The following is a 72,089-nucleotide window of genomic DNA, read 5'->3' as shown; positions in this document are numbered from 1 at the left end:
TCAAGTATGCAACCTATTCTGACGGAGATCAGTCTGTACCCAAGTTACAGACTGATCCAAATTGAGGTTATATTCAATAACTGGAACTCAGGAATGTGCCTCAAAAATTCAGGGACAAATGAAGCATCAGCCTCAATTTTGTAAGTATTTTTACTAGTCCCTCTCAGGTTTTATTTATATTCCCTTGATATTTTAATGTAACGAATGATTACCCTTGCCAAATCACTTATCTTCTCTAAGCCCTGATTTCATCATTGGTAAAAGAGGGATAATAATTGTATTGTAGTATCTCCTAAGTTTATCATCATAATTAAATTAGTCCATTTACTTAAAAATGCATTGCTCAGTGCCTGGAACAATGTAAGCAGCAGAGAAATGTCAGCTCCTGTCTTCTTTCATACTGATGGTCATACTAATTTTTTTAAGATTTTGTTTATTTATTTATCTTTAGAGGGGAAGGAGAGAGGGAGAGAAGCATCAATGTATGGTTGCCGCTCGTGCGTCCCCTGCAGGGAACCGGCCTGCAACTCAGGCATGTGCCCTGTCTGGGAATCGAACCAAGATCCTCTGGTTCCCAGGCCTGTGTTTAATCCACTGAGCTACACCAGCCAGAGTGATGGTCATACTAATTTGAAAAAATAACTTTTTTGTTATTATTGCTCTATTTCAGTGAGGTTAACATTTTTAGCTTGTCCCCAGGACTGTGATTCAGTTCATGTATGAGGCTCAGTGTCAGAGTAACCCAGAGTGCTCTTCAGAATACACATCCCTGCCTTAACCTTTTTGACTCAGTCCTTCAGAAGTTCTGCATTAGGGCCTGAGAATCTTGGTTTTATGGTGCCTCATATATTCTATTGATTATCAGTGGAGAGAACAACTCTTCCACAAGGTAGAAAGAGCTCACAAATCACTGTTCTCTTAGTGCATCTAAAAACTAAGGTGGGAACAAGGGCATGCAAGTTTAAGCATTATCTTTACCTCCCTCCATTTAAAATTGCTGAATTTTTTACCTAAAAGTTCTCAAGTGGGCGTCACCTCTCACAGGCAGCAGCCATGCTATAAGTGGCCCATGAGTTGCAACACCTGAAGGTGGACTGAGTCTGTCTGCCTTACATAGATTTCTGGGGCTTTGAATGAGTGTTCAGTTACCTGCAAATGGTCTTCTCTGGCAAGAACAAAATGTACTTCACATCTAAAGAATGGGGTCAAATAAGATCCCTTGCTCATGGACCTCATTCAAGGATTAGATGAGGCAAGTCCTTAGTGCTCAGGCTTTGTGACCTGTTAAAGGCTGTAAGTATGTTTATAACAAGTGTTCCCTGGACTGGTTGTGGCATACATTTTTGTTAATCGGTTGATATAAACATGGCACTGTTTTTAATGTAAGTACTTATTTACTTATTTTGCTTTATTTAATATTATGCATTCCTGGGAAGCCCCACAAGCAAAGTGCTCCATTTTTCTGGATTTATCCTGTTTTTCCCAATCCCCCTTTCTACCGTCCCTCAGGCTTGTCTTTCCAATCTTTCTTAATGTCTGGGTCACTCCCACTGCATGACTGCACCCTTTCCTCCCTTGTTACCTCTTGCTGTGGTCAAATGACAGTTTGGTTGGTCTCCAAATACTGAAAGAATTGCCTCTGTTCTCCTGACTTGAGAAAATAGAGGATAGGGTACAAGACTCTGCACCCGAAAGGGCCTCTTATACAAAGTCAGCTAGCCTTAAGGGTTAAGGGAATGATGCTTATTTTCAGGTGTTAAACTTTGACTTTTTCTCATAAGCATTGATATTCTTTTTCTTTCTTTTACCATGGCCTTCAAAATACTGTGACTGCTTTCTTCCTGGCATTGGAGTTGTCTTAGTTATTAACTCAAAAATTATACATTTTGTGGTCACCTGTTGTGGCAAGAAGATAACTTATTTTGTATCTGTCTTCTTTCCTCCTTGGGGACACCATATGTTCTCTCTTCCTAACTCATATATCTTCCACACTTAAAATGTCTCATTTATTCTATTTATGTAATAGTGCTTTTAAATAATACCTTGTACTCTTAAAATTATATGTATAGTTTACAATCTATCTTGGTATCTTTAATTTGTTGAATGGACAGACATAAAATACTATTTCTCTTTTATTTGCTATCAACAGGTTATTTGAAGATTGTTGTAGCAAACTGTATTGCATCATATTCACTCTCTATGCAAATAAAGCTCTGACATTGCATATGTTTAAAATTAAGCAAAGAAAATGACACAGGTAGCCATATGGTGATTACAAAAGGGAAATGGGGGTCAGGCAGGTAGGAGAAAATAAAGGAAGGATTAATGGTGATGGAAAGAGACTTGAATTGAAGTCATATACACACAATACAATACACAGATGATGTACTATAGAATTGTATGCCTGAAACCTATATAATCTTATTAACCAGTGTCACCCTGATACATTTGATAAAATAGAAAATAAAATAAAATCACATATATTTTCAAACAGAGAAAGACAAAGACTGCATGCAACCGCTTGCATATGCGATCTAAAAAAAGTCAAACTCACAGAAACAGTAACGGAAAAGTGGTTGCTAGGGGCTGAGGAAGGAATGAGTAGAGGCTGGAAAAGGCTACAGACTTTCAATCATGGGATAAATAAGGTCTCGGGACCTAAGGGGAGAAAGGATAACTATAATTAATAACAACGTGATATAATTTAATTTTGCTAAGAGAGTAGAACTTACATATTCTTACAAAAATGAAAGCTAAATATATGAGCCCTGGTTGGTGTGACTCAGTGGATTGAACTCAGGCCTGAGAACCGAAGGGTCACCAGTTCAATTTCCAGTCAGGGCACGAGCTTGGGCTGCAGGCCAGGTCCCTAGTAGGGGGTGTGAGAGAGGCAACCAAACACTGATGTTTCTCTCCCTCTCTTTCTTCTGCCCTTCCCTTCTCTCTAAAATAAAATAAAATAAAATACTTTTTAAGAAGAAAGCTAAATATATGAGATGATAGATGTAAGAATCCTTCTATAAAGTATACATATAGCAAATCACCACAATATATACTTTAAATATCTTACAATTTTGGTTTTCAATTACACCTTAGTATAACAAAAAAATAATAAGACATGCAGTTATCATTGTGACTCATACACTATTTCTCTGGAGACACCTAACACTTGAAGAAGAGAATGTGGTTGGGAGCAGTGTGTGCTGTAGAAGAGAAGCAAGGATTCAGTATCAGATAAATCAAGGTGCATCCCAGTCCCTTCTCCAAGGTACTTATCCACACCAATATGAGTACACATGGGATACACTTCTGATTAGGTGACCACAAAGGCAGAAAGAAACTCTTGGGGTAGAAACCTTGAGTACTGACCAAAATTTTTCTCAGTAAGGTCAGGTAGGAGGAGGACTTGAGGAGAATATGTTTCTGATGAGAGTGGCCTTTAAGGATGCCCCTTTATTAGAAAGTCACTTCTACGTTTTTGTAATGAGTCTGGTTATAATTTCATAGTTTAAGATCTTCTTTGGAAGTTCCTTGCCTTTGGGCAACAATAGATAACATCTGTAACACAGATTTTAAAAAATCATTGCAATCAATATAGTAACTGGATTTCTTTTTGGAATTCCTAGTATTCATTAAAATAGATTAAATTTATTTTCAGGTTTAAGAAAAGAATGTTAAAGTTTGAAAAGACTTCATTTTATAGAAAAAAAAAACAGCAACTAAGTTCCAGGAATAGGAAAAGGGAAGAAAATTAAAACACCTGTGTGCCAAGCCCTGTGCAAGGAAATTCACACAATTAATTTAATCTTTCCCTGTGGTGTGCTTGTAATATCATTTTATATATGATGCCATCTTAGACAAACTCCTGGATTGTTGGCAAAGCCAAAGTAGTAACAGATGTGTCTCGTTTCATTTTCTATAATCTTCCTATCATACCATACAGGGTTAGAGGTTCAGCTTTATACTAAATTGACCTAAAGTTAATATTTACAGGTTCTACAATTAATGCATTAGTTGGTCAGTTTTAAATATAGGTAAGTATTGTATTAATTTTGAGTCCAGTGAGAAATATCTAATTTATTACAGAGGGAATGGCATGGAAGAATCACCAGGATATGTCAGTGTTCAAGAAAGACATCAGTAATTTCTACTTTGTGGAAACCACAGGTATATTAATTTCAGGGGAAATAGGGGAGGGATTTAGAGGAACAAATATAAAGGATACATGGATAACAGCTAAGAAGGGTGAAAATGGGAGGGAGGGGGCATGAGGGGGTGGGATGTGATGGGAGTAATAGAAAACTGTACTTGAAAAATAACTAAATAAATTTAAAAAAAGAAATTTAAAATAAAATAAAAATAAAAATAAAATAAATAAATAAAACTTAAAATGCATAAGAATGAACATGAACTAAGGCACGGGATTGCCGGAGGGAAAGGGCAGATGGGGGCAAAGAGGGAAATTGGGACAACTATAATGGCCTAATCAATAAAATATTAAAAAACAAAACAAAACATAAAGATACACCAAAAGAGTGTTGTAAATACTGTGATACATTGTACTTGCTTATAGTTAGCAAATTATCATTTTCAAAAAAGGAGTATATTATGCTATTCATAAGTTAACCTCAGGCTTAAGAAAATATTGACTTTTTATGTACCGAAGAAGGTATAAGTAATCTGTTAGTCCAATAAGTTTTTAAAAACCATCTTTCAATTTGGTCACTGTATCTCAGTGCCTAAATAAATAAGTTCACTTGGAGATAAAATCAAAGTCTAAATTGAGGCTTAGACTGAGTGATCCTCCCTGCCATTCAGCAATAGACCCCTTATAGGCATTTTTCAAGGCCCGGCTCTACCCTGCTGAGGAACCCCCAAACCCAACTGGTTGCTTTATGTTAAAAGGTATGTCCTCTAGGGCAATGTGTTTTGACATTCACTCTAGCTGCTGCCATTGTGCTGCGTTCAGTCCAGCTGTTATCTGTTCTGCTTTCAGCCTCTTTCCCAGATCAGGCTATCACACCTCCATATGATTTCCAGTGACCCAAATGTCCTTGCTTTGCTATCATGGGATTTATTGTACTCTCTCTGATACTTGTTACTGTGAAGCAGTGCTGAAAGAAAAAAAAAGAACTTAGAAGAGCTGAGGGATATCTTCAGAGTTGGCAGTGTGCCCAGCAATGGGAACCCTCTGGTTCACAGGTTCTTGCAGAAGACCCAGCCAGCTCTAGTCTGCAGGAATCCCTGACCTCCATCCCACGGCTGCACACAGGTGTCCATGGCTGTACACAGGCGTCCATGCCCATGGTTCCTAACAACAAAGCCAGCTTTAGGGAGGCAGGTGCTTCTGGTGACCTGTGGTGACAGTAGACCTGGAATATCAGTTCCATCCAGGAAGGGTCCCTACCCCTCAACAGGTTGCCCTGTAGGATTTCCAGAATTACTTCCCTCCATATCCCTGGAGAATGCCATAACACCCAACACACTCCTCTTACCTCTGGACCTGAGCTCAGTGGAGTGAAGCCAAGGGAGGTGAACCCTGGAGTACCTTTCAAGCAGTGGCACACCATCTGCCCTTTATTTGTGACCAGAAAGCCCAGGAAAGTGGACTACAGAGGGCTAATCATGTGCTAATAAACAGCTTTGAAGATGAAAGTATGCCACTCTGCCTCCAACAGCTCCCATCCGAGGTTTTTGAGGAATAAGCCTCATGGGAAAGCCACCCCCACTAGTCACCAGCACGTGAGCCTCAGTGATATTGTGTGAAATTTCCAAGTGATCAAACATAAAGTTTCTTGTAATACCCATTTTTATGAAAACCTGATGCACTCAGTATCTTTATTTAAATATTTGCAGATTTATGTGGACTGGCCTTTTCCAGGCTCACATAAATATCTGCAACAGTTCTGTTTTCCTCCTTCCCAGGGTATGCTTGTTTGAAGAGCCTCTGTTTCTAAAGCCAAGTCCCTCAGCTTCCTCACACCCTTCCAACAGAAGCAGGCTGGCTGTGGGTTGCCTATTATTGCATACCTCAGTGCAGAAGGACAGAAAGCATGTGAGACCAGGCCAGACCAGACTGCCCAGCCCACGATGGGCAGCCTTGGGCAACCCTTCAGACTGCTTTTGTTTTCAGCAAGATTTTTGTATGCTTATTTTTACATGATGCACTAATGAGGTTGGAATGGATGTTTGGCAGAAAGTAATGGCATCTGTCATCTCTGCTTCACCAAGATTCCAGCTCAGAACTAGGCCTCTGGTCATACATTTCTTCCCATTAGCTGGTCTGGTTCCTGACGGCTCTGTTCTGCAACGCTGGGTGGGTTAAGCTTCCTCAGGCTCTGCTTTTGAGTCAGTCTACACAAGCCAAACTAAGTTACTCAGTGTTATAAAACAGATTTTAACATTTGTTGGAGAAAAAGAAAACCACACTAACGGTCAACCACCCAAACCTCACAATGCAAAAGGCAAAAATAGATATCATAGCAGCAAGTCATTTAAAGATCTTGGGATTATGAACTCCCCTTCCCACATTGTCCACAGACCAGTTAAGACCCTAGGAGAAGAGTGACACACCTAGAAAACTTCACCTGTGTGGTGTTGAGACCTACACAACTAAAGTAGGCAAAACTTGTTCTGAATATGTCATATCACAATCCTACATCACCCTACCTCACTAATGTCATCACCCTTGGGTTGGACTCCTTAATTCTAATTTGTACTAAATGCTGTGGGTAGATAATTTTCTTTTTAAAATATATTTTATTGATTACATTATTACAGTTGTCCCATTTCTCCCCTTTCATTCCCCACCACCCTGCACACCCCCTCCCATCCACATTCTCCCCCCTTAAGTTCATGTCCATGTGCCATGAGTTCTTTAGCTTCTACATTTCCCAAACTATTCTTGCCCTCCATCCTGTCTATTTTCTACCTACCATCTATGCTAGTTATTCTCTGTACCTTTTCCCCCTCTCTCCTCCTCCCACTCCCCTGTTGATAACCCTCCATGTGATCTCCATTTCTGTTGTCTGTTCCTGTTCTAGTTGTTCACTTAGCTTGCTTTTGTTTTAGGTGTGATTGTTAATAACTGTGACTTTTCTGTCTTTTTATTGTTCATATTTTTATCTTCTTTTTCTTAGATAAGTCTCTTTAACATTTCATATAATTTCAATTTCAACATTTCAATTATGATATGCCTTGATGTGTTCCTACTTGGGTTCACCTTCTTTGGGACTCTCTGAGCTTCCTGGACTTCCTGAGAGTCTATTTCCTTTGCCAACTTGGGGAAATTCTCTTTTATTATTCATTTAAATAAGTTTTCCACTTGTTGCTTTTCCTCTCCCCTTACTGGTACCCTTATAATTCGGATGTTGGAATGTTTAAAGATGTCCTAGAGGTTCCTAAGCCTTTTTCTCCTCATTGTATTGAATTTTTGTTTCTTAATTATTTTTTGTTTGGTTGTTTCTTTCTTCCTTCTGGTCCACTCCATTTATTTGAGTCCCAGTTTCCTTCCCATCACTATTGGTTCCCTGTGCATTTTCCTTCATTTCACTTAGTGTAGCCTTCATTTCTTCATCTAATTTGGAACCAACGTCAACCAATTCTGTGAACATCCTGATCACCGGTACTTTGAACTGTGCATCTGATTGGTTGGCTATCTCTTGGTCACTTAGAAGTATTGGCTCTGATCTGGGGCTTTGATCTGCTTTTCCGTTTGAGCCATTTATTTATATTTTTGGTCTGGTTGCACCTGTTACCGATGAGGGGCGGAGCCTTAGGTGTTCAACAGGGCAGATCAACCCAGTCACTGGGATGTGACAATGTATGTGGGGGTGAGGTCAGTGTGAAAACAATGGCACTTGCTCCACTCTCTCTTGAATTTCAGTCCCTCTGCCACTTCCCATAAGCAAATAAGGCCCTTCTGGTGCTGGTCCAGGGTGAGTGGGCTTGTGTACATTCTAGAACCCTATGGGTCTCTCCAACAAACTCTCCTGTGAGTCTGAGAGTCTCTCCTGGCATCTCAACCCCCAAAGGTGTTTTCAATCAGTGCTTTTAGGCTTCATCTCACAGTGCTGGGGCTCTGGGTAGTGCAGTTTGTCTCACTGCTAGTTTTCACCTGGTTTATCTAGACATGAAGGTGTGGCCACGATCAGCCAGCAGCCTTGCATGCCTCACTGGGTCTTCCCAATGCCACCCTATGCCCAGGGTCTGATATCTGCCACCTGTGTGCCCAGGACCACCAACCACTGCTTTTTTTTTTTTTTTTTTTTTTTTGCCATGACCGCTCTCCACCAGCTGTGGAATCTGCCCCTTTTACTGGTCTGTATGAATGGTTGCCAGAGTTCCATAGAGCTCAGTTCTCTGCCAGATCTGGTTGTTTTTTGGTTTTTAAATTTTTGTTGTCTTTAATTTTGGTTGTGCGAGGAGGCAGAATGTGTCTACCTATGCCCACATCCTGGCCAGAAGTCCTAATTTTCTTTTTTCTTTCTTTATTTATTTTCATTGTTCTTCAAGTACAGTTTTCTGTCTTTTACTCCCATCCCATTCCACTGTCCCCAGTGCTTTCTACCTCCCTCCAATTTCCACCCCCCTTAGTTTTTGTCCATGGGTCCTTTATACTAGTTCCTGTAAATCCCTCTCCCTTTCCCCTGAAATTTCCTCCCCTCCCCTCTGGACACTGTCCCCCTGTTCTCTATTTCAGTGTCTTTGGTTATATTTTGCTTGTTTGTTTGTTTTTGTTGTTTAGCTTCCTGTTTAAGGTGAGATCATATGGTACTTGTCTTTCACCACCTGCCTTATTTCACTCACATAATGCTTTCCAGTTCCATCCATGCTGTTGAAAAGGGTAGGAGATCCTTCTTTCTTTCTGCTGCATAGAATTCCATTGTGTAAATGTACCATAGATTTTGGATCCATTCATTTACTAATGGGTGCCTAGGTTGCTTTCAACTCTTGGCTATTGTAAATTGTGCTGCTATGAACATTGGGGTGCATAGGTTCTTTTGGATTGGTGTTTCAGAGTTCTTAGGATATAATCATAGCAATGGAATTGCTGGGTTAAAAGGCATGTTCATTTTTAGTTTTCTTAGAAAATTCCATACTGTTTTCCATAGTGGTTGTACCAGTCTGCAATCCCAACAACAGTGAACTATGGTCTCTTTTTCCCCACAACCTCACCAACACTTGTTGTTTGTTTCTTTGTTTATGATGGCCATTCTGACTGGTGTAAACTGGTATCTAGTCATGGTTTTAATTAGCATATCCCTGATAGCTAGTAATATTGAGAATCGTTTCATGTGTCTCTAGATGCTCTGTATGTCCTCCTTGGAAAAATGTCTGTTCAATTTCTTTGCCCACTTTTAAATTGGTTTGGTTGTGTTCTTAGAGTGGAGTCATATAAGTTATTTGTATATTTTGGAGATTAAACCCCTACCTGAGTTATCATTGGTAAATATGTTTTTCCATATAGTTGGCTCTCTTCTCATTTTAATACTGTTTTCTTAGTCATGCAGAAACTTTTAATTTGGATGAGATCCCATTTGTTTGTTCTTTCCTTTATGTCTCTTGATCTAGGTGACATATCAGTGAAAAGGTTGCTGTGTGAAATATCTGACAGTTTCCTGCCTATGTTCTCCTTTAGGACTTTAATGGACTCACAACTTATATTTAAGTCTTTTACCCACTTTGAATTTATTTTGGTGTATGGTGTAAGTCCGTGCTCAAATTTTATTTTTTTGCATGTAGCTGTCCATTTCTCCCAGCACCATTTGTTGAAGAGGCTATTTTTACTCCATTTTATGTTGCTGTCCTCTTTGTCGAATATTAATTTCCTGTAAAGATTTAGGTTTATTTCTGGGATCTCTGTTCCATTCCATTGGATGATGTGCCTATTTTTATGCCAATACCAGGCTGTTTTGATTACAGTGGCCTTGTAACACAGTTTGATATCAGTTACTGTGATCCCTCCTACTTTAATCTTCTTTCTCAAAGTTGCGGCAGCTACTCAAGGTCATTTATGGTTCCATATAAGTTTTTGAAGTGTTTGTTCTATGTCTGTAAAATATGTAGTTGGTACTTTAATAGATATTGCATTGAATCTGTAAATAGTTTTAGGTCATATAGACATTTTGATGATAATTCTTCCAATCCATGAACATGGTATATGTTTCCAATTGTTTCTGTCTTCCTTGATTTCTTTCTTCAGTGTTGTGTAGCTTTCTGCATACAGGTCTTTTACGTCCTTGGTTAGGTTTATTCCTAGGTATTTTATTTTTGTCTCTGCTATATCAAATGGGATTTTTTTCTTGATTTTTGCTCTGCTGTTTCATTGTTGATATACAAAAATGTCTTTGATTTCTGGATATTGACTTCGTAACCTGCTGTTTTGCCAAATTCACTTATTAGGTTGAGCAGTTTTGGGGTGGAATTTATAGAATTTTCCATGTATTAACAGTTTTGTTTCCTCCTATTCAGTTCGGATGCCTTTTATTTCCTTTTCTTGTCTGATTGTTTTGGCTAGGACTTCCAAAACTGTATTCAATACAAGTCGTGAAAATGGACTACCTTGTCTTGTTCCTCATCTTAGTGGAAAATATTTTAGTTTTTGCCCATTTAGTATGATGTTGGCTGTAAGTCTCTCTTATATGGCCTTTATTATATTGAGGAATGCTCTCTCTATTCCCACTTTCCTGAGTGTTTTTATCATAAATGGGTGTTGTACCTTATCAAAAGCTCTTTCTGCATCTATTGATATGATCATGTGACTTTTGCCTTTGCTTTTGTTTATGTGGTGTATTACATTTACTGATTTGGGAATATTGAAACATCCTTGCATCCCTGGGATGAATCCCACCTGGTCATGGTGTATGATCTTTTTATTGTATTGTTGGATGGAGTTTGCCAATATTTTGTTGAGGATTTTAGCATCTAAGTTCTTCAGTGATATTGGTCTGAAGTTTTCTTTTTTTTGTTCTGTCTTTATCTGGTTTGGGGATTAGGATGATGCTGGCATCATAAAAAGAGTTTGGGAGTCTTCCATCATTTTTGGATTATTTGGAATAGTCTGTGGCAGATAGGGGTTAGCGCTTCCTTAATAGGTTTGTAGAATTCTCCCGTCAAACCATGTGGTCCAGGGCTTTTGTTTGTTGTGAGTTTTTTATTACTTCCTCAATTTCATGCTGTTATTGCTATGTTCAGGCTTTTTGCTTCTTCTTCATTAAAATTTGGAAGATTATATTTTCTAGAAATTTGTCCATTTCACCTAGGTTTTCTGATTTTTTGGCATACTGTTCTTCATAGTAATTTCTTACACTCCTTTGTATTTCTGTGGTGTCAGTTGTAATCTCTCCTCTTTCATTTCTGATACGTGTATTTGGGTCCGCTCTCTTTTTTTACTGATGAACCTGCTTAAAGGTTTGTATATTTTGTTTATCTTTTCAGATAACCAGCTCCTAGATTCATTGATCCTTAGAATTGTGCTATTAGTCTCAATGTCATTGAGTTCTGCTCTGATCTTGGTTATTTTCTTTCTTCTACTCGATCTAGATTGTCTTTGTCGTTGTTCCTTGAATTTTTCTAGGCATAGGGTTAGGTTGTTTGTGTGAAATGTTTCTATCTTCTTTATTTAGGCCTGTATTGCTATGAACTTCCCTCTCAGCACTGTGTCAAACTTATCTGTGTTCCATAAGTTTTGGGTTGTTGTGAGTTCATTTTCATTTGTTTCCAGAAAGTTTTTTATTTCTTCCCTAATTTCATTCTTGAGTCATTCATTGTTTAAAAGCATGCTTTTAAATATCTATTAGTTTAAGTGTTTTGGGTTTTTTCCCTTGTGGTTGGTTTTGTAGTTTCAGTCTCTTGTGTGTAAAAATAATGCTTGGTATGATTTCAATTTTCTTAAATTTGTTGAGCCTTGTTTTGTGTCCCATCAGTTGGTCTCTTTGAAAATGTTCCATATGCATTTGAAAAGAATGTGTATTTAGCTTCTTTGGAATAAAGGGTTGTGTATATGTGTCAGTAAGTCCATTTCATCTAGGTGGTTGTTCAATGCCACAATATCTTTGTTGATACTTTGTTCGGAAGATCTGTCTGTTTTTGACAGTGGGGTGTTAAAATCCCCTACTCTAATTGTGTTGCTATCAATATCTTTTCTGAATCCTCTAAGATTTTATTTATGTATTTGAGTGCTCTTGTGTTGGGTCATATATATTTACGATGTTAATGTCTTCTTGGTGGATTCTTCCCCTGAGTGTTATGAAGTGACCTTCTGGATCTCTCTTAAGGCCCCTTTTTATGAAGTTTGTTTTGTCTAATATGAGTATTCCTACCCCAGCTTTTTTTCCCTGTCCATTTGCTTGGAAAATCTGTTTTCAGCCCTTCACTTTCAGTCTGTGTAGGTCTTTTGTTCTGAGTGGTCTCCTGTAGACAGCATTATGTGTGGGTCATGCTTTCTTATCCATTCAGCTATTCTATGTGTTTTGATTAGAGTATTTAATCCATTTACATTTAAGGTTATTATTGGCAGGTACTTATTCATTGCCACTTTTGTACCTGTGTTCTTCTGTCTCTCTGTTTTTCTTCCTTTCCTTAGAGCAGTACCTTTAGCATGTCTTACAGAGCTGGTTCGGTGGAGGCATATTCTTTTAGACCACTTTCATCTTGAAAGTTCTTTATTTGGCCTTCTATCTTGATTGAGAGCCTTCCTGTGTAAAGTAGCCTTGGTTGCAGGCCTCTGATTCTCATTACTTGGAATGTTTCTTGCCATTCTCTTCTTGCTTGGAGTGTTTCCATTGAGAATTCAGTTGCTAGCTTTATCAGTGGTCCCTTTTATGTTACTTCCTACTTCTCCCTTGCTGCCTTTAAGATTCTCTCTTTGTCTTGGAATTTTGCCATTTTTATAATGATGTTTATTGAAGTTGGACTCTTTGGGTTCTTCTTGATTGGGACTCTCTGTGTTTGGGTTTGTGTGACTTTTTCTGTCATCCAATTAAGGAAGTTTTCCATCATAATTTTTTCCAATAGGTTTCCTATCCTTTGTTCTTCTTCTCCTCCTTCTGATATCTCTATTACATGGATATTATTATGTTTCTTGTTGCCTTTCATTTCTCTTATTCTTTCTTCATTCTTTCTGAGCCTCTTTTTCTTTTCTTGCTCTTTCTACGTGTTTTTTCTCCTTTGTCCTTCAACTCACTGATCAGACTTCTGGTTCATCAATTCTGGTTTTGATTCCTTCCACTGTGTTCTTCAGTTCAGAAATTGTATTCTTTTTCTCCTCTCAGCCCTTGTTGATAATTTCTATTTTCTTTTTTTTGTTGATATAGTTTTCAGTGAGTTAATTGTAGTTCTCCTATAGTTTCTGGTAGCTAATTGTGAGCTCCTTGAACTTCCTGATAATCAGTGCTTTGAATTCTATATCTGATAGCTGACTTGCCTCTTTTTCCTCTAGCATTTTTTCTGCAGCTTTCTCCTTTCCTTTCAACTGGGGATTTGTTGTTTGTCTTTCCTTTGTTTGTGAGACTCTTCTTGTTAGGTTCAGCTTCTTAAATTGATCTGTTCTGGCTTCCTGTCTTTATGGTGTAAACTTCTGTGCTATAATACCTGTAAGATTTAGTGGTGTGGTCTCCTTGATCTCCCAAGGTCACTGGTCTTAGACTGTCACTTAAGTTGGCTCTGTGTTTGTCTTTGGGTTTTCATTGTTTTGGGGTCTTTCTTTTGTGGGTTCTTCCCACCAGCTGGTTAACTGAGGGTTGCTCTGTCCATGACCTGTTGTAATTTGTTGTGGTGGTGAGGGCAGGTTGTGTTGAATCTAGTTCCTCTGTGTGTACAAGGTTTTGAGGATTCTCTCTTGCTCTTGTTCACTTGTTTTTACTGGGTGATTTCTTCACTATTTAGTTGTAGATCCAGATAGGTCCTGGATTGAGGTTTGTGTAGTTTCCACTCCCTCCTTCACCTTCTTCTGTTGTTATCTGTTGGTGGTTCCTTTGTTGTTGGGTTTCCTCTTCCAGTGTGTATGCTGGTGTTCATCACTTCCACCTACTCTTTTTTTGCGTGTGTGATCAGTTGGAGGGGAAGGCAAAATGGTTTATGACAGCAGGAGAGTATTCTATGATATTTACAGTAGCAGCCAGTAAAGAAGAGATAGGAGGTCTTTAGGCTTTGTATAGTGTTAACCGCAATCTTCAACCCAACTAGCCACTTTTAAGAAAGGATGAAAATAAGATAAGACTCTTCTTGGGGAGGGAAGGATTGTGAGTTGAATCTAGAAAGTAGTGAGGTTGTGGGGTTCAGATTATGGGGTAAGGTGAAAGTACAGGATAGTAATTATGTGCAGTTTGTGAGAGAATAGAGTTAATCACTACAGTAATAGAGTTCAGGAAGCTCTGGAGTGGTCTAAGATTCAGGAGGGGTGTTGTGAAGTATTTACAATTGTACAGAACAGGTATTATTAACAATAATATTAGAGAAATAATCATATGAAAGAATTTATGTGATCTGGATAACATGAATTGGGTGTATAGAACTTTGAATAGTGTGCTAAAGGAACACAAGTGATGTGAAAGATAGTAAATGAGCAATACACTGTGGAAGAAAGAATAGGGGAAATCTGTCAAATGATGCAATGTGATCAGCCATGCAAAGGAGACTATATAGAAAGAAGAGGAATACAAGAATACTATGAAAATAAAAGATGTAAGAATAATAAAAAATGATAATACAGATATGCAGTGGCTTGTAGTTTCTCTGCAATAGCCAAGTGAAATTTTTCTCACTGTCTGAACTGTTGGGATGCCCCCTCTTTGGGTCCAACTCTGGTCCTTTCACAGTTCCAAGTTTTCTGTCTCATTTGTGGGGGGAAAAGGCAGGAGAAAGAAGAGATAAATTTGGAAAGAAAGGAAGAAAGAATAATACAAGAAAGAAGGAAAGAGAGGCAAAAGGTATTGAAAGATAAAACAACAATAATTTAAAAAAAAACAAAAGATTACTTTAGAAAAAAAACAACACATTTTGTTGGTTTCAAACTGGCCAAATCATTTTTTTTTCTGGTCTAGCTGGCTACAGCAGGCTTAGGGGCAGTTGGTGTGGCCTTTCTCCCTTCCCAGTGTGTGCTCAGCCAGTCTTGCAAGCACTCTCTCAGAGCTAGTCTGGCGCCTCTCCTGGGCACCTTAGGTGGGGTATTCAGGTCTTCTTCAGAGTGCTGTTTCCCAGGGGGGTTATGCTGTGGGTTGGAATGCAGGGCTTCCTGGCTCCTGTGGGTTTGGGAACAAACCCTTCCCAGTGCTATGGGGGAATGCAGGGCCTTTAGTGCAACCTCAGGATTGATGCCCTACTGGGTGGGGAGTTAGCCGAGTGGCTGTCCCCAGAGAATCCCCCAAACAGTTTTACTTTTTGAGAAATTCCTCCTACTCAAGCCTTTTGCTCAGTACAGCCCAATTCTCCAGCCAGACCAGTAACTATCAGAGTCAGTGTGCGTCACTGTGGGGCTCTCAACTCTCCCAAGTCGGGGACCACAGACTCCAAGGGTGATCACGGCCCTTGTGTGTTTGCAGCTTTGTCCTTATTCCCCTCTATACAACTTCAAGCAACCAGGTCTCTTCCAGTGCTGCTCAAACCCTTCTTGACCAGGGAGGGAGGGAGCAGTTGACCCATCTATCTCCCAAGGACTCTGTGGCAGGCTTGAGGCTCCCAAGGAGTTTGTGGTAGACCCAGCAACATCGCCAGGCACTGGGTGCCCGGTGCCGGGCCTGGAGCCACAGTAGCAGGGCCGTGCTGGTCCCTGGGACCTTATTGTCCTGCAGCAGTCTCTTTACCTTCTGGTTTTTCAGTGTCCGCTACAGTTTTTGGTCTCTTATTTTCATATATGCTGGGGTACTTTTGGCTGTTTGCTCTGTTCCTCAGTAGATCGGCCAGGTTTTTCTCCCATGTGTAGGGGGAAATGGAATCTGCACCCTCTTGCTCTGTCCTTCTCCGGCGCCATCTTCCAAGTCCTGATTTTCTTAAAATAGATTTTTAGTCATGTTACACAAATGTGATTTTATCACCTCCCCTACTGCAACTACCACACACACATACATACACACGTAAATACATACCCCATGCACACTCTTCCATAACACCTCACCATCTGTAGGATGTGGTTCAAATAATTTAGCTTGAGTTACAGAATCATCCCTGACCTGGCCATTGCCAACATTTTCCGCCTACGCTTTGCTCACTTTCTTTCAATTGGTCACAGCTGTTTTTTGTTTTTTGTTTTTGTTTTCAGATGTGTTGAACTCTGTTGCTGCTCACACTTCTAGGTTTCTATTTGCTCTTCTGTATTTCCAGAGTGCTTACTTCTCATCATCTAATTAACTGCTGTTTATTCTCTCAATTCTAAATGCCACATCCTATTTAAGTCACTCTACTCTATGCTTTCATGATACCCAGGTGTCCTTAACATAGAATTGCACTCTGATGTGATTATTTATTCAACAGCATCTTTTCTGCTCCAAGAGCTGTGAGGCCAGGGTCAGTATCCACCTTGTTGCCATGTAATGCCCAGTACCTAGTACCATGCCTAGCAAATAGTGAGTATGCAATGGATGTTGGTTGGATGGTTGGCTGAAAGAGAGAATAACAAATTGATGCATCTATGTTTCTCAGTTATAGGAAGCCATTTGGTGGAAAGTGTTATTCCATAATATTCTTTAAATGCTTTCACTTCAATTCCTTTCTGCTTAAGGTTCCCATCCATACTGCTGACATCACAAACAGCTGCTCAGGTGGTTATCCATCCATGTAGCAGAATTATGCTCATACTTGTTCTTGCTGATGGACTGGCTATCTGCCAACCTTGTATTTATCTGGGTTGAGGACTGGAGCAGATGGTGTACTGTCCATTCAGATGTGACTGGCTGCAGAGATATGAAATACGTTTGACATAATTGTAGGATTTGAGCCCATGAATTTTGTTTTATATTCTCTCACAGAAAAAAAGTGGTAGCAATGGAGGTATTTTTTTTAATTTTACATAATTCTGTATTTACTTCTTAGGCTGATGAGAAGTATCTTTTAATGTTTTAGTGATAATATATCACCTGTAGGTTCATAGTCCAATTAAACTACTACCACATACTGGAAATATAGATCATTATTTTTAGAAGCAGTGGCAGCCGCTATAAAATATAGAGGGGAAATATAATTGTCATCTGTTTATTTGTTCAGTTTAGTTCTATTACAACATCAATTCTAAGGAAACTGATGGTGTTTGAGATAAATTAACTGAATTTCTATCTACTTCTCTTCTAGACAAACCACAACAGGACCCACACTGACCCTCTTCCTTTCTCTCACAGAAAGTTTCCACTCCTCCTTCACCAGGCTAATCCTTCCTTTCATATGCAAGACCACACCTCACCACTGCATCCCATTCCTCACCTCACTTTTTCTGCAGGGCTTTTCAACCTCACCCTCCTCATTCTATTTTCCTGAGCCTACAAGACTTATAAAACTTCCATTATCTAAAAAATAATTTTAAAGTGCACACTACATAACTTTTTCTTATTTTCTCATCTTTGTTACCTTTATTAGCAGAGTCAGGATTTGTTACTTCAACTCCATCATTCCTCATAAGGAACTGAATTGTGTGTCCCTCAGACTTATGTTTGGAGATAGGGCTTTTTGGAGGTAATTAAGGTTATATGAAGTTATAAGGATAAGATGCAAATCTAGTAAGTTGGTGGCCTTATAAAACAGAAAAAAGAGTTCTCTCTCTCTCTGTGCACACACACACATGCACACCAAGCAGAGGTCACACGAGCATGAGGGCACAGCAAGAAAGGTGGCCACCTGCCAGCCAGGAGCAAGCCCCCAGAAGAAGCCAAAGCCTGCTGGACTTTGATCTTGGACTTACCAGCCTCTAGAACTCCGAGAAAATAAGTGTCTGTTGTTTAAGCACTTGGCATTTGTTATGCAACCCAAGCTGACTAGTACACTCATCAACCTGTTTAGGTCTAGTTTCTTTTTCTGTTAGTCTACCACCACAGAGGCAGCTCCTGATATTTGTCCAATATGAGAATCTGGTTTAAAGCTTCTCCCTCCCTGACCCCATGCAATGGGAAATGCCATGACCAAACCTCTGAAATTCTTTTCTACATTTTCTGAGTGTTTTTCTTTGTCCTTCAATAACTCTCCTTCCTATTTCTCCCTTCTCATAAAAGCTGACATTTTACCAGGGGTAAAATGTTGATATTATTCTGCATGTCTCCTCAATGTTATGTTTTAGCCTCTTGTACTCTCTTATCCATTTTTAGATAAATCTCAGCTCCATATTTCTGAACCAAGTATATCTCTGAGAAGCACAGACTGATTTTCCTTAGCTTTATAGCTATCTATGTTTCAGCACCTAAACTTTTCTGGACACTGGCATTTTATGCCTCGTTAATCATTTTTCTCTATGGACTGAAGGATTTTCTCATATCTTTAGTCCAATTGACAACATTGCCATTCACCCATTTTGTCAGTTTAGAAACTTAGAATTGCAATCACCTCTTTCTTCTCATCCTTTCTACAGATTATCAAATCCCAAAGGCTATCAAATAAAATCTTGAAATGATCATCAAATTTATATGTGTCCACTTTTAATATATGCTATTTGAAATACCTTACTTCAGGTTTATATCATTTTTTGCTTGCCCTACAGGAAAAGTCTCCTAACTTGTGGTATAAATCAGTTTATTATCCTCAGTGAAGACAGACTCATCCAAGAAAATAAAATAATTATTTTCTTCTTACTCAGACCTAGTTGAATACTAACTAGTATTTCCCGAAGGCATTGCTTGTAATATTAATTATATTTTTCTCTTTGGTAGGGATGTTAGTAGGTATTTTTTAAGCAAAAGGAGGGGCTAAGTGTTGAAAACTCAAATCTATGTGTGAAATACATAGATTGAAATACTAGGTGAAAGAAATTTAATTTTTTTACTAAAAACTTCTTAGAAACTAGTAACATAATTATGACCCTCTAAAAGGTGATCATGCAAGCCCACAGTCCTTGATCTAAAAATCCTTCGAGCTGGATGTGTTTGAAGTTCAGAATTTTTCTACCTGCTTGAAAAAGTGATAAGTACATATACCAAATATTAATTAACATGTCCTAGTACTGACATCATGATTTCCATAGCAAAATAGTTAGACATCCACATTAAATATGATAAGTCAAGATGATAAATAGCTTCACATCTGTATGGGTAAAATTTTGTAGACTGATGTATCACCAAAGCATATTTGGTTTTCTGAGCTGCTCAGTTTTTGAAATTATGTATAAGGGATTGAACCAATAATATGCTTAATTTTCTGAACATATTTGTCTATGGAAACTTCTTTCCCAAGAAAATTTATGTTTTTTTAACCATGATACACATTTTTAGAAATGTGGACCTATAGGCAACTTCTGCCCCATCCTACTAAAATGTAATTCCTCTCCATAGGATTTTAATATTTACCACTTGGTGTTTCTTGCTGTTCTACATGGATTTTCCTTCCCTACCTGGAATATGTGTTTTCATTAATCAAAGTAAAGTTCAAATGCCAGTTCACACTTGCATTATCACCATTATCACATGCATATTTAGTATTTATTTACTTCTGTATCAACTGTTTGTCAACAGCCTATTTTAGTCATTAATTAGTGTGTACTCCTTAAAATACTCTCTAGTCAATAGTGGCTATTCAAGAAATAATGAATAAATAGAAAGTAGTTCAAAAGCTGGTCCAAGATGATGGAGCAGGGGGAAGCTGCTCTCATATCCTCTTATGATCACAACAAAATCACAACTAAATTATAGAACATTTAACCTGGATAACTAACTGAAGACTAGTTGAACAGAAGTCATATAACTAAGGATATACAGAGGAAGCCACATTGAGACTGTAGGAAGGGCATAGACATGAAACAGGCTGGTCCTTCAACCACACATGGTGGTTGAGAATCCAGTAGGATATCTCAGTTGCAATGGTCCCCCTGAGGAGTAAGGGGGTCTCAACCTCATGCCAGTCTCCCCATCCCAAAGTACCACAGCTGGGAGGAGGAGTGCACATAACATCTGGCTGTGAAAATGAGTGGAGATTACCTTCTGGGTTAGATAGATGGCTATTGGAAACTCAGGCATCCTCTTAAAGGGACAACAAATAAACTCTTACTCCCAGCTACTCACCATGGACTCTGGAAGAGGAACAGCAGCTCTAGGGCTGCCAAAATTATACAGGGAAAGACTGACTTGTGACACTTCAGGGAGGGGGCTTGTAGGGATAATCGACCATGTCCCTGTGTTGTCCCTCTCTTGCAGAGACCACAGATGCCATATTCCCTGTATTAAGAACTCCCCTCATATGGCTTTAGCCTGAAGACCTACAGTATTTCCACCTTGGGAATCCATGAGGCCCTTCCCTAACCAGCATGTTCAAGACTGTGGGCTGTGCCAGCAGTAACTAGCCTGGGACCATGTTTCAGTCTTTCTTGAAAAACTCTCAAGGAATTCCAGACAAGTTCAGGGAGAGCTAGAGACACACAGGCAGAAACTGAGCTATGTGGCTTTATGGCAAGGGCCATTTTCCCCATTTACCCAACCAATGTCTCTGTTCCTGTGTTGGGCCCTTCCCTCACATGCCATTAGCCTGGGGAGCTTTGGTATCTCCAACCTGGTGACCCCCTAAAGCCCATTCTACTTAGCTTGTGCTCTACTTGTGCTCACCATGTCTGTATTGAGCCCTACCTGCACACAGCCAAATTTAAATCTGTTGTAGTCCAATGAACTCTACTGGCTTTCCCTGATGACTCCTTGAGAGTCTGCCCTACCCCAAAGTTCCACAGACCTCAGGCAAGTTGTATGTAACCTTGGTGTACCCTAAGATTTTTGCTGAGTGGTCTCAAATCCAGCACTCATGCCAAATTTAAATCTTTATTAACTTGGTGGACACCACTTGCCCTTATGTGGTGACTCCCTGAAACCGCCTCATGCAACTTGGATACAGAAAGATACCCTATAATTTCACTTATATGTGAAAATAGATACAGAAAACAATCTAATAATTGCCAGAAGGTAGAGGGATTTGGGGTGGTGATGAAGGGATTAAGAAGTATGAAATGGTAATTACAAAATAGTAACAGTGTTGTAAAATACAGTCTGGGGATATAGGCAATAATATTGTAATAATATATATGGTGCCAAGTAGGTACTTAAAATATTGAGAGGGTCACTTTGTAAATTATATAATTACCTGCCACTATACTGGACACCCGAAACTAATATGAAATAATATACAAAGTCAACTGTAATTTAAAAATAGAAAATAGGTTAATTTATTCTTGAAGTGTCACCGCAAAGACTGGTACAACTGTTTATTTATGCTAAGACACTATAAAATATTAATACTCAAAAGCACATGTTCCCATTTCCCAGTTGCTACAGGTGTTGTTACTTTTACGCTATTTACGTACTATCCTATCAGAAACACTTTCAATCAACGTGGCCATTTTAGGGTTTTGTTCCCCACCAGGTAGAATATATGGTTCAGGAACCAATGGGTGGAAGTTGAAGTGGCCCCTCTCACTATCATTCCTCAATAATACTATTTTTTTGTTTTTTTTAATCCCTGTACCTTCACACTGTATGAGTCTAGAAGTTTTATACTTTGTGTTGGTTGTTTCCACCAAAGGATAGGTTTGGCATTAAGTTGATCCATTGAAGAATTTCTTGGTACTTCTATGCTATACTTTGGATTTTGTATTGTCTTACTAAGGGCATGGTAACCTAGGGCTGAGGAAATGAGTCCCCTATCACCAGATAAGCCACTTCTTCAGTAAAAGTGATAATGAGCTACAGGTTCATTTAGAATGAGTGATGATAGAAAGCATGAATATAGTATTGATGAATATAGGCCATGACCTCATGACTAACTGCAGCAATATTTGTCTAATTTATGTTTTTTAAAGAGTGTACCCAGAACTTATAACTAATCAGACTTCTGGAGAGGCTGTGCACAAATAAAATTAATGTAATGGGAAAAGAAAGTAAGGGATCTGAGCAATGTAAGAGGGGGGCTATAAGTAATAGCTCTGGCATCTCACCCTGGTCCTGGTTCTTCATTTAGTGCACCTCTCCCCCTGATGCCATGAGTGTTGCCTGCCTACAATTCACAACAGCCCCTTTCTCTATAGAATATCCTTTTGTCCACATGAATACATACTCCATAAATGTCCAGGTTGGTATACCCACTCATATGGTGTAATTATCAGTCGATGAATGACTTAAAATGGGATACGAAAGCTCATCCTCCTTACCCCTAGGTAGAACATATTTATGAAACTACTCAAGCTTTGACCCACTAATTGGATCAAGCTAATGTTAGTCTTCCACTAAAACCATAGATTTGCTTGGCTTCTTCTCCTCTCCTATTCTGCTTTCTTCATTTTCTCCCAACTTTCTTCTGAATAAATTACTTGATTAAGAATCATCATTTTAGCTTATGTATCTTAGTCTATTCAAGTGTCTCTAATAGAAATTTATTTCTCACAGTTCTGAAGGCTGGAAAATCCAACATCAAGGCACTAGCAGACTTTCCCTCTGATAAGGGTTTGCCTCCAGGTTTATAGATGGTTACTTTCTTGCTGTCACATCACATGAAAGCAGTAGTGATGGAGCTCTCTGGGATTTCTTTTATTATAAGGACACTAATCCCATTCATGAGGACTCCACCCATTCATGAGGACCTAATCACCTTCAAAAGTCCCCACCAACAAATACCATCATATTGGGGATCTGCTTCAATATATAAATTTGGGGGAAATATATTCAGTCTATAATATTCTGCTTTTAGGAGACCTTACCTGAGACAGATATTTGTTTGAGTGATTATCCACATCTTCTCCAATCTAGCCTAACAAATTTACTTAGTATTGGATAACAGATGTCTTAGTTTGAGCTACCAAGCCTATCAAGGTTATCTTTAGTAATTGTACTCTTTTCCTCTATTCTGAAGCCTCATGGTCTGCAAAATATAATTTGCCTTACTCTGAGTATCGTTTTAGAGTCAGTGTCATTTTCATTAAACAACTCCAGGAAGTGTTACTTGTCAATGTCTATGGAATTGATGGTGGGCTGTCATGCAATATCAAGATTTTTTGTTAAGTATTTACACCTTTATAACTACATGTGCACATTTAATGTATATATTGATATCTATACCTAAGTATAAAGATAGATACATACACACATACTTATCTATAGAGTGGAAGTCTTTACTTCAGCAAGGCCACTGAGGTTTTTGTCCTGTCTTTCAGTATCCTCAACACTTAGTCTTTGAATGGAGTGGGTACTGATATATGAATATTGGAGTACATCATTTGGAGCATGCCATATGATGACATATCCCAAGTATGCTATTTACATGTTCATTAGTTTTTATTCTTTAACATAACTGTAAACAGAAGCTAATACATTATTTGAATCAAAACAAATGATAGTATTAGAAACTACTACTTGGAATAAACTGGTCATTTATCCTGTATTGCTGCCTCATTGCCAATGTGTAAATTCAGATCCCCCATGGCGATTCCTCTTCTGTATGTCTCCATAACTGTGGTGTTATTTCAGATTACACTGCCTTCTACATCCATGAATGTCACACTGGGTTCAAATTTTTTTTATTCTGGCCATGTAATGCTTTCTGCTTTAGGAGAGGACAGACAGCAATCATAAGTTGGTAAAATTTGGGGGGGTGGAAATCTGGTGATATCCAAATGCATGTGTTGCCCTTTGATTTAGCAGTCCCATTTCAAGAAATCTTCCCAAATGAGGTAGTCAGACAAATATTTAAACATGTACATACGAGAAGATGTCATCACAGTAGTATTTATAATATTGAGAGGTAGATGAAATCGAGTCGCTTATCAATAGGAAACTAGTTAAATATAATGTGAAAAACCTCACACAATAGATTACTACATGGCTTTTAAACAAGAGAGAGTATATGTGTATCTGTCTGTACACTATCTTTAAAAATTTCTTTGGCATATTGTTGGGAAAAAACAGCTTGTAAAACAGCATGTATATTTTGATCCCATTTATGTGCAAATTATATACATATATGGTTGGTCATATCCATATATTATCAAACAAGATTTGGAAGGGTGTCCATCAAATCTTTGACAGTAGCTGACTCTTAGTGGCTAGAGTCTTGTTTTTTTTTCCTTTTATGTATTTTTAAATTTTCTAAAAACTGCCATATTTTATCTTTGTAAGTAGTAAAACTGTTTTAAAAATTGTTTTAAAGTCAACATATAGTAACTAAGTCAGTTCAAGTACTTAAAAGCAAGTGATTTGTTCATAGTTTATATATATATATATATATTTCACTATTAAGGGAGGATTTTTTAAACTGCTTTAATGAATCCTCACAAAAATTTCTGTGAGGTCAATCTTATTATCTCAAAAGACAATGTGATTGTGATGTTGGTCTGGAGGACTCCAAAATTTATATTTCCCCTTTCTACGTGCAAAGCAGTTCTGCCCTGGAAAAAATGTTCCCAAGACCATGCTTCTATGGCTGAGTTGCTGATTTCTGACCCACATTTTGACAGTCCTTTGCAAGTGGTAATTTTTCCTGGATTCTATCTAAAGACCCTTCCGTACGTTCTAGTGATGCTTTTAGAGATATTATTCATTGTTTTGATTTAAGATTGGCCACTTTTAGGAAAAAAATGGCTTTTGGGTTTGGCCTATTGACAGATGTGGATATTCTGTCATGAGTGAACTGTCCACACAGATTGTCTAACTTATATGTTTCGTACCCTTACTATACTCATAACACGTGAACACACACACACATATCAAGGCCTGAAATTTTCCACATCACCAACCACCCAACTTCACGCTCTGATTTCTCTCTGCCATTCTTATTTCTGCCTCTTCTTCCTTCTGTCCTGTGTAGGATCAGGAAGGCAGAGGAGCCTATTTTCTGTGCACAACCCCTGCATATTTGTCACATACACCAAAAGCCCAACCAAGAGTTTACTGGCTTGCAATTTTGCTTATACACAATTTACCTAATTTCTGAATGACTCAAGTGTCTCAGAGAATGGACAGATCGAATCAATTCTGCATCAGTGCATAGGGGCTCTGGTGGTATCTGGAGAACCATCCCCATTCAGGGTAAAATCTCAAGCATTCAGAGAATTTCCATCACCTATATGGGGAAAATAGAATTCATGTTCCTTACGGATGCTAGGGGTTACTCTAACATTTCTAGAAGTCTTCCTAACATTCTTGTAAAAGTGAAACAAGGGATCCACTTAGAACTATTTTAAGAATGGATGAAAAATCACTCCAAGATATTTCAATGTATTATGTGTTCTGTTTTACCTGTTTTAGGACCAGAGTCTGGCTTATCTGACCACATGTAGCAGTAAGCACTCATAAATGATGAATAAATGGCCAGAATGTCAGTGTCACTCTGAGCAGTGTGTCAGACTTCTGGTTCCATTGGACAGGATACAAAGTTTTATTCTCAAAATCTCTTCTTGTTTACATTCTATAAATTTTAAAATTTTGAAGTAATATACTAATTAATTGCTTAAGAACTTGTGGAAAACCCTCATGTTTATTGCCTCATGTTTACTGTAAAAGTATTTTTCAGGTAACACTTTCTGATCATCTATCACCCTTTAAATTGCAACTAAAATAATTTCAAAGGCATGAGAAATTTCATTATCAAAATATAACCAGTACATATTACATTTATTTATGTGTATTTATTAACAAACTAAAATATCACTAAGTGAAATAAACTGAAATATCACTAAAAACTAAGTTACATTTCACTCTGGTGAAATATCACCAGACTGAAAACTAAAAGCGTCCAATCACTTAATGTCAGAATCAGGGCATAATTCCCCATGAAAAAGGTAAAAAAAAACTGAGTTGAGAAAAAAATTAGTTAGTTGCCTATGTGTTTGCATAATGAAACAGAACAGTTTTACCTTCCAGAATGATGTAAGCAGAAAGTTTTACTCTTTACCATGAACTCAAAAACACAGACAAAAGCCAAAATCAAGACAATTGTTTTGACTCAGAGGTAGTGTGCTATTTCAAGTTATAATCTTTCATCTATCTACTATTATCCATTCATATGTAAATATAATTTGTTGGTAATGAATTGCTCAAAAATAGAAACAAAATATGTGAAAATATTAACTTTAAGAAATATTATTTTAGCCAAAAAGGTGGAATGAAAATTATTATTATATTTTGTCGAATGTAATTTTAAAAAATATTGTATTTATTTATTTATAGAGAGAGGGAAGGCGAGGAGAAAGAGAGATAGAGAAACATCAACGTGCAGTTGCCTCTCCTGTGCCCTTCACTGGGGACCTGGCTTGCAACCCAGGTACGTGCTCTGACTGGGAATCAAACCAGTGACTCTGCTTTACAGGCCTGTGCTCAATCCTCTGAGCTACACCAGCAGGGCTTATTTTGCTGAATACAATTTAAATTACTATGTAATATTTATAAACATGTGTATATATAATTACATTCTAAAGACATATTTTTTCAGCCTTTGAGAAATCAACTAAGAAAATACGACTATTTATTATAGCTAATACATTTGAATGAACATATCAGAACTTCCTCTTGTTTTCAGTCCCCTGTGAAATACTTCTAAAGGTTCATCATATATTAAAGCCACAAAGGAAAAACTAAGTTTTCAACACTAGAATATTTGCTATTTGCATACAGGTCTCTCTGAGTATAATGTGATAAAACTCACACTTAACAACATAAGTTTAAATAGTTATCACACACAAAAATCTAGCCAGTCTAAGAGGAGGAAAAACAATTAAATGCATTGTTCTAAGAAAAAAATTGAGTGTTAATTCTAGTTGGTTTTTTTAAGACTAGAATGCTTGGCATATATAATAGGTGCTAAATGAATAATCATTCAATAAATGAATCATGATTATTTAGATTTTAGAAAGATAATACAAATGATAAAACCTTGTTTAGGTTCATAATGGCCTTGTTATGCTTACTTAAACATGAAAGAATGAAAATATTGAGCATCTTTTCATGTGTCTCTGGATCCTCTGTATGTCCTCCTTGCAGAAGTGTCTGTTCAAGTCCTTTCCCCATTTTTTAATTGGGTTAGTTGTCTTNATTTAAGTCTTTTATCTGCCTTGGATTTATTTTTGTGTATGGTGTAAGTTGGTAACAAGTTTTATTTATTTATTTATTTATTGCATACAGCTGTCCAGATTTCCCAACACCATTTGTTGAAGAGGCCATTATTGCTCCATTATATGCTGCTGCTCCCTTTGTCAAATTCTAATTGACCACAGAAACTTAGGTTTACTTCTGGGCTCTCTGTTCTGTTCAATTGGTCTGTGTGTCTGTTTTTATGCCGGTACCAGGCTGTTTTGATTACAGTGGCCTTGGAATACAGTTTGGTATCAGGTATTGTGGTCCCTCCTACTTTGTTCTTCTTTCTTAACATTGCAGCTGCTATTTGGGGTCTTTTATGGTTCCAGATAAAATACAACCAAAGACACTGAAATGGAGAACAGGCTAGCAGTGACCAGAGGGGAGAGGGGAGGGAATTTCAGGGGAAATAAGGGAGGGATTTAGAGGAACCTATATAAAGGATACATGGACAACAACTGAGAAGGGTGGAAATGGGAGGGAGGGGGGAGGATGGGGGGTGGGACGGGATGGGAGTAATAGACAGAAAACTGTACTTGAAAAATAATTAAATAAAAAAATTGAAAAAAAAAGAATGAAAATAAATAAACTAAGCAGTCAACGCTGGAAGTCAGAGAAATGACAAGAAATTAAACAAATTTGGAAGAAATAATAATAAAAGCAAAAATTAATACATTTGTGGGACAAAGTGTTAAAAAGAACAATCTTTCAATAAGTCTGTTTTTAAAAATAGAGTTAAAATATGAAAAAATAGAATTGATATAAATCAATAAGCAAAAGACACAATCATTTTTAAAACGAGATTATCTTGTTATATAAGTATGCTTACAAATTTGAAAATTTTAGAAGAAATGATGATTTCTTAACAGAAAGCATAAGGGGGAATTGTCTTGTGAATAATTAGAAAACCGTAAAATATGGAATACATAGTGAAAAATGAAAAAAATAAGTTATCAAATAATTATTTATACAAAAGACTCTAGGACTTATTTATCAAGCTTTCAAGGCTTAATAAATTGTTCAATACCATAGAAAATGTTGGAAAGCTTTCCTGATCATTTTGTAAACTGAAATGAAAGCAAATCCTGACAGAAATAGCACATGAATGTCATATACAATCAAATATTAGTAAATGGAAATCAACTTTACCTAGTATAAGAAAAAAATCTACCTCTACCAACATTTAGTGGAAGCTTCCACAATTTTTACTGGAAGCTAAATATTAGAACATCTCTTCATTAATGCAGCTCAGCAAAGTCCAATTAGGAGAGCCACATTTATAATCTTAGCATACACTTAAATGACATTTAATAAAACTCAATTATCACAAAAAATGGAAAAAAATAACTTCAGCAGATAGAATTGGAAAGATATTTGCCTAATGTGGTAGAGAACATTTATGTTAAACAGTCAGTATATTTTAATTGAAATACTAGAAACATTTCTTTTAAAATAAGAAAGACTGAAATAAGGATTCTGCTATACCCATTATTATTTAACATATTTCCTAATTCTTGCTCCAGAAGCATGTAAGAAAATAGGAGAGGAGGATAAGACAATATTTTTAATAATATACTTGAATATCCAGGATGGTTTACTGCAAAATCTTTAATTATTATGAATGTAGCTTGGTTTAAAAAAATATCAGAGACCATTTCTTTCTTACACATCTATTAACTAAGTGGAAAATGCATTGGTTGGGTGGAAGTAAGAATTCATCCTCGTTACTAAAAGTGTAATAATGCAACTGAAGTAATAATTTCAACAGGAAATGTGAAGTGCCTAGATACATGAAATTATAAAAATCTCTTTGGGAGTGGTATATAGTACTCACATACAAAATTTAAATATTATGAAAATATTGTTTCAAAATTAATGTATGGGTTTAACTCAAACCTAGTCACAGTTCCATATTTTCCATTGACACAGTGATTCTCAAATTCCTCTAGAAGGATAAATAAATGACAACAATGTCTATGAAAATATTAAAATAGAGAAATGGAAATTGTGCTTGTAGACTTTAAAATGTATTGCACAGGCCTAATCACCAAAATGTTTAAAGGAAAGAGGTAAGTAATAAATAAATGAAACAAAAATTTGAACTCACTAACAGCATAAAAGTTCAATATGTAATAAAGGACACAACAAAATTTAATGAGAATGTATTATGTAACAAATATTGTTAGAAAAAGTAAAATGGAAATACTAAGTTAGATACCACTTAACGTTGTATTCCAAAGTAAATTCCTAAAGAATTAGTGGTTAAAAGTTAAGCATTAAAATATAAATGTTGAAGATCACATGAGAATGCTTGAATAATTGCAGAATGAGCAAGAGAGTTTTAAAGTGAAGAGTGGTAGGAGAAAAATTATTATGAGAAAAGCATTTATAACCCAGGCAGAAAATATGTCAGAGGCCTAAACAAGTGTCAGAATGTCTTACTAGATTTTGTTAAAAGTCTTGTAAACAGAATAATATACCAAGCAAATAAAAATAATAAAAAGACAATATTTAGATTACCAATTATTATTGATTTAAAATATTTATAGTCAATATTTATCAGAGTGTTATTAAATTTAACCATTATTATAAACTGGTACCAATCTTTTCTTTTGTTTTGATATTGTATTTATTTATCTTTAGAGGGGGAGGGAAGGAGAGAAGAAGAGAAACATTAATGTATGGTTGCTTCTCATGCATCCCCTGCTGGGAACTGGCCCCTGCCGAGAACTGGCCTGCAACCCAGGCATGTGCCCTAACTGGGAATCGAACCCCCATCATGTGGTTCGCAGGCCCACGCTCAATTTACTGAGCTACACCAGCCAGGGCCCAATCTTTTCATTATATTTGTTTCTATACATAAAGTATTACTAGTACTTTACTAGTATTAGTTTTCTCTGTGTACTGAAATTATTTTAATTTTATGTTAATACTTCTTTGTATCTGCATATATATACACATATAAAGAGAGGAAGATCTCTATATCAAAAAGGATATAAATGATAGGTGATTGATAGGTGATTGATAGATGCATGCATACATTAATAAAACGGCATAACAGATTGTGCAAATTTATCTTAGTCTCCATTTATACCTGGGGCCCAATTTTGTTACCTATAAAATAAGGACATTTGACAAGATTCTGAGTATTTTGTTTAGTTAAATAAGATATTAAATCAGCACTATTTTCTGCATATGTGTATATATATATATTTCTTTTTAAAATTTTTTAATTAATTTATCTTTAGAGGGGAAGGGAAGGAGAAATGGAGGGAAATATCAGTGTATGGTTGCCTCTCATGCATCCCTTGCTGGGAACTGGCCTGCAACCCAGGCATGCGCCCTGACTAGGAATCGAACCACAATCCTTTGGTTTAAGGCCCATGCTCAATCCACTGAGCTACACCAGCCAGGGCTATATTTCTTTATATATACACTCATGCATACAAGTCAAATATATCCAAGTAAGTATGTGAAAGTCAAAATAGAACTAAATAGCATCAATGCTGACATGCTAATAAAATGCAATCCAACTTCTATGAGCTTGCGCATAGGAGTGTCCAAGACAGAAAATTGATTCTGGCTGAGCGGAATGACAATGGTGTTCAGGCAAATTCTAGAATACAATGCCCATACAATGAATTAAGGACAACCGGTTAATTAAAATTTAGAAATATTGGACAAACTGCAAAACATCTATTTTGGTTACTAAATAAAATAGTTTAAACGTTTTTTTTTTTTTAATTTTCCTAGGCTGATCCTTTTTGTGCTTACAATTGACGTCTGTGAAGTCTCAAAATTCCAGAAACACAAGAATAGAATAATCTGAGTTTACATTGTAGTTGAGTAAATTATCTCTAAAAAAACTAGTGAGAAAATGTTTTCATGTGTTTTGCTCATATAGGAAACTATATGAGTATTACAGTTTCCTGATTAACAGGAACCTGAGACTAAGGTGAAAAGAAAGAGAAAAGATGGCAGAAGATAAAATGATTGTGTTTCTTTATTAAATTAACTTATTCTTTATAGATCTAAAGATAAATTCTCAGTTAAGCCTTGTTTCCAGCAAGAAATGTCAATAAATACACACACAAACATAGGTCTGTCTTGAAGAACTGAGTATATGTGTCTCTGTGCGAATACTTTTATACAAATCTGAATCCAAATCATAGTATCTTGCCTTTCCTGGCCATGCTAGGTGTGTCTGCATATTGCTCAGGAAAATCTGTCCCCAGCCGGTGTTAATTCAGTACACATTCAGCACCTGGCCAGTTGTCAATGGCAGCAGTTGTATATCATGAACAAAAATATTCCATATTGAGTCACACACATTAAAAAACACTATATTTCTGTTGCAATGTTGCACCACTTGTAATTCTAAAGCACCAACTGTACTTGCTTTCTGTTCATTTTTGCGGCTGGGTTTCATGCTTCACATTTTATATTTTGTGTTCCAAATTACTTGTTCTGATTTGGAATTCCAAGTCATGAATCCTGGATGTGCAGGATAAATGTTGAACAGTTTATTTGCTTGCTTTTTTTTTAAAGTGAACTTAAGCTAAAAGAGCAAGCTACTTTGTATGAAAACAGATCACTTAGCAAAGTAAAATTTAGTAATGCTATTACATTAAAGAAAACAGTTTTCCCCCTCTTTTTTGTTTTTATTCATGATCCATAAGATACATTTTTTGTTGGAGCTCAATTAAATTTCTTTTTTTAATGCCCATGTTGGGACTCTAAAGTAGTGCCAAAGTTTGAAAATGATTTTACCTTATTTCTTCTTGGTTGAGGAGAAAAATAAAGAATAGTCTCTAAAGTTCACTTTGTGCTATAATCAGATTATATCTTACCTATTGAGGTCACCTATGCACAGAATTTACAGGGCTCTGCTAAGGCCTGTTCCTCCCCGTCCCTTATACCTTACCCTTAAAGCAATGCAATAATGCTTATAAGTAAGTTACTTGTTGGTAGTGCCAGTAATTGTCCATAAAAGTGTAGTTAAGGCTTAGGGACTCAGGCCAGGTCTTATAAATTGAAGAAAACCCTCTTGTTGGAGCTGGTTCCTCTGTTGTTAGGATAAGTGTGAGTTAGATGCCAGGCACATGAAAAAGTCTAACATACTTTTCCTTTTTTCCTTATCCCTTCCTTCCTTTCTCCCTATCCCCTTTTTCCTCTTTGTCAATTTTCCTCCTTTATTGTTTCCCCTTTGGGAAAGGATATTTTCTTTCTACTAGGGTTCTTGATTACCCAAATGGAAACCTACCCATAGAATTAAGGACATTAAAAAAATTAAAGAATCTAAGTCACTGCTCTCTTCTCTCATGCCATGAAGAAATGCAATCAACACCAATGAAGCATCATCTAAACTGCTGCTACTAAAAACTAGTTTCAATTCCATGTCACCTGAAGCTTATTAAAAACTGCCTTGGTCCTTATAAGGCCTGAATCTATGTTTACCCCCCACATGGCAGAGTATCTCCTGGATTTATCCTTTTTTGCCTGATACAGCTTTCATAATTTAAAATAGTATACTCTAGACTGGAGTGCATGCTCACAGGTAATTGGAGTCCTCTAGAGGTCATACCTATGGGCAAGAAATAGGTGAGGATGCTACAGTGAGAGAAATACTGCATCATTCCAGGCCTTGAGAGACCATTCACTGAACAATAGCATGCAGATATACCATTTCCCTTTTGTATAGACTTGGCTTATTATCTTTAGGGACATATAAATGATGAGACCTTTCTCATAAACTTCTTTGAGAGCTAATTGAATTTTGTCATAATGACATAATCCTTGAATCAATGCTTAAAAAGGAAATCCACTATCTTCCAAATACAGTGTAAAGCACAGTGAGCTTTGCAGGCAGGCCAGGCAAAACTGTTTTATTTAGCACCAACTAAATTAAAGTGAAAATATAATTATTGTGACTTCCAAATCTTTGCATTCCTACTGCAATCTGCTTTTCTTACTGCCTTCCTTTTTTGTTTTTTTTTTTATACTACTGGTATTTTTGTTGACTCTTCTTGGCTATATAAGGTCTTTGTAGAAGATGGAGACTTAGTCAATTAAAGATTAGGTGATTGGGAATCAGAGGAACATAATAACTTAAATTTAATAGTTCTCATTTATGCTATCACTAGACCATGTGACATCTGAGGTAAGTACTTGGAAAAATTATATTTATGCTTCATTTTAAAAAATAATATAAATAAAAATAAAATATTTCGTGATATTTGAGGAACATTGTTTTATAATAAACTGATATTAATACTAAAAGTATAGTGATACAGGAGTAAGTACAACTTTACTCCTACAAGAATAAGTGAATAAGATTATAGTTACTCAACATCCAAGAATGATATGTTTATTTGTTACCTGATGGGAATATTTGGTTATCAATTCCAAGACTGGAGTAGGTCAATCAAAAAGTTAAAATTATGTTTACACAAAGTACTTGACCTTCATTAAATTATTGAAGTTCAAACATTTTATTCCCTGCTCCAAAATGCTGTCCTCACTTATTGGCAGAAAAGTGTCAACACTAGATTTTTCTAAAAAAAATATAGATGCGCTTTGAAGTGACTTGTGCACTATTAGCAAAGGTCAGGAGAGGATAAGCATAATACCAGGATAAGTCTTGGTGAACTGATGCTCCTGCATAGATAGTATATGGAACCTCTGTCTATAATACCAGTGTTCTAGTCAGTTATGTGGAGGTTTAAGTGTATAACAACCTGCTCTCAGTGTAGGGTGGGAGCATGAGGGTGAGCATCCCTGATTTGTAGTATTTGTTTGCCCATTTTCCTAAGTAAATATCCCCATAGAGGCCACGAATGTGACATGGCTGAATGTAGAGATGGGGAAAGATGCATACAATTGACCCTCATAAGCTTGCTCCTGCACAACACTTACTAATTAGCTCGCTGCTTACTAGTTGGCTGAGAGAGCTTGAGTAATACCTTATTTCATATTAAGATGAAGTTAAGTATATGTATATCTATTTTATGTGGATAAGATGTAGGAATAGCTATAAAATTACTTTATAGGTTCTCAGGAAAGAGTTGTAGTATTAATCATGCCACAGAACTGTAAAGGCCCTCTTTGGTTAATGGCAGGAATTAAGTCCCAAAAGTTGTGTATATAATTGCCCATTTATTCAGAAATCTAGCTGGACCTTATGACCCTTCTCTCCTCACAAAGGAATGCTTGTTTGAAAATAATACTTCTAAGAAATGTTTTGTAAGTGTTTATGTGTTATTAATCACATCTATATACCCTTAGAACGGCCACAGTTGTTTCACCCTAAAAAACATTTTCACTTGTGTCATTGTGTTCTGAAAAGGTTTATTTACATTTCATTTATCTCATAGCTTCTATATTTTATTGTCAATTCCCACATGATTTTCGGTCTCCCCCTAGATACATCCCATTTCCAATTATTAGGATTTCTTTGTCATTAGGTATTTACCAATAAACGAGATTTCATGTTCATACTTTTCTCCATGATGTTAAACAAATTTTCTTATCAGTTCATGTTTAACCCACCTGCCAGGTTAAAATGGTCCATTTCCTGTAAAATAACCTTCCCCTGATTCCTCAAGATATCATAATAATCAATTTTCTAAATTTGTTTGTCCCTTATCAACTACACAATTTTGTGAAAATTATATTAAAGAATCATAAAATTTCAAAATTAGAATAAATTTAAATAGAAATTTCTTCTTACTACTTGTAATAGCATTTTAAATGGAAGAGGGCCCTACTGATAAAGCCAGATTAGATTGTTGATTATAATAGATACTCAGGAGATTTTTTTTTGCCTTAATCTGTTCACTAATTTTCTGTCTCTGAATCTTGACTTTTCCAGCATATAGAAAAGTAGATGTGTTTTTCAAAGTCAGACTCACACTAATCTAATTTACTGACTGCCTTATACCCCCAAAAGCCAATGTATAAATATATACTGACAACAGAACTATCCCTTGAGCCTGAGTACTCAAATTGATATAACTAGTTTATTTTCTCCCTGTTGACTGATGCTCGGGGGAAGCCACATCATCACAACCAAGATGATAATAGATGCTTGGCAAACCCTGAATTGGACAAGGACTGTTAATATTATATTTCTATTGTCAAATAATTCTAAACTGTGATGTATTTTCTCATTCATCCCAACAGAGATTTAGTTCCTATGGAATCTGTGTGTTGGATCTCTTTCCCCTTGACTATGCTGGGGTGAATTCTGCCAACTCATACTCCCCTGAATATTTTCTTATGGCTTTCATGCTTAACCTATCCCCTTCTAATTTCCTTAGAGAATCACTTTTTTGTCAAGTACTCATCTGATCTGAAAGTCATTCTTTCTAGAAGGGTACCTTTGAAAATTTCTGCTCTAATTCAACCTGTATTGATTTTATAATTGGAACAGAGAACAACTCTATTCCCCATTATTTCAAAGTTTCCCCTCAGGCTGACTGTAAAGGCTATCACTGTAAAACAAGCCCTCCCCCGTAAATTTAAGGCTTTATTTAGCAATCATTTATTCTCACTCAAGCGAGGCTGGACATCTCTGTTTTGAGCTATAGGTCCAGCTGGGCTTGTCTCCTCGCTATGGCCTAGGCTCAGGTCTGTTTAATATGTATTCATTCTGGGGCTTAGGCTTAAAAGACACAAAAAGCAGGGGAAGCTCTTCTGGTGGCAACAGAAGAGGCAAAAGAGGAGAAACCCAACTGGACAAGCACATGAAATGCGCTGGTTCTCTGCTGGTAACATGTCTGCTAAACTTTAATTAGCCAAGCAAAGTCACATGGCTAGACCCAAAGTCAAGATTCAGCACAGTGCACTGTACCCACAGGGAAGCAAAAACATGTCAGAGAAGAAAGTATATTCCTGTTGCGGAGGGAGGGTCACTGTTCAAAACTGAGAATTTAATCTAGCCCTGACTGGTGTAGCTCAGTGGGTTGAGCTTGGGCTTGCGAACCAAAGGATTGCGGTTCAATTCCCAGCCAGGGCACATGCCTGGGTTGCAGGCCAGTTCCCAGCAGGGGATGCATGAGAGGCAACCATATACTCATATTTCTTTCCCTCTGCCCTTCCCTTCCCCTCTAAAGATAAATAAATAAAATCTTTAAAAAAAGAATTTAATCCACCTCAGTGGCTTCCACAGACAACATCTGATTGGGTCAGTTGTAGATGCAATTGTAAATTTTCACCTCAATTCATTTGTCTAACTAGAGACAACATCACAAGTTAAGTTTTTATAGAAAAAAGCAAAACCAACAAGACAAAATGAAAATACACACACATACACAAAAAGGCTATTGATATTGAACTGTTAGAATTCAAACACCAGAATCATCCTGAACTAGGTATGTGGTACTTGGCAAATTATTTAATATGAGTAAAGATTTATAGGTTTATTGTTTAAAGTATGTGCATGATATAGTATTGTTGCTTAATAAATATTATTCTTTTCACCTTGGACAGTCTACAATCCTAAGATAAGGTCTTGTTCATAGCAGCTTTTTATTAACTGTTAACTAACTCATTAGCTACATTATCTCTGTTATGGGAAGTCACTTCCTAGCATCTGGAACAGGTTCAGGGCCATAGGACTTATTAGCTTTTAACTATATAAACCAAATTCTTCTTCTAATTTTAAACATCATATCATTGTTCCATCCATTTCAAATTATACAGAACAATTGTTCTCAACTCTACTGTCTGCAGACAACTTTGGTCTTACAAAATATTGTATGGATCACTTACTCTGTCTGCTTCAATTCAGTATGGCAAGAAAAATCCATCCAGAATTAATGGGAAGTCAGGCCCCTTTCTCATTGGGAACATCTGCTTCTTATTAAATATCATAAGTAATTTATTAATTCTTGCCAGGAATGAAAGTAAAGACATTGTCATACTAAAAGCATTACCAGCACAAAAGACCAGCCAGCAGAGCACCTGGATGACTCTTGCCAGCAGCCCCCAGGGGTGTCATTAATCTAGGGACACAAATTGTCAGGTTTCCCATGTTTTTTACTAAGGACAAAGCCAGAATGTGCCTGAACTGCAAAGTCCACTTTTTTGCGGTGATGTGTGTGGTTGGACTATAATGATGACAGATGCGTTAGTAGGTGGTAGCATGGCTACACAAATCTCATAGCACATCAAAGCACATCTCGTAAAATGTGAGTGCTGGAACAGACATGAGAGAGGACTGGTGTCAACTGAACCATTCACAGGCATGGACTGAAATACAGAAAGAGGACATGACTACTTCAAGGTCATCTGGTGATAAAATCAGGCCAAGAATCCCAATTCCCTAATAACCTTGGCAGAATTTTATGGACAATGTCAGAAAAGTGGATCCTTCCCTTTGAGAGCCAGCCTGAATAATTGAACAATTGGTGATTTTTATGTGCTCTTTTTAGAGATTTGAGATTGGTCAAAGTGTGTACCTTTCTTAATGCTTGGATATTGGAAGGTTACCAATATGTCTTTTCTATAAGGATGATATTAAAATAATATAATGGCTATTTTTTTTACTTATTGTCTTGTTCTAGGAACTATTTTAAGTTAAATGTTTTGTGTACATTTTTTCACTTAATGCCAAATGACCAAATTAAGTAAGTGCTTTTAATGCCATTTCACAGATGACAAAACTGATCCTTAGTAATTAATTTTCCCAGGTTGCACAGCACATAAGTGTGGCAGCTAGGACAAAAGTCAGGCACAATGAACTTTGTGTCTATGATCTTTTCTCTATATTGCATTGTCTTTAGCCACATTGTACTTGAATGTTTGCAGCTTTAGTGTTAGCTAATTCGTGTCAGCTGCTGCTAGGATATTTTGCTTTATTAGAGTAGATTAAATATTTTCATGACATAAGTCTATTTTATATTTTTATTTCATTTTTTCCTAAGTCATACCCCAAGCTATTGTATTTGCTTCTTTTGTTTTACATTCCTTTGTTTATCTTCAAACTTGGGCATGGGTAAAATCTAAAATCTGGAAAGGCTGAGACAATTTTTCTGTAATGGTTTGGTGCCTTGATGATGACTCCTGGCACATTTTCTCTGAGGGCCATCCATTCTCTACTACCTCTCTCCAAGCACATTGTTTTGAAATTAGATCATTATATTTATACCCATAAAAATAATTTATATACATCATCTTTATACATGAAGGTGACAACTACAATCTAATTCTAATATACCAGCCTGAATTCAGGTACTCATGCTTTTATTGAAATACAAAATGTGGTAAATTTTTACACTTTAAGTATTTTGGTAGATTTTTCTTTTTTTAAAATGAGTAGTTCCTAAATTCCTACTCATCTTTCACAAGCATCAGTTCTGAATCAGCTGGGTCCAAAGAGGGAAGACACAATGACCCATTTAATTTCTCTGCTGAGTGTCTGTAGAGATCAAAGTAAAACCATATTTCCTTTAGACACTTTAGTTGTCATATGATCCTATTCACTTTTGTCTGCCAACCATCCAATACTTGGTCTTTTAAATTTTATACCTTTGGAGGTATATAGTGACATCCCATTTAGTTCTAATTTGAATTTTCCTAATTGCTAATGATGTTCAACTTCTTTTCATGGACATTATTGCCATCCTTGGTGAAATGTCACTTGAAGGTTTTTTGCCCATTTTAATTGTTTTTTTCTTACTGTTAAGTTTTGAATTTTTAATCATATATTCAATACAAGGTTTATTTTCCAAATATTTCATTTGCAGATGTTTTCTCCCATCATATAACTTGTTTTTCCTTCTCTTAGCAGTGTCTTTCAAAGAGCCAAAAATTCTGATTTTAATAAAGTTCAACTTACCATTTTTATTTTCTTATATGGAACATGCTTTTGATGTCATGTCTAAGAACTCCAGGTCCCCCAAATTTTTCTGTCTGTTTTATTCTAAAAGCTCGATAGCTTTATGTTTTACATTTAGACCTATAATCCATTTTTGATTTAGTTTTTATATAGGGTATAAGTTATGTATCTAAGATTATTTGCATATGAATAAAAATATAACATATAGATCTATCCATGTTATCTACTTGATCTTGGGCTACCTTTGGTAGTTTTTGGTTTTGCAAGGAATTGATCCATTTGGTCTAAGATAAGATTTATGTACATAGAGTTGTTTGAAGCATTCTTTTATGAAACTTGTAATGTGGGGTCTATATTGATATATTTTTCATTTCTGATGCTGGTAATTTGTGTTTCTCACTTTTTCATTTCTTATTTTTGTTAATGGTCTGTTAATTCTTCAGATCTTTTCAAAGAACCAACTTTTGCTTTAATGATTTTTACTTATTTTCTATTTGTTTTCTATTTCATTGTTTTCTGTTTATACAGTTTCTATGTTCTTCATTTTGCTTGTTTTAGGTATCTTTGCTCCCTTTTTTCTACTCTCCAAATGTGTTAGCTTAAATAATTGGTTTAAGATTTTTTCAAAATATCAAAATTTGCTGTAGATTTTCTCTAGGCACTGTTTTAACTATATCGCATAAATATTGGCATCTTGTATTTTGATATTCGTTCACTTCAAAATATTTTCTAATTTCTCTTTAAACTTCTATTATCAAGAGTAGTAAAGTCTCACCCTGGCTGGTGTAGCTCAGTGGATTGAGTGCCAGCCTGTGAACCAAAGGGTCACTGGTTCAATTCCTAGTCAGGGCACATGCCAAGGTTGCAGGCCAGGTCTCCGCAGTAAGGGACACATGAGAAGCAACCTCACATTGATGTTTCTCTACTTATCTGTTTTCTTCCCTTCCTCTTTCTCTAAAAATAAATAAATAAAATCTATTAAAAGAGTAGTAAATTCTCCAACAGTCATTGTGAATTTGTCTATTTTTCAATTTTGTCATATTTTTGCTGAATTTATTTTGAAGCTTGTTGATAAGTACTTAGACATTTATGATTCTTATGCCTACTTGAAACTGACCTTTTTTACCATTATGTGATAGTCTTCTGTCTCTTTGGCAATTTCTTTACTGTAAAGTATACTCTAACATAATATTGCCACTCAATTACTAGTACTTGATACAGTGCATAATTTAACTCTATCTCTTTAGTTTAACCTACCTATATCACTATATTTGAAATGTTCCTTATAGAGAGCTTTTTTAAAAATCCAATGTTCCAATCTGTGTCTTTCAATCAATACACTTACGTCATTTTCATTTAATAAGATTATTAATATATTTAGATTTGGTTTTAACATTTTGTTTGTTTTCCATTTACTTCTCTGCTTTTATTTATGTTTTTATTTCATTTTTGTTTTTAAAAAATATGTTCACTTATTTATTTTAGACTGAAGGGAAGGGAGAGGGAAAGAGAGAGAGAGAGTAACATCAATGGGTGGTTGCCTTTCACGCACCCCCTACTGAGGACCTGGCTTGCAACCCAGGCATGTGCCCTAGACTAAGAATCGAACCACCAACACTTCAGTTTCCAGGCACTCAATCCACTGAGCCGCACCAGCCAGCACTGTATTTCCTTTTCTTTATGTAATTTGTGTATGTGAAATGTAGAGCATTTTTACGAATTATTTCAAATGTTTTTTATAACTTCTTTCTTTCTCCTTTCCTCCTGAATAACACAAATATTTTAAAATTTAAATTATTTTATTGTTGTTCAATTAAAGTTATCTGTATTTTCTCCCTCCCTCCAACTCCTGACCTACCACTCTCCCTTGCTTCCACCCTCACCCTTGGTTTTGTCCATGAGTCCTTTATAGTAGTTCCTGAAAACACTTCTCCCCACTGACCCCTTCCTACTGGTTATTGTTAGATTGTTCTTCATGCAAATAACTCTGGTTATGTTTTGTTTGCTTATTTTTTGTTGACTATGTTCCAGTTAAAGGTGATATCATATGGTATTTTTCCCTCACACCTGGCTTATTTAACTTAGCATAATGCTCTCCAGATACATTTCATGCTGTTGCAAAGGGTATAAGCTCCTTCTTTCTCTCTGCTGCATAGAATTTCATTGTGTAAATTTACCACAGTTCTTTTTATTCACTCATTTGCTGATGGGCGCTTAGGTTTCTTCCACCACTTGGCTATTGTAAATTGAGCTGCTATGAACATTGGGGTGCATAGGTTCTTTTGGATTGGTATTTCAGGATTCTTAGGGTGCAATGCCAGCAGCAGAATTGCTGAGTCAAAAGGCAGTTCCATTTCTGGTTTTATGAGGAGATTCCATAGTGTTTTCCATAATGGCTGCACCAGTCTGCATTCCAACCAACAGTGCACTAGGGTTCCCTTTTCTCTGCATCCTCTCCAACACTTGTTTTTTGATTTGTTTATTTTGGCCATTCTAACCAGGGTGAGGTGGTATCTCATTGTGGTTTTAATTTGCATCTCCCTGTTGGCTAGTGATGTTGAGCATTGTTTCATATGTGTCTGGGCCTCTGTATGTGCTCCATGGAGAAGTGTCTGTTCAAGTCTTTTGCCCATTTTTAAATTGTTTTTTTTTCTTTGTCTTTCTGGAGTGGAGTTGTGTGAGTTCTTTATGTATTTTGGAGATCAAGCTTTTGTCCTAGGTGTCATTGGCAAATATGTTTTTTCATACTGCTGGCTCTCTATTTATTTTAATGCTGTTCTCTTTGGCCATGCAGAAACTTTTTAATTTGATGAGGTTCCATCTGTTTATTGTTTCCTTTATGTCCCTTGCTTTAGGGGACATATCAGTGAATATGTTGCTATGTGGAATGTCTGAGATTTTCCTGCCAATATTTTCCTCTAGAACTGTTATGGTGCTATGAATTATATTTAAGTATTTTATCCACCTTGAATCTACTTTTTTGTATGGTGTAAGTTGGTGATTGAGTTTCATTTTTTGCATGTAGCTGTCCAGATCTCCCAGCACCATTTGTTGAAGAGGCTGTTTTTGCTCCATTTTATGCATCTGACCCCTTTATTGAGTATTAACTGACCCTAGAGACTTGGGTTTATTTCTGGACTCTCTGTTCCACTGGTCTATGTATCTGTTTTTATGCCAGTACCAGGTTGTTTTGATTACAGTGGCCTTGTAATACAGTTTGGTATTAGATATTTTTATCCCTCATGCTTTGTTCTTCTTTCTCAAAGTAGCTGCAGATATTTGGGGTAATTTATGGTTCCATTTAAATTTCTGAAATGTTTGTTCTATATCTATGAAATATGCCATTGGTACTTTAATAGGTATTGCATTGAATCTGTACATTGCTTTGGGTAGTATGGACATTTTGATGATGTTAATTCTTCCCATCCATTAACACAGTATATGTTTCCATTTCTTTGTGTCTTTCTTGATTTCTTTCTTCAGTGTTGTGTAGTTTTCTGCATACAGTTTTTTATCCCTCCTTGGTTAGGTTTATTCCTAGGTATTTTATTTTACTTTTTGCTATATTGAATGGCATTTTTCTTGATTTCTACTTCTGCTATTTCACTGTTGGTATATAAAGACACCTTTGATTTCTGGATATTGACTTTGTATCCTGCTGTTTTGCCAAATTAATTTAATAGGTTGAGTAGTTTTTTGGTGGAGTGTATAGGATTTTCCATCACAATTATGTCATCTGCAAACAGTGACAGTTTTGTTTCCTCCTTTCCAATTTGAATGACTTATATTTATTCATTTTTCTGATTGCTGTGGCTAGTACTTCCAGTACTAAGTTGAATAGTAGTGGTGAAATTGGGCATCCTTTTCTTTTACTGATCTTAGTGAGAAAGCTCTAAGTTTTTGCCCATTGAGTATAATGTCAGCTGTAGATCTGTTATATATGACCTTCATTAGATCAATGAATGCTCCTTCTATTCCCATTTCCCTGGGTATTTTTATCATAAATGATCGCTGTACAGTATGAAATGCTTTTTCTGCATCTATTGACATGATCATATGATTTTTTGTCTTTTTTGTTTTTGTGGTGTATTATGTTTATTGATTTGCAAATATTGTACTATTCTTGCATCCCAGTGATGAATCCCAGTTGGTCATAGTGTATGATGTCTTTTACATATTTCTGGATGCAGTTTACCAATATTTTATTGAGGATTTTGGCATCTATGTTCATCAGCAATATTGGCCTGAAGTTTTCTTTCTTTGTTGTGTCTTTATCTGATTTTAGAATTAGAATGATGCTGGCTTCATAAAAAGAGTTTGGGAGTCTTCTCTCTTCTTCAGTTTTTTGAAATAATCTGTGAAGGATGAGGGTTAGCTCCTCTTTAAATGTTTTGTAGAATTCTCCTGTGAAACCATCTGGTCCAGAGCTTTTGTGTGTTGTAAGCTTTTTAATTACTGTTTCAATTTCCTCAAGTGTTATTGGTCTCCTCAGGCTTTCTGCTTCCTCTTTATTGAGTTTTTGAAGATTATGATTATCTAGAAATTTGTCCATTTCCCCTGGGCTTTAAATTTCTTGGCACACAGTTCTTCATAGTAATTTCTTACAATCCTTTCTATTTCTGTGGTATTAGTTGTAATCTCTTCTTTTTTAAATTTCTGACTATATTTATTTTTGTCCTTTTTCTTCTTTTCTTGATGAGCCAGCTTAAAGGCTTGTTTATTTTGTTTGTCTTTTCAAAGAACCAGCTTCTGGATTCACTGATTCTTAGAATTGTGCTTTTATTGTCTATGTCTTTTAATTCTGCTCTGATCTTTGTTATTCCCTTCCTTCTACTTGCTCTGGGTTGTCTTTGTTATTATTCCTCAAGTTCTTATAGGCATAGGGTTAGGTTGTTTGTTTGAAATGTTTCTATCTTTTTTATTTTTATTTTTATTTTTTAATTTAATTATTTTTCAACTACAGTTTTCTGCCTATTACTCCCATCCCATCCCACCCCCTTATACCCCCTCCCTCCCAGTTCCACCCTCCTCAGTTGTTGTCCATATATCCTTTATATTTGTTTCTCTAAATCCCTCCCCTATTTCCCCTGAAATTCCCTCTCCTCTCCCCTCTGGTCACTGTCCCCCTGTTCTCTATTTCAGTGTCTTTGGTTATATTTTGCTTGCTTGTTTGTTTTGTTGCTTAGCTTCCTGTTAAAGGTGAGATCATATGGTATTTGTCCTTCAACACCTGGCTTATTTCACTCAGCATAATGCTTTTCAGTTCCATCCATGCTGTTGCAAAAGGTAGGAGATCCTTCTTTCTCTCTGCTGCATACAATTCCATTGTGTACATGTACCATAGTTTTTGATCCATTCATTTACTGATGGGTACCTAGGTTGCTTCCAACTCTTGGCTATTGTAAATTGTGCTGCTATGAACATCGGGGTGCATATGTTCTTTGGGATTTAAAAAAAACAAACAACCAACTGTATGGGAAAATATATTTGTGAATAATACCTCAGACAAAGGTTTAATCTCTAAAATATACAATGAAGTGTTTTCTATCTTTTTAGGTAGGTCTGTATTGCTATGAACTTCCCTCTCCAGACTGCCTTTGCTGTATCCCATTTTTATTTGTTTCCAGAAACTTTTTGCTTTCTTCCCTAATCTCATTCTTGACCCATTCACTTTTTTAATAGTATGCTATTTAATCTTCATGAGTTTGAGTGTTTTGGGTTTCTTACTTGAGGTTTGTTTCTAGTTTTAGTCCCTGGTGGTCAAAGAAAATGCTTGATATTATTTCAGTTTTCTTGAATTTGTTGAGGTTTGTTTTGTGTCCTATCATATGGTCTATCTTTGAAAATGCTCCGTGTGCATTTGAAAAGAATATGTATTTTGTTTCTTTGGGATGAAAGGCTCTCTATATATATGGGTTAAGTGCATTTGTTCAGTGCACTGTTCAATGCCACGGTATCTGTGTTGATATTTTGTTTGGAAGATCTGTCCATTTTTGACAGTGTGGTGTTACAATCCCTTACTATAATATTGTTGGTATCAATATATTTCCTAAATTCCCTACTATAATATTTTTGGTATCAATATATTTCCCATCAATATATTTCCTAAAGTTCTCCAAGATTATATTTAAGTATTTGGGTGCTCCTAAGTTGGGTGCATATATATTTACAATGTTTATGTCTTCTTTAAGATTCTTCCCTCAAGTATTATGAATTGACATTCAGGGTCTTCTTTTCTTGAAGTCTGTTTTGAGTATCACTACCCCAGCTTTATTTTCCTGTCCATTTCTTGGAATATTTGTTTCCAGCCCTTCACTTTCAATCTGTGTAGGTCTTTCATTTTGAGGTGGGTCTCCTGTAAGCAGCATGTGTGTGGGTCATGTTTTCTTATCCATTCCGCTATTCTGTGAATAACACAAATATTAAATCTTGAGTTATTTACCCACAGTTCCTTGGGACTTTTTGTTTCAATCTTTTTCTTTCTATTTTTCAAATTATATTATTTCTATTGATCTGTCTTCATGTTTACCATTTTTTCCTCTTATACCTTCTCTCTGAGGTTACAGACTTCCAGATAGGCTTCAGCTATATTTTTTTAGACTCTAATTTTCTTCACTTTTTTCTTTGTATCTTCTTTCTTTTGCTTAGATTTTTACTAGTTTTAAGAGAGCTGTCAATTCCTTTCCAAATCATCTTTGTATAATAACTACTTTAAAGTTTTTGATAGAAAATTCCAATATTTTTGCCACTGTGACATTGACATATATCAGTTTTCTTTTTCCATATTAGGTTCAAATTATTTTGGTTCCTCACATAATGAGAAATTTTGTAGTGTATCTTAGATAGTTTTAGTACTTAGAAACTCTGCATCTTGTTTTTATATCATGAAAAATTTTATAGGCTCAGGCTGCAAGTTTTCAGAGTCTTTGCAATATTAGGTCTGTCTCATGTGTATGTCAACCAGCAGCCACTTTGGGAAGTAACCTATAGTTTGTTCTTCTTTCTGTTACTCAGTTCTCCAGATCTTTGGTATACTGAATCATATCAGTTCCATGTATGTACTGCTCAGACAGTGAGCCCAAGAGTTCATGAATACCTTTTTAGTGCTGCTTTTCCTAGCTCCCCCTCTGCAATATTCCTACTTTTTTTGTTCCCTGGTACTCCTCTTTTTTCCTCCATCCAGACAGTTAGGGCTTTATTACTCTGCTGTACTGTACACTTCTCCTGTACCCATATCTAAAGCCAAGTGACAAGAGGACAAAGCAATGAAGGTAGGCTCCAAACTGTTGGAACTATAGTTCAACTGAGTGGAAAGGAAGGTGCTCTTCCTTCAGAGTTTTAACTCCTGCAGACTCAACATTGCTGCAGGTCGTGGCTGCCACCATAGGATTACATGGGACAAGGCATAGAAAACAGAGAAAATCAAAGAAAAATATATCTGCATGTGAGAGTTTTAGAATTCCTTTTTTCCTATGATCTCCTATGAGATCTAGAGGATCTGTCTCTGTCTGAATTCTGATACTTCCAATGCATTGAGTTCGAGCCAGGGGATACTGGGGGAAGTTTAAATTGTAAATTTACCATTGATTTGGTGGTATTTTGAATTTTAGTCTTCTTCCTAATCTTTTTGTGGTGATTTACTTTTGAAAGTCCTCAAATAGCTGCTTCATGAATTCTGTCCAGGCAGTGGACAGGATGTAGTAGACTACTCCATTTTATCTGATCAGAAATTTCCTAATTCTACTTTAAGGTATTTTTTAGTCATGTAAGTGTACTAAATTGCTCTACTGCTATCTGCATTTTAAGGAATGTCTTCTTATTGACTAATGTGGACTCTAAAAGATGGAATGCATGCCAAGCCTTATCCCAGATCCTAGGAATATAAAGATGAGGAATAGTCTGTACCCTAAAGAAGCTCACAGCATTCAGTCCTCCCCCCATTATGCTTACTATGGGCATTTTGGCTGGGATGGAAAATTAGATGCTCTTCAATCCTCTTTTTTCCAAAGGAATATGCGCACAAAATAATTTGAAATAATTGGCTCTCCCTTTGTCTGAATCTTGAGGGTAATGATACAAAATTAGGAAGGAGCCACTCATCTCTCATGGCAGTGCCTGGATGCCTGAGATTTCCAGGTTCTAGTCCTAGCTCTCTGTCCTTCCATCTATCCTGGTGCTACTTAATATACCCTCAATAAATTCCCTATTTCATTTTAATTTTTAAGAGCTGATGTCTCTTATTTATCAACAAAAAATTCTAACAAATACCAAATCTAAGAGAGAAAAAAAAAAAAACAAGTCCATACACAGATCACTGCAAATGAGTATGAAACCAAAATTTTTAAGAGTATAGAGGTCATACTGATTTAGTGAAAGAACATTGTGAAAGATCTTGCAAAAAAGATGTCCTGTAACTAAAAAATAACACACTGTTTTGAGAAATGCTGTCTTATTCCTTGTGTGTTTCTTACGTGGCTGTTTATAGTTCTCTTTAAGAAGCCATGAACTCTCACGTAGCAGCAAGAAAAAATGTTTGGGAATATTAAATGACATTTGAATTTTGTGAGTCCTTAGTTGAAAACCGAGATTAAGTCTCTAGTGTTTGAAGTTCTGCTCACTGCTAGCAAAAAGCAACTTCATGATTTGAAAGAAAATAAGAAGACATAAAAATCCTCATACAGCATCTTAGACATCAAATAACTTACAAAACAGCAATTTTGATGAGTTAACTGTGAATGAATCAGAAACATACGGATTAAATTTCCCTTGAAATACACAAGGGCTTAAAAATTAAGGAAAAAAGTGTCTGGTAAAATGTGTTTTGAATTTTGCCAAGTCCTGAAAGTTTAAGAAGCAGTTCAAGATGTTTTGCCAGGCCACTCAAAACATTGCTGGGTTGTCCCAGTTTCAAGAGCAAATCTCAATATTTTATTCCTTCTGGTTATCTGTCTGACAATCCTTGGTGAATGGGGTGAGAATAAAGAGTAGGAATACATGCTTACTACAAGCTTTCTTTCTTTTCCACTGTTTCCATCTTACTATAGGCTCAGACATGTGTCCCTTCCCTACCTTCACCTTTTCCTTCTATACATAGTTCTTTTAGAAATTGGGGGTGATGTTGGTTCCTTAAAGTTATTTAGCACAATTCCCCAGAAAAGTATCCATTTCATGTACACCATAATTGTTACTCTATCAAAACTCTACAAAATCTGGAGGAGGAAGAGGAGGAGGAGAAGGAGGAGGGAGGCCCTGGCTGATGTGGCTCGGCAGGCCTGTGAAGCAAATGGTCTCTGGTTCACTTTCCAGTTAGGGCACATGCCTGGGTTGCAGGCCAGTAAGGGACATATGAGAGCAACCACACATTGATGCTTCTCTCCCACTCTTTCTCCTTCCCTTTCCCTCTCTCTAAAAATAAATAAATAAAATATTTTATTAAAGAAGAGAAGGAGGGAGAAGGGGAAGGGAAGGAAGAAGAGAAAGCTTGCTAGTGCTAAACAAATAATTTGACTTAAATTTCACTCACAAATATAATTAAGAAATCTGGGAGTGGGGAGGAGAATTATAAATATTATGCATAAACTAGATATTTAAAAAGTTTAAATTAGGATGCACATAAGGGTATGATTTATTATTGTATTTTTATTTGCTTAATTTTGTATTATGCAAATTTTCAAACATATATAAAATGGAGAGAATGGTATAATGGACTCTATGTATTCATCACCTTGTTCAACAACTATTGCCATTCAGCCATAAAGAATTTTAAACTTTGAACAGACACTTCTGCAAGGAGGACATACAGAGGATCCAGAGACACATGAAAAGATGCTCAATGTCACTAGCTATCAGAGAGATGCAAATGAAAACCACAATGAGATACCACTTTACACTGGTGAGAATGGCTATCATAAACAAAGCAATAAACAACAAATGTTGGAGAGGGTGTGGGGAAAAGGGGACTCTGGTCCACTGTTAGTGGGATTGCAGACTGGTACAACCATTATGGAAAACAGTATGGAATTTTCTCAGAAAACTAAAATTGGACTTGCCTTTTGACCCAACAATTCCACTGCTGGGATTGTATCCTAAGAACCCTAAAACACCAATCCCAAAGAACCTATGCACCCCAATGTTCATAGCAGCACAATTTACAATAGCCAAGAGTTGGAAGCAACCTAGGTGCCCATCAGTAAATGAATGGATCAAAAAACTATGGTACATATACACAATGGAATTTTATGCTGCAGAAAGAAAGAAGGAGCTCCTACCTTTTGCAACAACATGGATGGAACTGGAAAGCATTGTGCTGAGTGAAATAAGTCAGGTGTTGAAGGACAAATACCATATGATCTCACCTCTAACAGGAAGCTAAACAACAAAGCAAACAAGCAAGCAAAATACAACCAAAGACACTGAAATAGAGAACAGGCTGACAGTGACCAGAGGGGAGGGAATTTCAGGGGAAATAAGGGAGGGATTTAGAGGAACCTATATAAAGGATACATGGACAACAACTGAGAAGGGTGGAAATGGGAGGGAGGGGGGAGGATGGGGGGTGGGATGGGATGGGAGTAATAGACAGAAAACTGTACTTGAAAAATAATTAAATAAAAAAAATTTTAAAAAAAGAATTTTAAACTTTGAGATTTGCAAGATGATTTTTTAAATTGAATCAATGAGCAATAAGCAAATAAGGCTAGCACCTGTTGAGGATGAGGAATTAATCAGGTGATGAAACTTAAAGAAATGTAAGACAATGTCCATATATTGTGGATTAGGCATATATAAAAAAGATAGTGTAAGGAAATGAATGAATCTCTTAATTGTGTGGCACAGATCCTAAGTTTAAAAACAACACTAAAAAGAGTGAATTCAGTTATTGAGCCCACACTTACTAAACCCTTTGCAGTGAGGTGAGACTAGAACAGCAAAAAAAATGCCAAATCAACATCCTTCAGAAACATGATGTAATGGGAAAGAAATAGGTAACTTGTTTTTAGTGCTTGAATGCAGACATTCTAACAGACATTTTGAATTGAGTTTGAGGTACCACAAACTCCTCCTATTAGGACTGAGTTCTCACTTTAATCATTTCCGTTCTTTCATGAAATTTAGTTGCTCTTTCACCACCAGTGACTATTCTCTAAAGGCCTAAAGGGATTACTAGGAGCTCTTGGCTTTGGTAAGAGAGGGTCTTCCTAAGATTTTACTTTCATCACGGGAGTGGGTAGCCAGGTGGCCACCATTGAAAGAGGAAAGGTCAAGTACACTTTGACTATCTTGAGAGTTTGTCTTTCTTTGTCACAGACGCAAATTAAGTGAGCTTCAACTGCTCTTGGGGAGAGGATGCTTTGAAAAGTAGCAAAACTGACAGTACAAGGACTACAGTTTGGTCTATATAACCCCAAGTAGACAATATGACTACTAGATTTTATACTTCCTCCTTAATCATGGCCCTCAGGCCAAAGTAATTAGTAATCTGGGTATTTGGAGAATGTGCAAACACTTAGGTTAAAAATCCTTCTGTGTGTAAAAGGCCATCTGAATTATATTGTTATGGGCTGAATTGTGTCCCTTTCAAAATTCATATGTTGAAATTTTAACCCCTGGCACCTCAGACTCCGACTACATTTGGAAGTAAGATCTTTAAATAGGAAATTAAGTTAAAATAAAGTCATTAGGGTGGGCCCCAACCCACAATGACTAGTATCTTCATAAGAAGAAGAAATTTGGACACATACATGTACAGAGGGTAAGATGAAAGGGAGAATATGGCCATCTGTAAGCCAAGGAAAGAAGACTCAGGATAAACCAACCCTACCCACATATTAATCTTGATTTCTATCGTCCAGAGCTATAAGACATTTTTTTTTGTTTAAACAACCTAGTCTATAGTAGTTTGTTAAGGAAGCATTAGCAAACTAATACATACATGATTTTTAATATTTATTTTGAAAATGTGAAGATGACATTTGAATAAGAGTATTAAGAAAGTGTGTAACTGAACCAAATAAGAAAATGTCTGTGCACTCCAGCTTATTATATACAGACTAAAGGAGTGATCAGAAATGACAAATTGTGGTCCCAGATTAACGGTTTCATCTGGTTTCATTTACTCTGATAATATTCTGGTCACATAAACAGATGCAATCAAATCCAATTACATATACTCAATATTTGGATTTGGATATTTGGATTAAAAAATTAATGTATAAAAACCTATCAGCCTACGAAACAATGTTGACATAAAAAATACCTTTTTGACAAACATGCCTGCCCTGCCAAGCACTGTAGTATATTTTATAACATGAGCTTAAAGCTGTCTTATACACAGTGAATTAGTCCTGAAAGCTTCGTTACAGCCCTGCTGAAAAACATGTTTTTTAAATCTTATCTAATGTGTGTCTGTATTCATTCCATCTCCTTTAGCAAAAAGATAGGAGAACTATTCCTTGAAAACCAATTACAAGAGGCATACTACTGCAGTGTGTGTGTAAGTAGCTGTCATGTATGAAAAGCATTAGTAATTGTTTACTGTAGGTTAAAAATAAAATAGCTGATATAATTTGGATAATTTCAGCCTTAGAATGCAGTGCGTGGATTGCAAGAAACACTTGAGGTGAAGTTGAAATTTGTTTTAAAAAAGCTTCACTTACATTTCCCCAAACTACTTCTTGTTCTGTGAATACACAGTTCAAATGATGGTTTCTAAGTTTCTGCCTATGAAAATGTATAATTATACTCAAAAAGAAACATAATACAGCTTCATCATATGTTGTAACCCTGGTTCCAACTCAATGCAGAGTTTTTCCAGTTGCACAAAAGAAATATTAGATGAAAATGTACTTCACAAAATGTTAAGTGCAATGTAAATGTTTGATTATTGCTATTTTAAATATTTTGAATTTGTGCTGTGGGATGTCTCAGGGGTAATTCCTAGACCCTGAGTCCCTGAATGGAGGAAGGAGTTGCAAGTTCTTATTAGTATTTAACAAGAGAATAATTGGATCACTTTCCTGAGCCCTCAAAATTGAGATTTGCTGCAGTATCCTGTTACTGGAACTCCAAATTGAGAACCACCCTCTCTAGAAACGATGCAGAGCCCTGGAGACAATAAAAATCCAAGTTGAGAGAGAGCGGGTTCTTCTATTTCTACTTGTCAATTTTGTGATAGTAAAAGAGGATCTTGGCATTAAAATCAGGAGTATGTAGTCTTATCCCCGCTGCAGGAAGAGTTAGGGTAGGCACAGCTGGGGCTAAGCAGCCAGCCTCTAGGATGTGGACTCCATGTAATGGTTGTGAGAGTCCCAAGTGTAATTCTACTCATCATGTTTCTGTGTAGTTCCATGGATAAACTGTGGTGTCTAGAACAAAGAGAATCTGCTAGTACTATTAAATTTATTGGACAAATAAAGATATTTGCTTTCACTCTCCACTCTAAACATTAACAGGTATAAATTTGCTGATTCCTCTAGATCCCAGTAATATTCTATCCATCCCCTGCAAAAGAAGCTCAGACCAAAGAAGTCTAGGCTGGCCTTGCTTATCTCCCCAGTTCTCTGGTTTGGCATGAGCAGCAGGTGAGGAGGGAAGTGAGCCCAGAGGCAAAGTCAAGAACAAAATCTTTAGGATGAATAAAATAATAGGAAAGTAAATTATTCTCTATTGCATAGCTCTAGTACTATAATTTGACTAAACTTATTTGAAAGATTATCAATTCATTGGTGGATATTTTTAATTGAACTTTGAAGATGGATTTAAAAAATACAAGAAGAAGAAGTGGAATAGAGACAAAAATAATGTGACAGTTTCTACCCTGCTGGTAATCAACTCCCTAGAGTCATTAAGAAAGACAAGAGTAGGAGGTGAAACATCTGGAGAAATGTGAACAGATAACGAATTGGGTGGGTTTTATAAAATGTGAATGATATCTGTAGGAAGTGAAGTTATAAGAAATTTTGAGGTGATAACCCTGAGGTCATGAGTGGGTGAAAAAAGGAAGCTGATTCCTGGGCAATTCTTCCAAGGAGATAGGCTATTAGAGGCACTAATTCTCACAAACATATTATACTGTGGTCAGCCATGGATAGTCAAAGGAAAAGACCCTTTATAAACAGTCTTATCATGTACTGGGGCAGCCTAAACACTGGAACTCTCCTGCCCCTATCATGACACTCCCAATCATGGCTATCAGAGAGTGGGAGTGGGTGATGGTATCATGAAATGAATACAGACTTTCAAGTCTTAGGGGCTTTAATTCAAAAGATACTGCTGTCACTTACTAATAATAAGAACTTAAGAAAAGTTATGTCTGTTCTTAGAGCCTCATTTTCCTCATTTGATGAATTTGGATAATTATGCCCATTTTGCATATTTTTATGAAGAGTAAATAACAACACATCTGACATGGTACCATTCACATAGGAGATGATGGCTACATGTTGGTTTTCAAATCCCTTTGTCACTCATTCCCTCTACAATCACTGATTCAACACTATCTACCCTGTGCTGGGCACTGAGGTACAAAGAGGGAAAAGATGCAATCCCTGTCTTAAGTGAGGTTATAATTTTGAGAAAGGTAGACAAAAATTGGTAACTATAACACAATATGATAAATAAAAGTGCAGAAATTAGCATAGACAACTGAGGGGCAGAGATGAGGAGTGTGTAACTCAGCTTTAGAAAAGGGAGATAAGAAAGTCTTACTGGAATGGGGGTAACCTGTGGTTGGTCCTGTGGGATTAGTAAGGGTGAAAGAAGAAGCAAACTGATCTTTCTAAGCAGACAGCCTGAGCAAGAGGTCCAGGAGTACATGGTTCATGTGGAGACCTCTCACATTATGACATGGTTAGAACCTAAAATGTAAATAAGGAACATTTATGAAGGACCCATGGAAAAGACAGTGGGGGTGGGAATTAAATGTGGGAGATGGGTATGGGTGGGCCAGGGGGAGAGTAATGGGGGAAAATGAGGACAACTATAATTGAACAACAATAAAAAAAGAATGGAGTGGTAAGAGGAGAGAATGTGAAGGTAGGAAAGAAGCCAGATTATGAAGTACTTGGCATGACATAGGACTGTGATCACCCCCACTCTGGGCACCTTGGGCATCCTGCTCCTTCCCTTTGTCTTGCAGGGGGCATGCTGACTTAGAGAAATCAACTGCTGTGAGTTACAGTAAATGAAAAAAACAAAAAGTTATGTAGGGTGGCTTGGCAAAAATACATGGATTATACCTGGTGGTGTTACTGCAAAGAGTGCTGCAGTCAAATAAAGCTTCAGAGCATCTTTACACCCTGTGAGTTATTGGAGGAACCCTGAGTAGGATCAGTAGTACACATGGGCCAGTACCACTGCTTCTCCAGAGACAGAACATTTTAAACAGCCTTGCCATACCTCTGACCATGTCTCCCTGGAACAAACTAGATCACTGGAGCTATTTCACAAGTCTTCAACTTCCAGGCTCTTAGGACAACCAACCAACATAATTCAACATTATTCTCTGTGGTGTTTTCAGAGCTTCTATGGATTCTGAGGCATAGCTTTGAGAGACAGCCTGTCAAGTCTGGCTGCAACTTATAAGACCAGTTCTTAATGTAGCCATTTCTCTTTCTTTTTATATTTAAAATTCCATAATTGAAAATAGGAGAATAAGTGGAATTATTTTTGTAAGTCCGTTTTCTTACCTTATTTATTTTAGGAACCAAAGTCAAAGACCCAGCTAACTTCAGTCCTAATGGAACGCTGCAAGAAATTTTAATGTGTACATGAGGCATATACAAAACAATAAACAATAGTGAGACTTTGGTTGATGAAAATACAGGGCGTGGCAAAAGTAGGCTTATGGCTGTGAATGTTAAACAATGTATTCTTATTATTTATTATTATATTATTTTTCTATACAAACAACTGTAAACCTACAGTTTTGCCCCTGTATATGCTCCACAAGAACTATAGTCCCCTTTTAACTGAAGCATCTGAATTTGATCTAAAATAATACTATGATGGCCCAATTGATGTCCATTATTGTTGTTGCCTGGGTTTATTCCCAACTGTACCTGTTTGTGATCCCACTGGTAGCACATGATGAGATAGACCTAATCAATATTCCCCATCTATTTCCTCTGCCATCACTTTTGAACCTCATCTGTGTTTCCTGACTTCTCAATGACAAGCTATATTAATCACCATAGCACATGTTTTCTAAACTGGTTTTTTATATAAATGATACTGATATTTGAGAGTTTCTCCACCTTACCTCTCCCTCCCCATTCTAGACATATGTTACTCCAGGAAGACCCAAAAGCATTTTTCAGTGTAGCATGATGAGCTCTGGGTTACCCTAAAAAAATGGAAACAGGACAAGACTAAGTTGAAAATTAAAGGAAACCATTTTATTTTTTTAAATATATTTTATTGAATATGCCATTACAGTTGTCCCATTCCCCCTTCACACCCCTCCACCCTGCACACCCCTCCCCAACCATTCCCCCCTTTTGTTCATGTCCATGTGTCACAAGTTCTTTAGATTCTGTATTTCCCATAGTATTCCTGCCCTCCCCCTGTCCATTTTAAATAAGTGAAAATAATCTATTATACAGAATTTTCAAGGGGCATCAACATGACACCATGGGTCTTGAACAGGAAACTTGGGAAGTTTATATATTCATGAGAAGACAGCTGTTTTTAGAAGGGAGCAGCAGTATTTATAGGTAAACATTATTACAAAGTTATAACTACTATCAGTACGTAACATATTGAGCAAAACAATAAATACTACCTTCCAGGGACTTGATCAGAAAGAAAGATGATGAGCTCATCTGCCCATGAATGAGAACTCCCAGCTGACATTTGTACAAATAGGAATTTTGAATGGAAGAGTGGTATATAAAAAATGGCCTATAAAGTCCATAGTGACAGAATTGGAACAGAAATCAAAGCCCTGGCTGGTATAGCTCAGTGGATTGAGCTCGGGCCTGTGAACCAGACGATCACGGTTCGATTCCCAGTCAGGGCACATGCCTGGGTTGTAGGTCAGTTCTCTGCAGGGGCCAGTTCCCAGCAGGGGATGCACGAGAAGCAACCATACATTGATGTTTCTCTTCCTCTCTCCTTCCCTTCCCCTCTAAAGATAAATAAATAAATATTAAAAAAAAAGAAATCAAGAAGTGACTTTTGTTTGTAACCTATTGGTTAATATTTATTATGGCCAAGATCTACTGGCCCTAATCAATAATCAGTACAAATAGAGAGTCAATATATATTCTAAAAATTGACATCATTGGCTCTCTTCATTGATGCCTACTTTCAGGTCTCTGAAGTTGGAGAGACTTGGCCAGGATGACACAGTGAATTTGCAGTGCTTGTACTGGTCCTCTCCCCAGTCCTACAGGATACCCGTCTTTGGTAAATTTACAAACAGACCTTGAGTCATCAGTCCCAAATACTAAAAATATTAAGAACTAAAGCCATTACTCTGATTCAGATTACTTCAATTTGTTTATCAACATAACACTAAGCAAATTCTTTGGTTGTTAACCAGTCATTCGCTACACGTTTTTCATGTTGATCAAAATACTTAGCATGGCTTCCAAAAATTATTATCTTCATTTATATGTTAAAACATAATGGACTTTGATAATTTTATATTATTATATCTACTATTGCTATTTTAGAAAATTATATTGTGTGTAAACATAATGTAAAATGGTATATAAACTTTAAAATCTCAACATTTTACATCAGTTTAAATCATATTCTGATATCTCAAAGCATTACTTATATTCATTTTATTATTACGATGTATGTATTATCTTGTATTTTACTTAAGGCAAAATTAGTGAAATAAGATTGTTCTGAGTAGTTTTCTAGAGCTCTCCAAAAAAGAATTCCTATAAAATGTAATTTTTTTAAAAATCTGATAACAGGAATTTGGAGCTTAAAGAAATCAAATGAGAACTTCCTGTCAGGGCCATAGGGCAAGCCTCAATCTACCAGCCAACCAAGCGACACATAGGTACTAGAGCCAAAAGGGGTGACCTTCATCTCAAAGCGTTAACTCCCTTTCAGTTGTCATCACTGCATGACGTCCACTGTGTGAGATGTGGTAGGCTTGGTTAAGGCCTAGCTTCACAAGAAGAATAAACACAATTATCTCTCACACTGGGACATTTTTCTTACGCATGGTGTTTTCTCATATAAAAATTATGATCATGAAGTAGATATCCATAATAAAATAGTAAAAGTGAGTTTAATCTATTGTGACAGTGAATTCCCTAATAATAGTCTCTAAATAGTATTCAAAAGAAATATAGTGTGGTTCTGATATGAAACCGTGAATCTTGTTACTTCAAAGATATTAACAGACTTTCTCCTAACAATAACACAGGAACTTTGCATTTTGAAATAGACTTATTGGTTGAACATTTTGTAGGTTCCAGTGTTTAGAACAACAGCTAAAATTCCCAGCCTTTAGCAAATGAGATTTTTAACCTCCTTCTTTTCATGCTTAACTCTTTGCAGGCAGAGACTTCAAATCTCACTGCACAAGCACAGAAAACAGAGTCTGCCACCCCACCATCCCATGTGTGGATGCCCCTGGCCAGCTGAGAGCACAGGTATATAGCAATCCTTGACAAGGCTGGGCATGGGAAAGTCTGGATAATGGTGATATAGCCTTTCTTCTTCTTCTTCTTCTTTTTATTTTATTGTTGTTCAATTACAGTTGTCTGCAGTTTCTCCCCACACCTGCCCACCATGCCAGCCAAACGCCCCTCCCTTCCTTGCTTCCACCCTCACCCTTGGCTTTGTCCATGTGTCCTTTATAGTAGTTCTTGAAAATCCTTCTCCCCATTGATCCCTTCCACCTCCCCTTTGGCTATTATTAAATTGTTCTTAATTTCCATGTCTCGGGTTATATTTTGCTTGCTTTTTTTGTTGACTATGTTCCAGTTAAAGGTGATATCATATGGTATTTTTCCCTCACACCTGGCTTATTTAACTTAGCATAATGCTCTCCAGATACATCCATGCTGTTGCAAAGGGTATAAGCTCCTTCTTTCTCTCTGCTGCATAGAATTTCATTGTGTAAATTTACCACAGTTCTTTTTATTCACTCATTTGCTGATGGGCGCTTAGGTTTCTTCCACCACTTGGCTATTGTAAATTGAGCTGCTATGAACATTGGGGTGCATAGGTTCTTTTGGATTGGTATTTCAGGATTCTTAGGGTGCAATGCCAGCAGCAGAATTGCTGAGTCAAAAGGCAGTTCCATTTCTGGTTTTATGAGGAGATTCCATAGTGTTTTCCATAATGGCTGCACCAGTCTGCATTCCAACCAACAGTGCACTAGGGTTCCCTTTTCTCTGCATCCTCTCCAACACTTGTTTTTTGATTTGTTTATTTTGGCCATTCTAACCAGGGTGAGGTGGTATCTCATTGTGGTTTTAATTTGCATCTCCCTGTTGGCTAGTGATGCTGAGCATTGTTTCATATGTGTCTGGGCCCTGTATGTGCTCCATGGAGAAGTGTCTGTTCAAGTCTTTTGCCCATTTTTAAATTGTTTTTTTTTCTTTGTCTTTCTGGAGTGGAGTTGTGTGAGTTCTTTATGTATTTTGGAGATCAAGCTTTTGTCCTAGGTGTCATTGGCAAATATGTTTTTTCATACTGCTGGCTCTCTATTTATTTTAATGCTGTTCTCTTTGGCCATGCAGAAGTTTTTAATTTGATGAGGTTCCATTTGTTTATTGTTTCCTTTATGTCCCTTGCTTTAGGGGACATATCAGTGAAGATGTTGCTGTGTGGAATGTCTGAGATTTTCCTTCCAATGTTTTCCTCTAGAACTTTTATGGTGCTATGAATTATATTTAAGTATTTTATCCACCTTGAATCTACTTTTTTGTATGGTGTAAGTTGGTGATTGAGTTTCATTTTTTGCATGTAGCTGTCCAGATCTCCCAGCACCATTTGTTGAAGAGGCTGTTTTTGCTCCATTTTATGCATCTGACCCCTTTATTGAGTATTAACTGACCCTAGAGACTTGGGTTTATTTCTGGACTCTCTGTTCCTTTGGTCTATGTCTGTTTTTATGCCAGTACCAGGCTGTTTTGATTACAGTGGCCTTGTAATGTCAAGTGGCCTTGATATTAGATATTTTTATCCCTCATGCTTTGTTCTTCTTTCTCAAAGTAGCTGCAGATATTTGGGGTAATTTATGGTTCCATTTAAATTTCTGAAATGTTTGTTCTATATCTATGAAATATGCCATTGGTACTTTAATAGGTATTGCATTGAATCTATAAATCACTTTGAGTAGTATGGCCATTTTGATATAGCCTTTCTAATATAGCCTGTACAATCTGCTTGCTTCATAATATGGACATGACTGTGATATATGGTATTTAAGGACCCTTGACATGGTGTCCTATACCTATAGAGTACAGCTTTGCCCCAACTGCCAGGGTCTAAATCTTGCTCCTTAGAAGCTTATGCAAGTTATTTGACCATTTTGGGCCACTCTTTCTTTGTCTATAACATAGAAATAATGATAATAATAACACCAATAACAATAACATCTTTTTCAAAGAGCTGTTGTAAAGTTTAAATACAATATTGCAACATAGCCTGATATATAGCATAATTCAATAAACATTAGATATTTTAAAAATATTCAAAATCAATTAAAAAGTATTCATTAGAGATTCTAGCTCTTACATAATAAGCTTATGTAAGTGATAATTTCTCTGTTTGGTGTTAGCATTTTTTCTGCCCTCACTGTTTCCTTGTGTATCATGAGAGAGAATGGAGTGATATAACCATCATGGATTTTGATATTTGTAGGTTTTCCTCTAACTCATTTCCCCAGCATAAATCATGTGTGTATGTGTATAAATGGAGAGAACAAATAGAGAGAAAATGCTGAAGACATTAGGGCACCCTGAATGTGCCAGTCCATACTATTTGTCAGAGAAATTGGCATTTAGTATGCATTTAGGTATTATTGCTATTAACCTTAAATATTATTACTAGTTAATTTAATATTTACAGAAGCCCTATAAGATAGATATAGTTTAGCCCCATTCTACAAATAATAAAACTGAGGCCCAGGGAAGTTACAATGTATCCAAAGCTACATTGCCAATCAGAGTCAGTGTAACCAAAACTCAGGTTCAGCTGCTTGCCACAACAAAAGCCAAACTTGTGAGAGAGGTGCTTGTGCAAAAGGAAGGTGGTTTGTTGAAGTGCTATAACCTGGGGAAATGGTGTACTTCCTGGCTCAAATACCATCTCCCAGTTCTGCTCAAGCCCATGGTCCATATAGAGATAAGTAAGAGAGGGCTTTTTTTCTATGCAATTATCTTTCTAGCTTTTGGCACACCCAGTGTAAGAACCTCTCCCTGCACCATCTCGGCCAACGGGAAAGACTCCTTCTGACTATCTGCGGTAATAGCAGGACTAGAGAGAATTTGAACTCAGGTTTCTCTGACTATTATACTTCAAGCATTTTCCTGACCTCTAACTTTATCTGCATTTTGCATTCTGTAATTTCATCAAAATGCCAGGAAAAATTAAATATCTATAAATATACTATTAAAACTAATAAGACTTCAGTAGTCTTTTGGGGTACAATATTAATATACAGAAACCAATAGATTTCATAGATACTAGTAACATCTAATTAGAAATAGCATTTACAAAAGTTAAATTTCTAAATTGTTGCAAAATGTATGAAATATGTAGGAACATTTAACTAATTAGCAATCATACTAACTAAAAATCACTAACAAAAGCTGTATGAGACCATCAAGAAAATATAAAATATATGGAAATAGAGAACAAAGTGACAGTGACCAGAGGGGTGGGGGAAGGGGGACAATGGGGAAAATGAAGGGAAGGGTCAAGTCAAGGAACATGTATAAAGGATTCATGAACAAGAACAACGGGGGAAGAATTGAATATGAAAAGTAGGGGTGAGCAGGGCAAGGGAGAGTAATAGAGGAAAATTGAGGACAACTGTCATTGAACAACAATAAAAGTGTTATTTAAAATATATGCAAGTAAGTCTTTATTAGAGAATTCATAGAAGAAACTAAATTGAATGGTATATCATGTATCATGTTCATGAATAAGACAACTCAACATCATAAACCTTTCTTTACTGAATTATAAAAAAGATCTTGATGGAAGATTAAAAAAAATTGACCAGTTAAATCTCAAACTTATTGAAAAGTGTAGGAAAGAATAGCCAAGATAATTTTTGATAACAACAATAATAATAATGAACCAGTCACAGTATAGAATCAATATCTTTTATAAAGTTTGTGTAAAAATCATAAAAATACCAAATGAAAGAGTGGAAATCCAGGAAATAAACCTCTCTACATATAGAACTTTGTTTTATGGTAAAATAGAGGTGACATTATAAATCACTGTGGAAAATAATATAAAATTCAGTAAATTATACTGGGAAAATTAGCACTCCAATTTTTAAAAAAGGAAAATATATCATATACAAGAATGGATGCCAGTGGCTTAAGGACTTAATTAATACTAGCAAGGACTTCTGGCAAAGATAGAGGTATGGGTAGATACACTTTGCCTCCTTGCACAACTAAAAGAAGTACAACAACAAACTTAAAAACAAAACAAAATAAACAAAAAAACAACCAGAACTGGTGGAAAAATCAAACTATATGGACGTCTGGCAACCAAGGAGTTAAAGAAGAAACATTTATCTGGGCTGGTAAGAGAGGCAAAGATGGGCAGACAGGGTGGAGAGGACTTGTAGCAAGGCTGCAGCTGGTAGACCAGGCAAGGTGGCAATTGATGGACCAGGCAGTCCCACATTTTTGCAGATAAACTGGGAGGAACAACTGGGGAGTGAGACAGACCATGCAACCCAGAGTTGCAACATGGGGAAACAAAGCCTCAAAACCTCTGAATGAAAAAAACTGAGGGGGTTGTAGCAGCAGGAGAAAATCTCAGCTTCACAGGAGAGATTGTTGGAGTGATCTACAGAATCCTGGAATGTAGACAAAACCACCCACTGTGGAATCAGCACCAGAAGAGCCCAATTTGCTTATGGGTAGTGGAGGAAATGACCTAAAGCCAACTAAGAGCTGAGCAAGAGACATTGTTCCCTCTCAGACCCTTTTCCACATACAGCGCCACAATGCAGCAAAGTGGATTGACCCATCCTGGTGAATGCTTAAGGCTCCACCCCTTATTGTGTAACAGATGCACCAAAACAAAAAAAATATGGCCCACATGAAAGAATAGATTAAAGCTCCAGAAAATATACAACTAAGTGATGAACAGACAGCCAACCTATTACATACATAGTTAAAAACACTGGCAATCAGTATGCTCACAGAATTGATTGAGTGTGATTGCAAAATAGAGGAAAATGAGAATGCTATGCAAAGTGAAATAAAGGTAAATGTACAGGAAACTCAAGTGAAGGGAAGAAAACCAAGACTCAGATCAATGATTTGGAGCAGAAGGAAGAAATAAACACTCAACCAGAACAGAATGGAGAAACAAGGATTCAAAAAAACGAGGAAAGGCTTAGGAACCTCCAGGACATCTTTAAACGTTCCAACGTGTGAATCATAGGGGTGCCCGAAGGAGAAAGGGGAGAGTAAGAAATAGAAAATTCATTTGAAAAAATAATGAAGGAGAACTTTCCTACTCTGGCAAAGGAAATAAACTTCCAAGAAGTTAAGGAAAATCAGAGGGTCCCAAAGAAATTGGACCCAAGGAAGCACACACCAAGGCACATTATAATTACATTACGCAAGATTAAAGATAAGGGGAGAATATTAAAAGCAGCAAGGCAACAGGAAACAGTTACCTATAATGGAGTTCCCATAAGACCTTAAGCAGTTTCCTCAAAAGAAACCTTGCAGGCAAGAAGGTGCTGGAAAGAAATATTCAAAGTCATGAAAGGCAAAGACGTACATCCAAAACAACTCTATCCAGCAAAGTTATCATATAGAATGGGAGGGCAGATGAAGTGCTTCCCAGATAAGGTCATGTTAAAGGAGTTCATCATCACCAAGCCCTTATTATATGAAATATTAAAGGGATTTATCTAAGAAAAAGAAGATAAAAATACAGACAGTAAAATGACAAGAAACTCACAACTATCAACAATGGAGCCTAAAAAAACAAAAATGAGCTAAGCAAACAAATAGAATAGAAACAGATCCACAGAAATAGAGATCAAATGGAAGGTATCCAAGGGGAGGGCGAGGGGGCAGAATGGGGGAAAAGGTACAAGGTATAAGAAGCATAAATGGTAGGTACAAAGTAGGGAAACTGAATGGGGGAAAAGGTACATGGTATAAGAAGCATAAATGGTAGGTACAAAATAGACAGGGAAACTGAATAGTATGAGAAACTGAGATGCCAAAGAACTTATATATATGGTCCATGGATATAAACTAAGTTGGAGGAATAATGATGGGTGGGTGGGTACATGGAGGAGGGGAATAAAGGGAAGAAAAATGGGATAGCATAATCAATAAAATATATTGAAAATAATAATTAAAAAGTGAAGGTCAGGATCACATTTGATGTCAATGTCATATTGAATGTCGGGTTCAGAATCAGATTAGGAGTAAGTTTCTGGATATAATCCTAGCGGTGGAATTGCTTGGTCAAAAGGCAGATCCATTTTTAGTTTTCTGAGAAAATTCCATACTGTTTTCCATAGTGGTTGTACCAGTCTACAATCCCACCAGCAGGGCACTAAGGTCCCCTTTTCTCCACAACCTTTCCAACACTTGTTATTTGTTGCTTTGTTTATGATGGCCATTCTGACTGGTGTAAAGTGGTATCTCATTGTGGTTTTAATTTGAATCTCTCTGATAGCTAGTGATATTGAGCATCTTTTTGTGTGTCTCTGGATCCTCTGTATGTCCTCCTTGGAGAAGTGTCTGTTCAAGTCCTTTGCCCACTTTGTAATTGGGTTGCTTGTGTTCTTAGAGTGGAGTTATGTAAGTTCTTTGTATATTTTGGAGATTAAACCCCTATCTGAGGTATCATTGGCAAATATGTTTTCCCATATGGTTGGTACCCTTTTTATTTTAATACTGTTTTCTTTAGCCATGAAGAACCAGTCCAAAAGCACTTATGCCCCCCAGTGTTCATAGCAGCACAATTTACAACAGCCAAGTGCTGGAAGCAACCTAGGTGCCCATCAGTAAATGAATGGACCTAAAAACTATGATACATTTACACAATGGATTTCTATGCAGCAGAAAGAAAGAAGGAGCTTATACCCTCTGCAACAGCATGGATGGAACTAGAGAGCATTATGCTGAGTTAAATAAGCCAGGCCCTGAAAGACAAATACCATATAATCTAACCTTTAACAGGAACCTAAACAACAAAACAAACCAGCAAGCAAAATATAAACAAAGATGCTGAAATAGAGAACAGGCTGACAGGGATGAGAGGGGAGGGAATTTCAGGGGAAGAGGGGAAGTAGGGTTTACAGGAAAAAGTATAAAGGACACATGGACAAAAACTTAAGGGGGGTGGAAATGGGAGGGAGGTGGGGAGCACTGGGGGGGGGGTGAGCTGGGATGGGAGTAAAAGACAGAAAACTGTTGAACAATTATTAAAATAAATAATTTTTTAAAAAAGAATAAGTTTTAGGATCAGTTTTAAGGTGAAGGTCAAAACAAAGCTATTTTCAGGGTAAGGACTATGTTTAGAATCATTAGGGTTAATTGCAGGGTCAATATTAAGGCCAAGTATCATATCAGCACCATAGCGCCATCCTTTCTTCTCTTTTAAAAAAAAAAATTGCAACTAATTGGACATTTATGATTGACCTAAAGTGCCTCTGTACATTACGTAAGGGCACCCGGAAGATTTCTACCCACCATAAAGTAGGTGGATAGGACCTATGATGGGGTGGGGCATGGAGGCTGGACTTCTTGCCTTAGTGAAGCCTGGATGTCTGGCCCAGGGCCCCTTTAATGAAAGACACTTTAATATCTTAATGGCTGAAGATGCCTGAAACTTTGTTTCAGGTAGCAGGTCCAAATGAAGACTGATCAGACTGTGTCCACTTTAAAGCTTCAAATTCCAATATATTTTAAAAGGTGGAGGGAATCCCTGCACCTTATGAGCTATGCAAAGTGTTGGGAATCCTTATGGCACTCCATGGGCTTTGAGGGGTTCTACCCCTGTCTCCAAGGGGCCTATTGCACAGGCAAGGACTACACAAGTCCTGGGCATCAGGCATCTGGAATTAAGCAGGTTTAGGGAGAAAAAAACTTGTAAAACTTGAAAATTTTTTTTAAAATGCAGAAGAATATATGTATTACTTCTGGTTGGGAGATGTTTTTTAAACAAGAAACAAAACAGACTAGAGCAGAAATATTGATAAATTTGAAAAATTTAGAAAACAGTTCTATTAGGAAAGACATCATGGGCAAAGATAAAATAAATGCCACAAACAGAAGTAATTTATGATTGATCTCCAGATTCTTGAAAAGAAAAATGACACAGCATATGAGCAGGTATTTTATAAAAGAGAACACCTAAATATTCCCCAATATACAAAATTATGGTTAACATCACAAACACTCAGATACCTGCAAAGTAAAACAGTACTGATATACCTATTCTCACCTACCTAGCAGGCAGATGTCTAAAAGTCTAGCATTACCAAGTGTGGATGAGGATGTGGGGAAAGCAGCTTACATGCGTTACTAATGGAAATCTGAGTTGCTTTAACTTTTTCAGATGGTCATTTGGCACTATCTGATAAAGTTATAGATGTGTAAATTACACTACACAGCATTTCCACTTCCTGGAAAATTCTGGCACACATGCAAAAAAATACATATCCGAAGACAATCTTATGCAACATATATATAAAAGAAACAAGTAAATATTCAGCCTTACAGAAAATTAAATTGTGATATATAGGGATGGGCAAAAGGAGGTTTACAGTTGTTCCTATGAAAAATAATACAATAATTAATAAATAATAATGCAAGAATAAACGCTATGTTTTGCATACTCACAATTATAAACCTATTTTGCCAACCCCTGTATTAAAAAAGCTAAATAACTATTAATATGAAAACTAAAATCTACATATATTAACCTGAATGTATCTTAACAATAGATTACATAAAAAGTTTTGATAGGCTACTCACAATGTGCTATTTATATTAAGTTTTAAAAAATAACATGGTGTTATATACTATATATGAACACAGGCTGGAATGTAATCATAAGACTATAGAGAAGAAGAGTACATTGCAACTTCAGGATGGTAACTTTCTCTGACCTGGGAAGGGAAATGGGTAAGGTGGGGATAAAGGTACTTCAGAAAATTTTATTGTTTTTAATAAAAGTTTTGAAATAATAAGAAAGAAAAGGCATTTGGAGTAGTGGCCAGAGAATAAATCTTTCAATATGTTCACAAGAAACAAATTTAACTTTCCAGCCAGATACACCTTAGGATGTAATCAAAGTTTTAAGAATCATCTCTTCCCTTAAGTGTCCAAATACATTAACAGTTTTTATGCCAATTTCTTATTTATTTCTTCCATTATTCCTGCTTTTACTCTATTTTCCCTTAAATTTCTTTCTCAGGAGTTCCTGAAATTTTTGTCCTCTAGCTGATGGGAAAGGAGTCTTCTGTCCTGAAATGTAAGTTTTAGGACACCTTCTATTTGCCAGCCTGTATATCAAGTTCATAGCAGAGAACTAATTAAACTAAGATTCACAGCAACCCTATAAGACAGATATTGTTTAGCTTCATTTTACTAACAAGAAAACTGAAGCTCAGAGAGGATAGGCAAAGTTTTCAAGGTTAAAATGCTAATCAAAGTCTGGACTAGTCACTATTTGAACCCCTGTTTGTTACCTGAATTCTGCATTCTTGCAATAGACTAGCCAGTGGGTAATTAGGACTTAAAGTATTTTCATGGCACTTCATGTTAGTGAAGTGTTTTACAATTGCTTTTATTACTTATTTATATTTTACAGAAAGCTAATTTCAGTGTATATAGCTTGCTTTCTGCAACAAGTTATTTTTTTAAAAAATGAACAGGAGAGACATCTTTGCTCTGTCAGCTAGAGGTCCTTGGGATATTCATGCAAGCATCAGCCATATTGGAGGGTAGTTGTTAGGTGCAGTTCTACTCTTTGCAAATCCATTGTTGGCTGGCACACTTCTATTCACAGTGGGTTGGTCCTTCACACTCTTTTGAAATGGAGAAAAAATCCACAATATCATCTTCAGTGTAAGCAAAGCTCATTTACATTTTATCAAGTATTATGGCAGATAAAATGACTTAGATCACTTTCAGTCTTTTTAACAAAGTGTTTTTTTATTATAAAATCTTTTAATATTGACTCTGGTCTTGTCTGGCATAATGAGAGACAGAGAAGGAGGAGAGCACACAATATCATTACTCAAAAGCCTGGGATTCTCTTTTTTCTTTCTTTAAGACATTTGCAAACCTGGGTCTTTTTCCCAGAGGTAAAGATGGACCAGGACATCACCCTGAGGATATTGTCTTCAACCAGGTGCCAGGAAAAACTATAGAATGCCTCCCTGTCCTTTTCTGAGAATCTGACATGCCCTGGCAGATGCCAGAACTCTGCCCATAATCACATGTGGGTTTTTTGGGGAAACTCAAATGTTTTGTTTTTTCCTCAAGGTTGAAAAGTAAAGGATAAGAGTGAAGGATTGTTCATTTTCCTCCAATATTGTTACCAACTTTATCACCTCCTACATTATTGCCTTTACCCATATCCATATCACTCATTGTTCATAATGTCTATAGCTTGAGTAATTAATTTGCCATGTCCTGAGATAAACATAAAGTACTATTCTCATTTTATGCATAAGGTAAGAAACCCGATTTCCCAAGGTTATTATCACACACACACACACACACACACACACACACTCACACACACCACATGCATGTATAAAAACACATGCATACAATATTTTGAGTAGTACATTTTAAGAATATTTTTTCTTCCTGAAGATTCTGACTTTACAAAAAAAGGTGTTAACAAAAGTATTTTAATATCAAAGTAAAGACAAACAAACAAGCAGAAAAATCTAAGTGACTTCCCTGGTTTTCCAGCTTCTGAAAGCTGCTGCACTCTTTGCCTCATTGGCCCCAGCAGTGGCATTACTGACTTCAGCTTCAGTCTGTCTCTGAAAGACTCTACTGCCTCTCCTTTTCCAGTATGAGAACTGTTATGATTACACTGGGCATGTCTGGATAATCTAAAACAGTCTCATCCAAAGCCTTGATCACATCTTCAAAGTCTCTCCTGTGAGAAAAGGTAACAGTAACAAGTTTCAGTAACTAGGAGTGGATAGTATTTTCGTGCCTACTACTACGTCTGGTTTTCACATGTCAATAGCAGTGTCTGGGGACAACTCAATGGAAATGGAATTTAAAAAATAAAAAGAGGCGGTATATTAATTATTAGAGAAACAGCAAGTCAATCATAGTATTTCAGTGCTGGGGAAAGATTTGCAGTCCAGCCCTAGTTGTAGAGATGAGGAGCTGAAGTTCAGCACAGGAAGCTACTGTGGTAGATGACAGGGTCAGGAGGTTACAGTATGACACAGAATTCCTCCTTGCAGCTCTGGCCAGTTCTGGACAACACATCAGGAAAAACTGCAGGAATTCCTGGTGTTCAGTGAAAGATAGCTTATTTGTGTCCTGGAAAAGGCCAAGAGATCGCTCAAGAAATCTTTATAAGAACTGGGGCTCTTTTACTTTTTTGTTCTGAGATTGAAAAAAAAAACTATCTATAAAGTTTCTGCCAGGAAATCATTTAATCACTTCTATTATCATAAAATATTAAATAATTCACATATTAATTATACACTATAGTTTTAAATTTGATGAAAAGTAATTAACGTGTATCACTGTTAGAGCCCCTACTGTCCCTTGGGATTTATTTAGGCCACTGCTGTTTGAAGATACAACCAGGTCTGCTCTGCTGGGAAAAGAGGTCTGGGTCCTCTTTGTCCACCACACTCAGTGAAGTTAATAAAGCTAATCACCACTGTGGGTGGCACTGGCTTATGGTTTTTCTCTTGTTAGTATTTTCTTAGATTTACCGTGAGAATTACTTTAATCATAAATGTAATTTTAGAGGCCTTTTATTGTTATACTTTCTGACAGTCAAATTAATTGATCATAAGCTCATCCCTACTATATAATCTTATAACATGACAGGCACTAGAACATTTCTTAAAAGCCCTTTACCTGAAAATAATTTAGGACCTGAAGAAGAAACATCGTGGTTAATGTTGTGCAGGTTTCTTTGAAGTGTAAATCCTAGGCCAACAAGATTTGAGGGAGAAGCTGAGGCCATGTGTATACATGGATTATTAGAAATATATGCTTTTCTATGCTAAGGGGAAGAGCATATGTGGGAAATTGACAAGACAATAAGGACATTAACTCTAAGCTCTTCCTTTCTTACCCTGAAATGAATATTTTTATAGTGGTGGAAAGCAACCATCACAAATGATCCAGGTACCAAGGTGATACATTGAATGATATTTCTCTCCCTCCTACACAGCCCCATGACAAAAGCCCACATCCTCAGCAAGAATTAATGTTACTCTCTCCTACTTTCCATTTATCCTCTGTGGTTCTGTGAGAGTAATTCTGCTCTGTGGCATGTATTAGTGCTACCTAGACAGATTTCTGGGAGCAGAGACTTTATTACATCCCTTTTGTAGAGACCGTAATAGATTCATTGGGATTGATTACAGATAATATGAATATGGAATGATGATTTTTACTATCTAGGAACTTTTTTGTTTCCTTCTATATCTGTGACTGAAATTAGTTAAAATGATCCTTGAGAACAGTCCAAATCCATTTCTTTAGATTGCCTCTCCCTTGTAGGTTCTCACTAAATGATTTTCACTCACTTTATTCTCTTTCATTTATATATATGATAGATAGATACATAGATAGATAGATGATAAAGATACAGATATACAGGGTCTGGCACAAGTAACAACTCTTTTCCTTATAAAATATTTTATTACAAAATCATAAGTATGTAGTTCTATAACATAACAATATCATACTCACACAACACGACATTTTAGATGAAATAATGAAATTAAAACTATAAATTATTGCACCCATGTTATTACCCTACGGAGCTTCATTGTGGTTCTGCCAGTCACTGTGTGTGTGTGTATACATATATATTTAACAGTTAGAAGAATGTGAACAGAGGGGAGCAGGAAGGGAATTTCAGGAGAAAAGGGGAAGTATTTACAGGAACTAGTATAAAGGACATATGGACAACTAAGGGAGGATGGAAATGGGAGGGAGGGAGGGAGCACTGAGGGGGTGGGCGGGGATGAAAGTAAAAGACAGAAAACTGTACTTGAACAAAAATTAAATACATTTTAAAAATAAAATAAAAATAAAAGCATTAATTAAAAATGAAGTTAGAAGAATGTGGTAGACTATTGAGCATATCACTGGGAAATTTTGCTTCTGGTTCTTATTCTACAGCTAAGGATCTGTGTTATTCTGAGGAACCACTTTCCATTTCCAGGCCCAGGTTTCCATTTTAACAAGTAATATGAGTATAGAGGAGTTCATAAGATGGCTGAGAGATGGTTCTTAAGTTTCATTTTTTTTTAATTCAAAGATCATTTATTTATCCATTCAGCAATTTTTATTAGGTACTTTTGAATTTTATTGTTGTTCAACTACAGTTTTCTGCCTTTTATACACACCTTTCTCTACAAACCTAGCCACCTTCACCACCCTCCTCTGATTCCATCATGCCTTGTTTTTGTCTGTGTGTCCTTTATAGTGGTTCCTGAAAACCCTTCACACTTTTTCCCTCATTATGCCCTCCCATCTCCTCTGGTTACTGTTGATTCTTAATTTCAATGTCTCTGGTTGTATTTTGCTTGCTCATTTATTTTGTTGGTTAGGTATCAGTTAAAGGTGAGATCAATGGCATTTCTCTTTCACCACCTGGCTTATTTCATTTAGCATAATGCTCTCCAATTCTATCCATGTTGTCATAAAGGATAGGAGCTCCTTCTTTCTTTCTGCTGTGCAGTATTCCATTGTGTCAATGTACTATATGTTTTTGAGCCATTCATTTACTGGTGGGCACTTAGGTTGCTTACTGCCCTTGGCTATTGTAATTAGTGCTGCTGTGAACATAGAGGTGCATAGATTCTTTTGGATTGATGTTTCAGGGTCTTTAGAGTGGAAAGACAATCTTAGCAGTGGAATTGCTGGGTCAAAAGCCAGTTCCATTTTTAGTTCTCTGAGGAAATTCCATACTGTTTTCCACAGTGGCTGAATCACTCTGCAATCCCACCAACAGTGCACCAGGGTTCCCTTTTCTCCACAACCTTTCCAACACTTGTTGTTTATTGTTTCATTTATGGTGACCATTTTCACCAGTGTGAAGTAGTATCTCATTGTGGTTTTAATTTGCATCTTTCTGATGGCTAGTGATGCTGAGCATCTTTTTATATGTTTTCTGGACACTTTGTATGTTCTCCTTGGAAAAGTGTCTGTTCAGTTCCTTTGCCCATTTTTTAATTGGTTTTTTTGTCTTCCTGGAGGGGAGTCGGGTGAGTTTTTTATATATTTTGGAGATCAAACCATTGTCTGAGGTATCATTGGCAAATATGTTATCCCACATGGTTGGTTCTCTTTTCATTTTAATATTGTTTTCTTTAGCCATTCACAAAATTTTTATTTTGATGAAGTCCCATTTGTTTATTCTTTCCTTTATGTCCCTTGCCCTAGGGAACATATTAAGAAAAATATTACTGTGTAGAATAACTGAAATTTTCCTGTTTATGTTCCCTGAAGGACTTTTTTGGTGTCATAACTTATATTTAAGTCTTTTATCTGCCTTGGATTTATTTTTGTGTATGGTGTAAGTTGGTAACAAGTTTTATTTATTTATTTATTTATTGCATACAGCTGTCCAGATTTCCCAACACCATT

The sequence above is a fragment of the Sturnira hondurensis genome, unplaced genomic scaffold (assembly GCF_014824575.4).
Source record: "Sturnira hondurensis isolate 20B ecotype Veracruz unplaced genomic scaffold, ASM1482457v3 Scaffold0006464, whole genome shotgun sequence".
NCBI classification, from domain to species: Eukaryota; Metazoa; Chordata; class Mammalia; order Chiroptera; family Phyllostomidae; genus Sturnira; species Sturnira hondurensis.
The sequence above is the reverse complement of the archived record's forward strand: the minus strand, read 5'-3'. Positions refer to the sequence as shown.